General features: G+C 42.2%; 3 protein-coding genes across 4 annotated transcripts; 1 reads left to right on the forward strand and 2 right to left on the reverse strand.

The window, feature by feature from the left end:
• Positions 1–22,276: 22,276 nt before the first annotated feature.
• vrtn (vertebrae development associated) lies at positions 22,277–24,454 on the reverse strand (the record flags this gene model as incomplete). The annotated part of the gene is made up of 2 exons (XM_079291266.1): positions 22,277–24,019; positions 24,143–24,454. The coding sequence occupies 2 exons, from the start codon at positions 24,452–24,454 to the stop codon at positions 22,277–22,279; spliced, it is 2,055 nt and encodes a 684-aa protein (XP_079147392.1).
• Positions 24,455–33,577: 9,123 nt separating this feature from the next.
• Positions 33,578–36,693, reverse strand: LOC306793595 (mitochondrial basic amino acids transporter-like; the record flags this gene model as incomplete). Its single annotated transcript, XM_079291261.1, has 4 exons — positions 36,589–36,693; positions 35,194–35,237; positions 34,801–34,884; positions 33,578–34,360 (listed from the first exon to the last, which is right to left on the reverse strand). The coding sequence occupies exons 1-4, from the start codon at positions 36,614–36,616 to the stop codon at positions 33,578–33,580; spliced, it is 939 nt and encodes a 312-aa protein (XP_079147387.1). The 5' UTR covers positions 36,617–36,693.
• Positions 36,694–37,538: 845 nt separating this feature from the next.
• Positions 37,539–41,650, forward strand: slc25a47a (solute carrier family 25 member 47a). Of its 2 annotated transcripts, none has more exons than XM_079290408.1 (6): positions 37,539–37,663; positions 38,082–38,206; positions 38,286–38,357; positions 39,519–39,698; positions 39,941–40,205; positions 40,455–41,650. In XM_079290408.1, the coding sequence occupies exons 4-6, from the start codon at positions 39,540–39,542 to the stop codon at positions 40,736–40,738; spliced, it is 708 nt and encodes a 235-aa protein (XP_079146534.1). In that variant the 5' UTR covers positions 37,539–37,663; positions 38,082–38,206; positions 38,286–38,357; positions 39,519–39,539; the 3' UTR covers positions 40,739–41,650. The 2 variants fall into 2 exon arrangements, with proteins under 2 accessions (XP_079146534.1, XP_079146533.1); XM_079290407.1 differs by having other exon boundaries at positions 37,541–37,663; positions 38,163–38,206.
• Positions 41,651–65,146: the final 23,496 nt, after the last annotated feature.

The raw sequence follows: 65,146 nt of genomic DNA on the forward strand, positions 1-65,146 counted from the left end.
CAGCTAATTGGAGTAAATCGGGGGCAATCTGGTGTCTTATAAATATCCACTTAATGTCTCCAGTGCTGCAACTTATCATGGAGGCTCAGAAAGATCTATTCAATTTCAACAGATCGCAAGAGATTACAGAACAAGACCGAGGCACTGCCGCACAGATGTCTACTGTCGCTGTTGCATTGAACAGAGCCTCTAAAGTCGCCTCACTCTTGGCAGAACGCCCTCCCTCCTTCACGCAGCCAGTGTACGAGCTGTTAGCGTCTTACCCACAAGCTCTTTCTCCATAAAAGACGAGCAGCTGCTGTGAGATTCTCAGGGACGCCGCATGTTCTGCACAAGATGGCAGCTACCGTATTAGGGAAAGATTCATATATGGTCAGAGTATGGTTTACAAAACATTCTAAAGGTGAATTTAAGGACTGTGATACGATGAAAACTGGTCTCTATCATAAAAGTCAGACTTGCTACACAGCCAACCACGACTTGGTCCTACACCCTTAGATTTGCTACCTAAAGGGCACACTATACCAGTGATGCCGAACAATACTGGATCCAAATTAACATGTGATGCTCTTGGCCTCAAACGATGGATTTGCCTTTGTTTGTCTAATCCACCTAAATTAAAGGGGTCGTGTTATGCTCATGTTCTGGTCCACACGTGTATCTTTGGTTTCTGCTGTAACATGTTTACATGCTTTCATGTTCAACAGGCACATTATTGTTCTAATACTGTCCGTCTGAATATACTTGTATTCCCACTCTGTCAGAAACACACGTTCTGCTCTGACTGGCTTGCCAGAGAAATATTGCGCACCTTTGCAAACCTGCGTTGTCTTGTTTCAGTGTGTGGCTTGGAAGGCACTCCAGATACACAGATGTATGTGCACCTTTTCATAACATGTCCCCTTTAACAAGCAACTTGGCTCAAGCAATAGGACTCATATATTGTGTGCCTGTTTCCACAACAACAAGAGAAAACTCTTCCCTGTGAGAGGGGAAATGGAAAATTGTCACACAACTAAGCCGAATATTTTTGTTGAGCGGGAGACATACGTCAGCTGTGTCAGTTGCCATTGTAAAAGCTTGATGACCTCGGAAGGCAGCATCTGTAAGGAGTCCAGGGGTTCTGGTTAAAGTGCTATAGGTCAGCCCGCTTCCTTGTCCAAATGATTGTAGCAAAGGATGCCGGAAAGAGAAAGCTGAAAGCACATACCAGCTTTATTGCTTCAGTGGTTAACCCGTCGCTGCCCTGCAGGGAAGCTCGCAGACGATCCATTAACTGGAAGGGACAGAGAGGACGTGGATCATTAAGCATAAAAAAAAAATGTGACCGGAGTTCAATAATTCTCACAAATGTAAATTCAGCTTCCAGGCACTTTGTCTGCATTTTGTTTCATATCGGACAAAATTCCAATAGAAGCCTTTTCTCCTCGCTATTTTCCTTCACGTTTTAAACACCTAATTCGTGAGAGAAAAGGGATGCCACTGAGACGACAGCTTTAAATTCCACCTCAACCAAAGACAGGCTGGCAGGTGGTCATGTTAGGCCCTAAATATGCAGTATATAAAAACATACATTCTACATAAGGCACTATACTTCGAGTTATAAAAAGGCTAAACACACTGATGCTGGATACTATTTTTTTATGTTTCTAGTAACTGTGGAAAAAAATTGCATTTGAGTATTCTTTCATGCTTCATTATCGAGAGGGAATTCATGCCTTACGAAGGTCTTCTATTATTTAAGAAACAGCAGGGATGAGCAAAGCAGAGCTTTGACACATTTCTTTGGCGATGAAATGTGTCCTTATGCTTCTGCCTAACTTCTGCTCTCGCTGCAAATCTATCATTTGAGTAGCAGCTCATGGGAGTTACGCTTCGTCATTTTCTGCCTTCTCTCTTTCCTCAGCCTCAGAGTGTGGGAGGAGTGCAGAAGAGCCTCGCATTAATGCCTCGCGCTTTCGAATGGGAGTTCATCGACTGGGGATGTGTGTTCATTTCATATGCTTGATGTCAAACTCGAAGGGAGGGACGGGAAGTGTAAGGATTAGCAGGCAGACAGACACACAGCATGGAGGTACGTCTGGCTCTGTTGACTCTGTGGGGTCCCAATAGACTCTGTGCACATATATACGGGGGCCGGAGGGTAGCAACGAGGCGGCTGTTGATGCTAGAAAACACACATGCCGATATGTGATAGGGCCTACGCACATTGCACACAGATAAATGTTAATGCCTGTGAGCACATTTCATTCGGATATATGCTGCTGTTATAATAGGCTCCCTTACTTTTAGATGTAGCTCAATGTCTCATTTTTCATGCCCACCCTAATATTAAATGGATTGGCAGCTTCAGACAGGCAGATTGACTCCCACCTACATAAAGCTCAGGGGAAAACTCTCAGCACACTGAGTATCAGAATTAAACACAGTATCACAGCATTTGTGTGACAGTGAGAAAACATCCAGGGCTGCACAATTACCGGTCATCGAAATTGTATTGAAATGGCAGCATGGCCCACTGCAATTTTCATATCGCAGGAGGTGCAATATTTATTAAAGACGTGATGTGACTAAATACCATTTAGAATTATATACAACTTGCACATCACATCCTTCGTCATTTACCTTTATACAGATCCACACAAAAATCACAGCATAATCATTTTCATATGTTTTTCAAAGAAAATAAGAAATCTTTTTTTCCCTGAAGTGTCAAAACACCATTTTGAAATACAGCCAGCACATCATATTCTACAGACTTAAGAAAACGTCGTTATTTGGTACAGATCCACGCAAAAATCCCACCATAATCATTTGCTTATGTTTTTCAATAAAAATGAGAACGGTGAACTAAAAATTATCATTGTATTGTATGATGCATAAACGTCAGACTCCTTCATACTTGCGAGTAATTTTTCATGCAAAAAAAAGCCAAATATACGATTTTGGTTTTTTGGTTTTTGGTTGTATGGGCTTGCTTTTCCTTATATCACATTCTAGTTTCTGTAGTTCTATTCCATCCTGCCAGCTCTAGAAATTTGTAGTCCTTGTTGTGTTACGCTTGGTAGCCCAGCCCTCTGTGGCTGACTTATGTTAGCACAGAAAGCACTTGTGGGTGTATGGAGAAAGCATATTTTGCTCATCTCAGTATGCATACTATCGTTTGCATTCTTCATGTGCTAACCACTCAAATCATTTACCAATACATTCCGATACAATTCATTCATTGGTCAGATGTAACTTCAATTGACAAAATGTGTGTTGCATGAGCACCCAACCATCGTACCTGCTTTCATTGGTCCAAACAGGAAGTGGGAGCTTTCAATGGACTTTATCGTAGGTTAACTCAGACTGTACCATTTTGAGTACAGAGGGGGATTTTCATTGTTTCGAGGAATAGTCTTTTTTCAAGTACACTAAACCACCTGTGGTATAAAATATTTGTGTTATTTTTAAATTATGTTGTCATTTGAATGACAATTTAGAAATAGTTTTGTTGTTTTTGCATAGGCATTTTATTTTCATGTCTGTTGAACAATGTTGTGCCGGCACTGAAACATACATATGGATACACGTCAACATATGCTTTTTCATCTTCAATATAAACCATGCTTTTGAGACTTTTTAGTGCCTTTAACATGCTGTGATTTAAGTGCAGGATAAAAAGGCTGGAATGCAATTTCACCACTGGTTACCCTTTTGAATCAAAATTTACAGAAAACGTTTGTATATGCGAGTGCAGCCACGTGTGAATTTTGCACGTTTGGGCTTGCGTGTGCAATGACTATGATCCATGTGGCACACGTGTGTGTGTGTGTGAGCTAGTGGTCATGAGCACAGCTGTGATATGGCAATATACACAGCATCAGGTTCAGCTCAGGCTATCCATACATCATCCCCACAGTTGGAAGACCCTACAGTCAAGGATGAAAGGCTTTGAGATGAGAAGAACAAGCCCTTCATTAATACCTCACGGAGATTTATGTGCAATATTCCACTGTGGCTCAGCGGGGCCACATATTGGAGGACAGTAATCTCAACCATGGATTTAGTGGCAGAGTCAAAGGGTCAACAACCTCTCCACCCACACAGAACTCTGAACATGTGATTGATGATCTAGACCACAGCAGGAAACAACAATGCTCCGCCATATCATTTCCGTCCGCCATGTACTGACAGCCGCCGAGTGAGCATCATTCATCTCCACTTATATGTCAGCTTTCTGAGAGATTTAGACATACAACAGCATCACAGATAACTAATAAGCACTTTGTCTGAGGAGCTCGGGTGTTCTTTCCTCCCACTTACTTTGTTGACCCATGCAGAATAGTATCCGTATCATTGCCTGTAATCAGCTATCTTTTATATTGTGAGTCATTATTTATGTGTCATATAATTAGGGGTTGGAATCATTTTTTGGTGAATGAATACTAATTGCAGGCACACACTAGAAAAGGCACAATGAGTAGGATTTTTCTTTAAAAACATTGTACAGACAGAAGTGATCCCTTATAACCCACTAGTGTGTGGGGGTGTCTGTATCTGCAGAGACTGCCCTCAGCCGTATAGTTTGAAAGCCCCTGGGACATACTGAGACACATTGACATGAAAATGTAATTATAATGTCATTAAATGATAATCAAAAACACAGCCGTCATAATTTCCGCAGGGCCACTACCTCCACATAGCCAGCTCAGTGCAGGGCCTTGCAGGACCTCAGCTTGGTGCTATTTAGCAAACGTTAGCATGCGTCAACGCTAAATTTAAGATTAACATCATACCTGCCAAACAACAGCATGTTAGCATTGTGAGCATGTTAGCATGACGAGGGAGCATTAAGCTCACAAAGCTGCTAATATGGCTGTAGAAACTGTATAGCGCGTTGAATTTCAACAAATAATATTTCATGATGTTATTCAAACCCAAGATTTGACTGGTGACTACATACTCATGAATAATCAATGTTATCAAGACAAATGGGAAATCATTGGACAACCTGTCAGCACATTGTAGCCTAATTCAAGAGGTCTGAGAGAAAACTAGACTTCTGCACCTCTCCTGGATTCTGTTCTCAGGCGTTAGAAGATCCCGCCTGTGACGGGAGACTTTGGGCAATCGCAGGTCATTTCAGAGAGAGGGCGTTCTTATTGTTCGATGTTCTTTTCCAGAAAACTGCCGACTCTGGGCTACCACGTGAATAACAATATGCTAAAAAGAAAATTCCTCTGTAGCTCATATTCCACAACAATGATGATTACATTACATTACAGTCATTTAGCGTGACGCTTTATCCGAAGCCACTTACAATTCAGATTCGATCACATACACCGTAGCACAGCTACGGGAGCAGCTACATTGATGCTTGGCAGGATAAACAGTTGATGCCAGTATCTACAATAAAGTTATGGCAATCCTGGAATAAGCATTTAGTAAACATGCAATAACCCCATCTTTATTAAAGAAAACCATATTCACCCTTCAATCAAAGACCCACATTATACTGCCAACCTGGAGGTTGGATGATGTTTGTTGACCCACTCATTAACCGAACAAATAGGTCTTGCATGGCTTGAGAAGCAGCTTTAGGCCTCATCTATATCGACCTGACGTAAGCTTTAGATGTGTTGCTTCTTTGATGAAGATGAGAGAAAATCGATGCAGCCGTGGAGGAGGCAATTATCTCTCAATGCTTCTCTCACACTGATTCTCCAGCAGCAGTTTGACAATTTGCCCAACAACAGGGGTTGGCAGAGGCAGGGAAGCGTAGAGCAATGGAGATTTTTCTTGAGTGAAGATATAAACATCAGATCATTCAATTCAAGAAGGAGGTTTTTTTTCCCGGTTTGTTCGTCTCATACCTCAGGCAGATCGGCCCGTACATATTTGTAAACCGAGGAATGTGCTTTTAAAAATCATACAAAAGGCACTACAGTATTAAAATCCTTCCTTGTTGTGTTTTTTACCAACCTAACTCTCTCTAAAAGATATTCATCAAACAAGCCCAACATGTGTGCTTGCAAGCCAAAAGCGCCGTGTCTCATTATTGCATTACGTTTTACAGCAAAGATGTCAGGGATAAAACCAGGTGTCTCCTTTGCAGGACTTTTCTTGGACTCTGCAGGATGATTTACTTTAGAAAGTAATCCTTTCAACTAAGTTGTGAGCACATTTCATATCTGGGTAATTGCCATTATTAAAGTGTGCCACACGTGGGCACAAGCTTAGTGAGGAGAGAAGTGTGTAGAGGTTATTAGGCGTTGTGTAGCTCAGCTGGGATTTTACGTAGCTTGCGCCACAACATCAAGTCACTGCCACTTATCTGCTCCATTGACTGTTAACAGACTGCAATAACACTGGACATTGGAATGGGGAACAGCTCCTGGTCGGCCCATTTGGTGATGAACAGTATCTGGCTCATTTCACAATCTTCACATCATTCCCCTGGCTCCTGTAGCCGCTCAGAACAAGAGACAACACTCATGTACAGAAAGACATTTTCATGACTTGAACCTATGGGACCTTTGTCTATGAGGTGTATCCTATGAACAACATTTTAAAACCCACAGGTGTTACATTTACAATGAAAAAAAAGCAACAACTCGTTAAAGCAACAAACAAATGGCCTTTTGGTTGATAAATGATGAAACAATCATGAAGATTTTTGTTGAATAATTGTGTAAAGAACGACTTATCTGTTGAAAAAAGCTGTAAACTAAGAACTGACGTGCTCAGCTGCTTGTTTACACATGATCCAACAGCTATAGAGCAACATTTAGATCTGTGTCTCTGACCCTTTAGCTCCATTTCGGTCTCCACCACCTCCCGAAGGAGACGTTTGGCTCTTTAGCTGCTGAATGCTCGACTGTGTTCACTAGCTAGCTGCTGACTGTGTATGGTGCGTACAGATTTTTGAGCTGAAAACATCTGCCGAAAAATTTGGCGAGAGAGCAGAGAGTGTTTTAAAACAGTAAAATTGCGGCACAGAAAAACTAAATAGTAAAAGTGAAATGTTAATTGGCTTCATGTATTATGACTTTTTGTGATCCAATCACATTACTGAGATGTCCTGCATTCGCCACTGTGGCCTCCATTAAACTCGTGGTGACTGTGTCTCATGGTATCACTTTGGTTATGGACATTTTCAAGTTTTGTAAGAAAATGCCCGAACTGATCCCTGTGCTACTGCTTGCGCATTAGGATGAATCGTGTGTCCTGTAGTCTGCAGCCTGTAGCAAGGACTCATATGCAATGCAAGCGCTGTTCAGACTGGATTTGAAATACAATACATGTCTATAGACAATACGATTATTTGGTTTTCAGCACCTCAACACACACATACACACACACATAGAAATGCATAATCATGAGCAGGTGTCTCTAAGTTTATCCTGCCTCTCTCTTTCTCTCTCATAAAATACAATCACTTCTTCTCCTGCGTCAACAGCTGGAATGTCTGGCCTCTGCAAGTGGCTGCAGAGAGCCTCTTCTCACGAACATGGTGGATGTGTGGAGGAATAACTCAGGCAAATGGAAAAGTAAACAGCTGCGGGTGGTGAGGGTATTAGAAGGAGATTATGCAGGTGGCGAGCTGCAGGGCTGCCACATTAGCATCAATACTGTCCTGGCTTTAGAGCAGAGGTGGCATGCTGCTCTTAAAGCCCTGCTCCTGGGGCCCCTCACTCCCCTGTGTGGCTGTACGCTATGCTCGCCCACATCCAGCGAGGGCTGATATTGGCTCAGCATCCTTTTAAAGCTGGAAATGGGGGGTTCGGTGTGTGTGTGCAGCGATATTGTAAAAAATAAAGTTGTGTGTTCGTCTCACATTTCATCGTGGGTCCCCGAGGGGAAAAACACATTCACTGCGGAGGCTTATTAAGTAGCGGGTCGAAATTTGGAGGCAACGAAATATCCTGCAGCCTCTCCTCACCTCTGTGATAAGTCGTTTGGCATTGTGGCATCAGATGAATGCAAAATCTCACATTTGCGACAGTATTTGACAATCTGTGTCATTCTTTCGATGCGGCTAAGTGCACTCAGCTGAGAGCAGCATGTTGTATTGACTTCTTTATTTGTGAACCATGTGATGCAAATTATTGAGCACAAGACTTGATTTCATGATGTACTCATTGTTTTTGCAGAGCCTATATTTTCCAAATAATATCACAAGGAGGAGCGAGGAAAGAAGGAACGGAAGGTCTTCCAATACTTCTGTGTGTGTGTAGATTGATTGCCAATTAGACAGGAAGACAGCACTCTCTTGGTTCAGGTTTAGGGACAGGTATTGACGCCCCAGGCCCTCGCGCTTTTGCCTTTGTCTGGGATTTTTTGATAAGGTGCTTCTGTGTTACTAGGGAGGCATAGAAATGAACCGCTCTCTTATTTGCACTCTTCTGTTCTCTCGGAGGGAGCTGCTTTTTGAATGCTAAACAGTGTTGCTATATCTTCAAAAGGCGACATTGGATTGATCACTCCGAGCAACAGAGGACTTTTACATCAAATCTGGGATCAATTTACCTCCGTGCCCCAGCCAGCTCCCACCATCTGACAGTGAAAACGCAGACCTAACGTGAGATCAAGATCTGGAATCTCGGGGTGTTTGCTTTTGTCTGGTTCTTTGAGATTGTCTAAGAACATGTGAAGACATGCATATCTCTCTTTTCAAGATTACTCTACGAATCCAGCGTCAAAGCAGAAAATTGCAAAGGAAAATACAGATATGTCCAAATAGAAATGGCTCGCATAGCACTTGGTTATCTTCAATAATATTTAATGTTTGAAAGAACCAAACCAATTGCAGACAATATACAAACCATAAGCATAACATAGGTCTAACTAACGTATCTATCTTGAGACATGAATGAGGCAGATGATATAACAAATGCAAACGCTGATAATGCACATTTTCATTTTCCAAGTGTTCCTCTGCTAGACTGGAGCAACATGCTATTTCCTCCGTTAAAGTGGTTCCAGCTGTTGGCAAGCTGGAGTAAACAAATGGCTTCATCACATCTTCAAGTGACGGAGTTCAAACGGATTAGGGAGAAGGTGCTGTCGCCAGCTCATGTGAGTCAATTTCTACTGACTGGGCGAGTTGAGGAGGGTTGAACATTGAAGTGTGTCGTGAATTCGGAGCCTGCCTCTTCTCTGAGGGGTTGATGAACTGTGTTTTCTCGACCTCCACCAGAAGAGTGGGTGTTTCAGGGGCCATTGCGTCGAGCAGTTTTCGTGTAGCACAACGTCGCCGGCAATTGCTTTACAATGTGATCATTGGGTACATGTTGAGCCATTGTTCACTGTATGCTTCTACATTGTGCCCATGCATGGATGGATGAATCAACAGCACTCAACTTGGAAGGAAATCACTCCTCACTCATTAAATGCTCAAGGATTTACAAGCATGTGGTTTGTTTTACAGCCTCCATTTCACATCAACAACATCATGCATAATGGTAATTGCAGTCATCTGTGCATTCTAAACTTAACTGATTGCCGTCTTCATAACTACCCATACGTATGCACCTTTCAGGTAATTGGGGAAGGACAATTATCATATATGTATGGCTTTGAATCATGGCCTGCAGAATCAACCAAAATCTAGCATAGAAATACAATTTTTCAATGTCAGAAATACGGAGGAAGACGGGAACATGTTCAAACTCTTCCCCTTGCCCACGTTGTGCCGTGAGAGGAACGGAGCGAGGCCTTTGTGGAATGAATGAGGAAGAGATCCTCCTTATCCTATTCCTTGAGGTTGTTTGGTTTAGTCATGAGGAAGCATCATGTTCTCTATTGTAGCTCAGATAGTAGCGATAGACTCCTTTGTCATCAAAGTGCTCTTCTTCTCTTTCAATGCTCTCTGCAGCTTTGTATGTTTGTCTCTCACCATCTTATGTGACATTTGGAGGATGCTATTCATGGAGGCTTTGCATCTCGTAATAGAATAATATGATAGTTCTTTGAAGTTTAGACTTTGGAGCATTCAAAATATATATTTGAAGACTTATTTGACAGGCTAAGTAATTGCTTTTTTCTCTTTATTTGTGTCGATCTAAAGACGTTTCTTTGTTCTTCCTCTGTGTTGTTTGGAAGACGGCGATGCCGTGGTGGATATGCAGCAGAAATAAATCATACAATCTCCGTGTAAACAAAGGCACTAAGTCATGAGACAGAGAACCAACTGGATGAAAGAAAACCTTACCCTGTTTTATGTTTGTAACTCCTGAGAGCGCTTCATGGCACACTTCCCAGACTTTGTTTATGTCGTTCAACAGGTAAAAGACGAGATGAGATACATGTTCAGTGATATCTGTGGGGACATCGAGTTATAAAAGCAGACAACAGATGCATTACATCTCATTAAGGATCAGATTCTAAATTGTTGAGTCTTTATTAAAAGCTGAACAAAGGGATTAGGAAAGACTTTTGAAAGCCAGAGAAACGTTTACAATGCAGTCGTATTTCGACCACCAAGGAGGCTGGAAATAAAGTTTTTGCTAACTACCACCAAAGTTTGACATTTTGGGAAATTCACCTCAGAGTTAAATGAGACCACCACTCTCATGTTTGTGTGTTCTTATAAAGCTACAGCCAGCAGCTGCTTAGCTTTGCTTAGCTGAGCTTTAAGAGTGGAAATAGGGAGAAATAGCGAACGAGGATGAACATGGACAAAGAACTGAACATTACAGCACGGAAAATCAGCTCAAATTATATTGTAACTAATTGAAGATGTCTTGATTTTCAAATTGTTATAAATTTCATATTTATTAACTACAATTTTCAATGAACTCCTGTACAGGATGACCCTAACTACAGCTGTCTGAAGACTTTTAACATCTCACTCCAAACTAAATTGATAAGTTGGTTGGCAAATCTTTTGACCTTTAGACGGAGCCAAGCTCGCAATTGTTCTCCGTGTCCCGTCTTCATGCTAAGCTAAGCTAATCGCCTGCTTGCTGTAGCTTTACAGTTAGCATACGATCTTCTCATCTCACTCTCGACAACAAAGAGAAGAAGTGTATTTCATCACATTTAAGACTGTTCCTTTCAGCTTGTCTCGTCTCAAAACACAGTTCAACCTATTGGGACCCGTCAATACAAAACCTTTTCTTGCTGTTAAAGTACATTACATTTATAGATTGCTTCAAGTGTTTATCATCCAAAGAGTCTTCTTTATTGGAATGTAGCGATAACTAAATTTATGACAGCTCTGAAGTTGATATCATCTTGTTTTCTCTCGCTTTCTGCCTCTAGAAGAGCAGTACGAAGACTTGATTAAAAAGATATAAAGCGGGAGAGACGGACAGAGAGAGATTATTTAAGACAAGAAAGATAGACAGAGAGCGATGGAGCCTGTGATTGCACTGGGATCCTCCCCTCTTGAGTCTTGCTTTTGATAGCTGACTTCATTGAGTGCGAGTTTACTCGCAGAGACACTCTCGTCTGATAATGAGTAATGCAGTCAATATTCTTTTGACAGATGAAACCTTACGTATCGGACACAGCAGTGCAGAGCTGCTACGGCCGCTTGCTTCAAGCGAAGCACCTGGCGCAGGGGATCGGTTGGTCATCTGTTGCACGGCTCCCAGAGTTTGTTTCCAAAGCTAATCAATCAAGACAGATTGAAGCTCCAGCCTGCAGGGGAAATGCCATTTAATTTACAGTTAATGAAAACAAAGCGACGCCCTCCTCTTCAATGTTATTTCCTCCTCTACCGGAGCTATAGTGACTATATTCATATAGAAAACAATTGATTTTCAGCCCACAGACAGGCGGTTATGATTGCTTTGGCTGCAGTTGTAAATACAGTTGTACTGTAGATTACGAAAATATTGTGGTGCAGATTCAGTGGGTGGAATATAATACAGTTTGGAGTGTTGTTCCTTCTTGCAAAGAGCAGAGGAAAATTCTCAATTGAAAGAAACGTGTCCACGCTCTGGTTTTCTACTTTATTTACTTTTAACCTCAAATATCAGGCGGCCATCTTTGTGTATGAAAGCAAACACAAGCCGAAAGGTCAACTGAGAAACTAAAGTGTCCTTTGCTGTAACTTCCTTGGTTTGTTTCAAGTCTATTTCAGAATCAATCAGATAAATCGATTTGCTTGTCCCGCCCTTTGAGCTGTCTGCAATCGTTCTACATCCTGCATTACATCCATCTAACTGTATATTTCGACATGGGCCTAGAATCTCTGTGGCAGTTGGGAGGAAGTTAGGCTGCGTCCACACGAATACCTTTCTGTTTTGAAACAGGGTTTTAAAACGAAAACAATCTCCATCCACACGGGCGTTTCGGCATCATTTTAGAAATGTTTTCCGTCCATGCTAGCACACCTGAAAACGAATATCACATGACTGCTCACGTACACTGGGCATGCGGGTGCCGGTGTAAACAGGAAGCAGATTGGTTGCTTGGTTCCACAAAATACAACAGACGTTATAGTCCTCTTTAATAATGAAAGGTCGTGCTTGATACTTAAGATCTTCCTCTCAAAGAGACAACTTTCGTGAAAATGTTTTCAAACTTACAATGCTGCAGGTCTTGCTCTGTCTCTCTCACTCACACACTCACTGTGGGTCAATACATTTGGTCAACACACGTCTCACTTCTTTCATAATCGGTTACTTCTTCGTTAGCTCTTTGTGCTGCATAAATACACACATCAGAAGCTTTGTCCTCAGTTCAGACAAAATGAACACAACTACAGATCAGCCGCGCTCCTTAAAACACGTGTCAAGCCTCCCGATTCCTCAGGAGCTCCTCCCATTTTTATTGGCTTCTCCCGGTTTCAGTTTTCCGATTATTTCTACCGATTCACAACACATTTTCACACCTTTGCTTCCTTTTTGTTATCACAACCTGTTTCTACAACTGTACATTGTGTAGCTATTAACCCTTTATGACTCTAGAAGTTTACAGTTCCCACTCGGACAACAATACCACTTCACCAAATGTGACTTCTCGCGCTGGGTCTGCCTGCAAAGCATTGCACTTGATGGCGACAGAGCACAGCGGCATGCACAGACTCTCTCAGGGGCAGGTGCAGACATAAATGAATGGTCCAGAGGGTAGAATTATTCTTAATTCTTTCCTGAGAATTTAAAATAAAATGAAAAGTACTCAAAATAAAAATGCTATTTCAGTGCATTGTTTATTTTGTTACTTTCATTTTTTAAAAGTCACATGAATGCAGGAAACAAAGTCTCTGAAATCTGAAATTCTCCATATTATTAAGTTTATTATGAGTGTTATTTTATCCATATCTACCTGTTCTACATTTTAAAAAGAAGTTTGGGTATTCTTTCCTCCTTAATGATGTTCAGAAGCAATATGGTCCAATTCTCCAGACACAATCAAAGAGTTCTGCTTTTAGAGCAGGCAGATGAACAAATGCACTCAGACAGAGGATTTGGGACTCCTCAGCCTCCGTGTGAAATATTACAGACCTGCTTGGAAGTGACACAGCTATAATTCAGCACGGTGAGAGGGACCAGCCTTTGCTCCAGCACACTCACACACACTCACACACACACAGACCACACGGGTACTTGGAAAGTACAGCTAATTGTCTCACATTTGCATCAGTATATTGTCATTTGCATCAGTATATTGTTGTGCTTAACCTATTAGAACTACATCATCTGTTGTTATACAGCCTGCTGGCATGGTGACAGTGCACACAAATAAGCACTAATATACTCTAATGTTTGAGACAAACAAAAGCACCGGATGACATTTCCATAGATGCGGTTAGAGAACAGGACTAGTCTACAGCGGAGGAGCGCAAAACAAAGATGGAGACATCTGGCCTCACAACGGGGTTAAATCTGCCAACAGTAGCCAGGCCCATGGGGAGAGTGCAGCTGTCTCTCTGCCCTTTACGTCCACGCATCACAAGTTATACTGAGTTATATACAGTAACTCTAATATCCTACTTATACAAGTTATAGTTCACATACTGAGTCCACACGTTTGCATTTAGTTAAGTTGGACTATGTAGTGATACAAACAGTTCAGTTTGTCAGGTTCATGCAACATTTATGACATTGTTGGTCAGTCTGTCTGCTTGACAATCCTATTTTGCTGCAATAGAAATGATTGAAGTGAGATGAACAGACTGAAAACTTTATCTTATTAGATAAAACACGTTGACACAGGTTTCCTTTGGGGACATCATTTGAAGTTCAAAAAAGTAATAAATCGCAATATAGGCCGATGGTATCGTAATACTGAGAATATCGCAGTATCGTGATAATATCGTATCGCGGGACCTCTGGTGATTCCCACCCCTGCTATTAATATGTGAAGATTTTAGATTAAAAAAAGGATTCATTCCAGGCCAAGAAATGACAAGAAATGAGGCAGGACAGTCTTTTTCATAGGATCAATGCACTTTGCAAGTCGTACGCCTGCATTTTCATTATCAGCAATACAGAAAAGCCTCAGCCCTAATGTTATTAATGTTGTAATCTCATTGGATTGATTATGTAATGAAAGTCACCAGATATTTCTTGGTCATGGATTATGTTGCAAGGAATAAGAAATAGTATTTTTTTACGAGTATAAAAAAATCCATAAGCTTGTTTGTGTGAAAACCATAGAATCCCTTAAACACAGCCTCACACGCTTATCACAAGGAATGAAGCTCTCACAGGGGCAGTCGTGTAGAATGCTCAGCCTGTCGGTGAAAAAAATGCCCCCAATCGCACTCTAAGATCTTCATAGTTCCCAACATTTCTTAATTATTACAACCCTGAGGCGGTCTGACTGAAGCTTGAGACGCAGCAGGACTACAACACCTGCAATAATTCAGCCTGATACAGTCAGCAAAGGACATAAATCGACACAAGGGACGATTTGATTTCGCTGATTCAAGTTGGCTTTACAGAGGTTTGTTTCATCTGAAACTCTCTGTTAAAGCTGGGTTTTTTTTTAAACTGCTATTGAAATAGGCTGATCTCAGAACAGCACACATCGCTATTAATTACCTGAAAACATCTGTCCTTCTTGCCTCAGGACTCTTTGCTCTAAAAACACAACTGAGCTCATTTGAAGGTGGAAGCTTAAAGAGCAGAGTTGGCAAAACCGGGTCAATTTCAGACAAAAAAATGAATCAGAATTATTTCACATTCCATTAAAAAGACAAGGTAATTAACAATAACAACTATGAATCAAAACGCTGCTGTCACAACTGCAAAAGCTCTGAATTAAAGTGTTTGCTGGGAGTTATTGGTGCAGACAGCCAGTTATTACCCAAACTGTAATTTCCCGCCCCGACTTCATAGCTATCCCCCTGTACGTTGCTCGTCTTTTCTTGTACCGACACTAAATCTGGCAATTAGCTCTTATCTTCTCATTTTGCAGACAGAAGCGCTCGTTTCAATGAGTTCATGGTCACGGTGCTTTTAGTGTAATCACAACCCTGGACATTAGCCATTAGGGGAACCAACGGCTGTGTTACACCCACCCAGCTCACAATAGGGTGCACATGGTCATTATGGGAGGTTCATTGAGGTTACTAATAAGACTCTTATTGACACAGCGGATCAAAAGAGGACATTAGTAGTGGATGTGGAGGATAGTTCTCCCGCCATTTTGACGAGCACACTTATCCGGCCTTCAGCCGTCACCTAGAACACAGTGACACTGAGCCTGTGGCAGCTCAGGGCATGTCATTGATGGACTCTGCCTGTTTCACAATATTTAACCATGAAAACTCGTGTGACATCATGGCACTGTTATGTCTGTATGGTGAGCTGCATCCAGGAGAGGGTTAGCTTAGTTTAGCATAAAGACTGGATTAAAGGGGGGGTTCTGGCTGACTCCATCCGAAGGTAACAAAATCCATCTGTTACGTTTCAGGAATCACAGGTTTGGATTCAAACGCAGAGACGGATCAGGAAGCAGCAGGACGATTACAGCGATTGGAAAAGGCTCACAAGCTGAACGTCCCACACGCAGCCAGGAAACAGGCAGCAAGCCAACCCACAGAGGCTGGTCACAAGAAATACACTCGAAACTTAAAACACTAGGAGATGATCTAACACAAGAGAAGAAGAAGTGACACACTGCTCACAAGGAGCGACGCCAAACTGACACGAAAACGGACTAAATACTCATCAGACACAGGTGGAACAAATCAGGGCGGGGCAGGCAATCACAAAGGCAGGAAGTACAACTAAGCACGGCACTTAAGGTGAGTATGTCAAAATAAAACAGAAGGACTAAACGTATGAATGAAACAAGGGACACAAAAGAAAACCCCCAAAACAAAATCTTCAAGACAACTGATCACAGAACAAATATAGACAGCGAAACAGATCGAAAGCAATATCGCCTAAAGGCTGTGGATACAGAGCCAGACTACTACACCATCAGCACCTCTACAACTCATTCATCATGTTCATTCTTGTTTGTTTAATCGAGACAAAAAAGTGTGAAAATTACAATTGTGCTTTCATGGGGTTATGTGGGGGACTATTTCTTGACAGGGAGCACTTTTTGTATGAATTGAAGAAGTGCGCTCTGGTGTTAATTGGTGAGCTTTGGGAGTGATGGCTCTCTCCAGTCTCTATGCTAAGCTAAGCTAACAGGCTGCTAGCTGTATCTTCCTATTGAACAGACTGATGATGTGGTATCAATCTAAATATCTACCTCTCTACATAAAGGCAAATAAGTGAATTTCCGAAAATGTCAAACTATTGAACACACTGATTGTTGTGTAATGAGGTTTCAGTGAAAACACGTATTAAAACTACAGCAACCAAGTGAATAAGAGACATTTTTTGTTGATGTTTTTTCACCAAAAAATTGTTTGCAACAAGTAATTATCTCCTTGTTGCCTTAAGTTCACTCAAACTCGGTTTTCCCAAGATCTCAGGGTAAGACCCAAGATAGATGGATGAACAGATGGATCATAGAAGTTTCAGTCTGCCTTCTAGTCTTTGGATCCGACTTCATTGAACTCAGCAGTCCGGCTGTTCTGCTCTCTGACTTGCAGTTTGGATGTTGCATTGAGGGATGAAGCCTTTGGCTTTCCCTGGCTTGCGTTGAATCAGAATTGAACAGGTTGTAGCACTGTACGAGACCACGGGACAAACATACACAAAGGATTATGTGACCGCAAACATGGATTACCCATCGAGGCCTTTATTCACCTGACCCGTAGCCCTGGTTATCATCTGTCGACATGTGGTCCGGTGCTTTAGCAGCATGGGATCAGAGTTGCTTTAACTGCTCTTTTTAATCCCTGATGTCGCTCTGTCTTTCACACACAAAACACACTCACTTTCTCTGTCTGCCTTCATTCATCAGCAAATAAAAAAGAATCACAGAATGATTGATTCAGCACAAAAACAAAGCGTGAAACAGTTGCAAGAAAAACAAGTCGCCGGAGGTTGTCAATGCCGGTCTCTGATCAGAACCGACATGTATGTGTGTGTTTGATGACATAGGAGTCTCTGGATGTAAACCTCTAAATCGCTTCACAATTAATGTGAGAGGAAATTTACCGGAGCAATATGAGGCAGCAGTAAGTAAATAATCGTTTCTTATTGAATTAACTAATGCTTTCCTCCAATGGTTTGCGATATTAGAATGCCTTCGAGTAATGCCTTCCACAGGCACAATTTATGCAAAATTAAGCATGACATTTGCACATTACTCATGGAAAATTCACAAAAAGCTTCTTGTCTCCTCGACTGACATGAACAATTCAGAAGCCCATTCCTCAAGACGCGCGGCTAGAGGGAAATTAATTCACATCAGCCTCATTTTTAAGTCAAATACAGTCCCGCTGTCCCTGTGTGAATGCCCGGCTTTAATCTCTCTCCTTTTCACATCTTCTTGTGCTGCTAACAGACGACTACATGTACAGTCTTCTGCTTTTGCCAGCTAATGTGACATGATGCTGAATCACATTCAGCTGTGCCGGCTGCTAACCACAAAAATATGGATATTATTTATGATGATTGAAGTGCATCTTTAAAAATGGTCTCAGACTATCAGACTTTGGGTAATCCATCGAGGTTCAACCAGTAAAACTGCTTTTAAACTGGAAACAAAAATGTAGATATGTCATTACATAAGAGGATTTGCTCCTTTGGACATCATGCCCTACCTAGATTTATGTGCTATGATATAAAACAGATTAACAAACAAATAATAGACAGACTATGAACAGCATCTAATGACAAAACAGCACAAAACAAAACTTTAGTTTGAGGGATGGAATAGAAAACTTGGGGGGGGGGGGCAGACCCATAATAAGCTTTCTATCATCTTACCTCTAGCTCACTGTTAAATCCTCGCATTTCATGCAAATTATTATTTTAGTTTTGCATTACTTGCATTTAATAACCTTAAGAATAACAAATACAGGGACCGAGTTTGGAGTGTGCTGGGACAAAATAATCCCGAACTCGATCTCACAGATGTCGCCTCTTTATTTGTCTCCTTCCTGTACTCTTTAATCCCTCATGATACAATTTGTTTCCCAGACATTATCTGGTTTCTGCATGACATGGCTGCAAAAGTTGGATTATGTTTATGAATGGAGTTATCACCAGAGATATCTGCACTACACACCCTGAGCCATGCAGTAACACATTTTCGGTCCAATCCAAAAGCGCGTGCCAGAAAGAGAGTCTTTTTATAAAGGCAACCAAAAACCAAAGAAGCGTCTGAAGAGCACCACTGCCACCTAGTGGGCAAACTCTACATGTGTTTGAAACAAAGAAACCTACTGAGGCCATTTGTATACATGACATGCACTTAAATTATTGTTGTGAAACACATGTGGGATCTGTACATTTATGGTTATGCATGAAACGAGGTTCATTTAGCGACAGCTCAATTTTGGAGTTGTGGTCATTATGTGCAAGGATAGATTAGAAAATGTCAGTTTGAAATTGCATCGCTTTTCCACTTCTCTCCTTCTTCACTTGACACAAACTGGGGTCAAATATCAGAGTTCTTGTGAGTTCAAGTCGCTGCTCCTACAGAGGGTAATTGGCCTCGAGAGTCTCACAGGTCTGTTTTGTTTCCTGAGAAAATGTGGCATCCTTGAGATGCCTCTCTGCTTTATCGCCCTGTCTTTCTGAACCAACTGCAGTATGCTAATCCTTGAAGACTTTCGCTCCCACCTGCCAACCCTCATTATTTTCACACTATTTTTAAGATAAACAATGTAGAATAGCTCGGTGCCAGTGAGACTTACTCCTATCACAAGTAATGGAGATGGAGATGGCAAACTGGGGAAGAAAACACAAAGACGTCGTTGATTGACTGTCACGTGGCTATTGACTGATCCAGTGTATGATAAATGTGTACTTCATCTCACATTTTATATTCATATGTCACCAGAGCATGAAGGAGAAGTTCAACTCTGCCATACAACTATTCTTGGTTCCTCAGTTGATTTACTTTGATTACAAGTTTTCTGAAAACGTATGTTTAAATATGGAAATTTGATATTATCTTATTCGCCATATAGCATACATTTCCAGAACAGAAATATGAACATTGGATGAAGCCAGGCTGAAAATTACAATTTCACCTTGTTGACATTTTAGAATCATAGATTTTTACTGAGGGGATTTTGAATATTTCTTTTTATCACTCCATAAATCAGAAAATACTGCCAAAGGCCATAAAAAAGATTTAAACAAAACATCTTCACCATGTTTTTATTAATAAAATGTTTAAATGAACTCCCCACAACTCATCCGACTAACCGGACGAGCTACACGAAGTTCAAGCCTCGCATCTCAATCACGTTAGCCTTCAATAAATCCTTTTTTTGGTCCTTGCTTGTGAATCGGGCTGTAAATTATGTATGAACAAACCCCTCTGTAATAACCTTCAGAATATAAACAGGAATGAAACTGGATAGTAAGGTGTTTGTCAGTGCTGCTGAAGGGGAGAGTTAGCGAGCTCAGAGTCTGAGAAAAAGCCATTTGAAGATAGTTGAATGAGGTAAAAAGATGTAGCTTGAAGATATCACCATGAAACTACCCCAGTTGATTGCCTACAATGACAATTCCTTTTCCAAATTTTTATGTTTGAATGTGCAAATGAGGCATGAACTATTGCTAACTTCTGGTGAATCATTTAAAATAAATCTACGGACGTAAATAGGCAAAGTAGTAAAAATACAGAAACACCCGAATGTATATTTGGAATGTTCCCTTTCCACTAGTCTGAAAGAGAACATGTTACGGAAGTCAAACAGCCCAAAATTGTTGTTTTTGCCTGTAGTGTCTCGCATTAAAGACTTTTATAATCGAACAGGTGAAAACAAGGACGACTATCCAGACGTATTACTGTAAAATTCTACTCAAACACATTAAGTGGTGCAGCCACCGGTAGGTATCACCTGATCGGAACAATGGTTTGCCCCCCTGGCCTTCTCTCTACACCTCCTGCCCTCCCCCCAAACACTTGGATGTTCTTGGCCTTATCTCAAACAGCTCCATCCCATGCATACAATTAAACCCTTCCCCCCTCTCTCTGTACTCCACCCCGTCTACTCTTGACCATTACCTTCATTAGCATGAGCACAATTGGCTACATAGAGAAATGGCAGTGGGCAAAAACCACAAAACCGGTCTCAAAGCTCATTCCTATTCTTTAGCCGCTGGCTCGGTTTGATCTCGTTTGCACATTTGGATGTGGTTACACTGTGGGAGTGATTTCTTCTCTTTGTTTCAGCACACCGGTTGTCAACATGAATTAACTTAGCAACACCCGGCATGTCTTTTGGGTCATAACGTACTGCAGAACTCTGCTACTAATGTGCGATGTGTTAAACTGTCCAATTTCTCCCAACAGAAAATCAAATCAACATGCAGCTGACGGGGCATGAGATTAGGAGGGCCTATTGGTATGCTTCAGCAAGAACAAGGGCTCACTGACTTGGAAGGGAGGACCAATTGATTCGAGAAAATTACAGAGATGAAATACAGCGTTAGATATTGTGGAGAATCACACAACTGGTGGCTTTAACAATGTTAATAATGGTCTGCGTGAATGAGCTGACATGATGAAGCAGCATGAAATACCCCGTGATGTGAGAACTTTACAAGCAAGCTCGAAGTAACGGGCTGATGGTTTACAGCCTAACAGGACACATGTACTTCCCTGCAGACAGTCTACAATGCAGGCGGCCACTTTCAGACATGCAATGATTAAGAAAAATAAAAACTGAAATATGATATTCTGGGTCGGAACAAAATGCGTTGGTTAGCGTCGTGAGAAGAGGAACTGGAACTTTATTTACTGAAAAACATTGCATGGTCAGGCAAATATTCCCCAATATCACGAGGAAATAGGTAGTTTAGAAATGAAAGTTGCAGAAAAAAATTAACTATTATCATTTATATTCAGTTTTCAAGACATTTTTTTCAAAAATAGAACTGTAGGTAAATTCAAACTTCACAAAAGGGTGCATGGTGGTTCAGGCAATACATTCAACAGTGTCATGGGAACCATTTCAGTGCAAATACAGTGTGAGCGTGACAAAACTCAGTTTCCAGTGTTCATCATCAAGACAAGGAGGCATTTTGAAAGTATGTCATCAAAAAACACCCAAATCTTGAGACAACCCACTTAAAACTTCACGCATAAAATGTGAGTACATTCAATAATCAAAAGTAGAAGTATGAAAAAAAGGACAGGAACCCTGTTTACAGAGGATGTTTGAGGAAGGAGTAAACTCATCTCCGACATCAAATACTGATACTGTCAGCTCTTTACATTCAAAGAACACAACTAAATAAAAACATTAAAACTCCAGGAGCCTCCCAGATCAACATCACAAACGGAAATCAAAAAAAACTAAAAAAACATGCATTTAAGCATTGATAATCCCACTACAATGAAAACAAAAAGTACAATGCTCAGCAAGAATTAAAAGAGAACGGAGGAGAAACGGCTTCAAACTAAACGCCATCGAACAACAGCTTTGAACTGCCCTTCTGCCTGGAGGGCAACATGCAGGGTTTAAACTCGGTTTCTTTTCACACATGTGCAAATGTCCAGGAGGGAGGAATGAGCCGAGGTGTGGCGGGCCAGAGGAAGGACACAAAGCATTTAGATGCTAAACCAGTGTCCTTAACAGAACGTGAAAACATGGCGACTGCCATGTGTAGGTAGCGTGTCTCCAGTTAAATGCACAGGCGGAGAGATGCATGAGGTTTTTGTGGCTGAGAAGTTCTCCAACAAAGCATTCAAGTAGCTCCTGACATCCAATTCATCTGATTAGATAAACGCTTTTATACATTTACCCATGAACCAGTGACACCCCGTGATGCAAGGCTCGCTTCCACATGTAGTATGTCGAGCGTGGGGTGAAGGGGAAGTAGGACCTGAACTCTTTGAACGTGGGGAAAGATTTCTCCTCGAAGCGCTGCTGCAGGAACAGCTTGGCCTTGGCCTTGAAGTTGGCCAGAGCCACAACATCCATCGCAAACATCTGCTCCTGTATGGGCGCATTGCCGGGAAGGGTGTGCTTTGAACTCGGGGCATCAACGGCCGGCGTTTCTAGATATTTAGGCCGTTCAACAAATGGGAGCACATGCCGACTATCCATCCTCCTCTGCGTCATCTTGTCTTCTGCAGCAGCGATCTGCAGACTCTCCGGGAGGTTGATCTCGGCGTTCTGTGTGACAATCTTCTTCTTGCTTTTCTGACTGCTACGCCAAAGCCAGTAAAAGCAAGGGGACATGGAGGGGAACTTGAGCTTGAACTTTGTCAGGGACCATTTGGACTTTTGGACATGAAGCTTTGCAGCATCTCGGAGCTGTTTTTTACTCATGTACGCCATTCTGAAGACTTCGTGTTTTCGCCTCCAGATTCTCCCTCTGGGCACGAAATGCTGGTTGCCGGTGAGCAGGACTGGCGACAGACTTTTTGGACTTTGGCTCTTGTCAGCATCTGAGCTGTCCTCACTGCTGCCAACGCCGCCTTTGTAACCGCCGTTGAACAGCATGGCCTCTCTCCTCCAGTTGTAGTAGGTTGATCTGGAGATCCCCGGGAAATTCCTTTTGAAGATCCGGAAGGGGAGAGAGGAGTTAATGGCGATGCAATTTTGCAGACAACGCTTAGCTTCCTGCATGTGAGCTACATTCTGGGCCCGCTCCAGATCCAGCTTGCCGAGGCCAAACATGCTGACCATGCTGTCATGGGGGTCCGGCTCATCCGGCTTGGTTTCGGGCGAAGACCAGGCTTCCTGTTCCGTGCTCTCGCCGGGGCTTATCTCTCCGGTCGACGATGAGGTGGAGAAGTTACCGCCGGATTTCAGGAGCTCGTGCTTCCAGTTGTAATACGACGACCGTGATATCTCAGGGAAAAACTCTTTAAACTGGTGCAGCGGGATGAGCTTGCCTTGTAAGTAGCAGGCCTGCAGGAAATACTTCGCCTCGTACCTGGCTGCTGACTTTTTGCAGTGCTCCTGCGTCTGCCTCTTCCAGCGGTAGAAGGTCCTCTTGGTGATGTTGTACTTGTCCTTCAGACCCGGGTAAGAAAGCTGCGATTCCTGGTTCAGCGGCTCTTCGCTCTTATACTCCCTCTGCTCGCTGTCAAAACTTCCAATCGCGAGGTCACTTGTCTGGACTAGTGCCACAAAGTGGTTCGGCTTGAACGACGACCCGGACTGCAGCTCGCCAGACCACATGACGTGGAGGGTTAGCGTCTCACAGCCGTTAGGCCAGGTCCTTGGACGTATGATGCGGTTGAAATAGGGTCGGATTTTGAGGTTGAACATGGGGTAGATGGAGTAGACGTTGACCTGTAAGACTGATGAGAGCGCGTACACGTGCCACATGTTGGCGTAGGAGCCGGGGAAGCAGGACGCTTTGGCATCTGCATCAAAGATGGCCTCCAAGACCGTTACAGGCAGGTTCTGCATGTCCTCGGACTCTTCAGCAGAGAGGCTGAAGCGAACAGCTTGAAGCATCATTTTTGAATCGATCATCCCAGACAGGTAGTATCTCTTCCACAGCACCATCTCCACTACCGTCCGTACCTGTGGGGAGCAATATTACAAAGTTCACGTCTGAACAGATAGAAAGAGACCGTATTGATTATATGAGTGCAACAGTGTACATTTAGATCATACAGCTCAAGATTATGAACCATCACTACTCACCTGTAGCTCCAAGCTAAGTCCAGTGTTGCCCACTAACAGCATGCTGACTGCATCAAACAGCAGGTTGCCCTCTCCATTGCATTTTAGCGGCAGGAGGCCCAAAGGTGCATCGGGTGGGTACAGGCCATGAGCTGTGCTATCCACGCCTGTCCACTCAGGGAAATCCTGACAGGTCGTCTCTGGGAGCTGGAAGGGAGCGAGGACCTGGTCCACCTCCAGGGCCACTGTGGTCAGGGCGTCCAGGCCGGAGCTCTCTGTGGCATCCTGGAGATTCCCCAGAACAGACAACACAACCTCCCTCCTCTGAATCATACCTGGTTGTTTGGTGAGAGATGGAGGGAAAAGGGGGGATGGTGAACAAAAGGTAATGGAGGAGAGGGAAACTCTGATTCTGAGAAGTTTAGTGATACAAAACAATAGGGGGTAAAGTTGAGAGAATATATTCATGCCTTTGTAATTTGTAGAATAGATTATGTAGATTGCTGCGCTCTATCCACACTCAAACAGCTGCAGCTCAATCACAGTGCTGCTGGTGCAGTTTAGTGTCAGAACTAAATAAATACATCTCACATGTTCCGAATTCATTGAACGAGATCAATTCCTGCACAATTAAACTGATCTACAAATGCATTGCTTCCGTCACTCACCTCATTGAGCCATGTCGAGACCGTTTTTCTTTCATTTCGGCAAAAGCCAGTAGAATTTGATTATAGTGCTGTGGTTTTTTTTTGGCTGTAAAATATTACATATTGTGATATTTAAAACTTAAAACTAAGTATCGCTTTCAAAGGCATTACCTACAAGGCACAGTTTGTGTTGCCTTATGATTAACAGGCCAGTTTCTGTCATTTGAAACACTCAACCGAACCTCCGAGGTTTAAATCAGGCGTTTAACTTATTAACCCCTTACAAATAAACACAACACAAATGCGCGATTCAAAATGAAGAAACCGCAAAGCAAAACGATATTCGAAATATACATTGTCCTACCTGATCGTCCAGACACTTAAAAATAATCACAGATGAGAGTCTCTCTCTCTCTCGCGCGCTGGGAGTTTTTAGTCCATTGTATGCGCGCAGCTCCAGAGTGCCCTGTCCTCCGGTGAGCACTGGAGCTTTGGGAGTGATAAGCAGCACCTCCCTTCAGGAAATGCTTAATAGCCAATTGGCTTTTTTTTTGTCTCTGCGTCGAGAGACACCTCCTTCCTTCCTTCCCTCCTTCCTTCCCTCCCCCTCTTCGCTCCTCCTCAGGCAGACTACAGCCAGGGTCAATTTCAATGTGAAGTGTTAACAAAAGCCAACGCGTCAGGGGCCTCCAGAGCACAGAGGCAGCCTTGTAAGTGAACAGGTATCGGTGCTTTTATGTTTCATCAACACGCTTTTGGCTTTTGTGTGAAAACGAGAATACGGTTATGTTTTACCTCACAGCTACACCATCTATGTTCCCGATGTGGTTTGCACACATATATTCTGAAGTTACTTTCACGGCTTGCTAGCCTACTCTTCAAATCCTTAATGCAAATTTGCAGCAATTTAGACTGGCACAAATCGATTTTTGTATTTATTCTTCAGTCTGCGCTCCACGGACAGTTTGTGGATTGAAGTCAATGTATGTTGCAGACAGGGTGTGGACATGAGCTTCATGAGAGGAGAGGAGGGCTCCAGTTCTGCTTGTTTCTCCACTGTATCACTTTTAACACCTCCTCTCCTGCCTCTTGCAGGATTTCAGTAATCAAGGCCTTTTGTTCCACGCACGCACAACAATCCCAGTGACTGTCCCCAACCCCCCATTGCCCCACTACTGTAGACACACACACACTCTCACTCACTCACACACACACACACACACACACACACCAGGGGACAGCAGCATTTGGCCCCCACTGATCTGTCCACTCCAAGCGCTTGGCAGACAAGCTGGTGCCTGAGTTCACTGAGGTTCAAGACTTTGACCTAAAGCGAATCAGCTATCTCGACAACGTGTGAGTGTGTGGAGGAGGGGGTTACAAAACAACGGGTCCCATTTCACCACTTTGGTTTGTATTTCTGACATTGCAAGCTGAGACACTGCGTATAGACACCCACTTGTTAAAAGGTATGGTAATATGTGTGGTCATTTAGAACTCCTCTGTCTTGAAAAGAGCTTCCTTCCCTTGCCGTCATTGACCTGAAATATTTTGTAAGTCACAGTATGTTAAAAAGAAAATGAAGTGTCAATTTTTAAATGAGGATGACGACATGTTTTGTAAGGAAATGTCAAAGAAAGTGTCTAAAGATTGTGTCAAAGGAGTGGAAGAGGGTCACACTGATACCTATTTCATTTGAGATGTATCAAAGCCTTTTTTACAATTTACTGTTAATATATACAATAATATTATGTACATTCAAATAATACTAATATAGGTATGCTACGAGGTGTCCCCATGTTGAGAGCCAATCAAAATGCTCGCCTCATCCTCTATTCACCCTTTCACTTCTTCAGACAAACCTTTAAGGGACATATCATACATCACTCCTCTTACCTAGTGCTGTTTACCAATCTAGGTTGTTATAGTTTGAGTTACAGAGTGTTGGAGATGTCAGCCGTAGGGATGTCTGTATTCTCTCCAATACAATGTGACTGTGTGGCTGAAGAAGATGGTCACAGAAGATAATTCAAAGACCTTGTTGTGAGCAGTTTCTATTTCTTTCGACCAGAGTTCCTTGAGTTCTTTGAGAGAAGGCCGACATCTCTACGGCCGATATCTCCAAAACTACTCACACCAAAACAATCTGGATTGATAAATAGCACAGATGTCAGATAGAGGCAGCCGGTATGCTTTTTATTCTTTGCATCCTTTGTTTGAAGGATGAAATCAGGAAATGAACATCTTCCATGTGATATGTATACAAGGGACCTTTAACCCTCCCTGGGTGGGTTAAAGTGGGTTTGCCTCTCCACTTTTATCATCTCCCCCCTTTCTTGTCAATGTTTGTGTCTTCACCGTCTCCTCAACCCCCTCAGACTCTTGGCTGTAGCCAATCACACGCCTTAGGTGTGTAGATTAGCTGTGCTGCACTGCACTGTGAACAGAGTAGTGGGCTGGCTGCAAGCATTTAAAATGCAAATAGGGCAACACTGGGACCGGCTCCGGCAGTCTCTCACCTGCTGTGGCTGTGTGTGTGTGTGTGTGTGTGTGCGTGTGTGTGTGTGTGTGTGTGTGTGTGTGCAGGTGTGACTCTGTGTGTACTAGCAGGGGAAAGAAGAAAGAGATGAAGCTTGAAGATCTCCACACTATTTAACTCAGCATGTCGACCACCTGAATGAAAACACTATCGCATGCAGAACTACCATGGCACTGAACAATGGCACTCACACATAGTGACTGGTTAAGATGTTGCACAACAAATTCAGTGTTCTTTGATTCTATGTTCTATGTAATTCTATGTTCCTGCTTTTTGAATCGACTTGCCTGCCACCACTTCTTCCAAGTGCCTCCACCTGGTTTGGACAACAATTAATAAACAGACCAGTTGCAGTCAGTGTGCTATAGTGTGCTTCCGTCGCTGGATTCAACAGCTGGATTCAACAGCTGTCTTACCAGCTTGTCCCAATATCCCAAATAGGATTTTGTGCAGAGTTACTGCTGGCTTGAACTTATTGAAAGGGGGATGTTCAGATTGTTATTTCCGTTCGGTCTTGATCTTGATATGTACAGTCAATGGTAACAACAGTCAAACAATAGAATGAAATAACATGAACAGGACGACATATTATCTTTAAATGTAACACAATGTTTCACCAAAGTTAGTTTACTGGAATATCTTTCTCTCCACAACTACTGGAAGGCTTTTAATAAAATAACTGCAGACTTAATTTTGAAGACAAGTTTTCAAACAAACACCATGAATTAAAAAAGAATGCCGATGTCAGTGAGAACATCCTCACACGTACTCATTCATTCAGGAAATACGTTTGCTGCATTAATTACCATATCTGAAAAGAGAGAAGTCAAACATGTTGAGGTACCTATCAAATTCATGTAACATTTTTCTCACGTTAAAATGCAAAATAGCTGAGTCAAAGGGGAAAATACTTGTTAATTGACGACTACAGTCACATAAAAGGGATTTGGCGTGGAGCAAATCCCTTTTTCCAAAAACACACAGTAGCACAGCTGGAGCTCGCAAACAAAGGAAGGACACACTGCAGTTTATATGTTGGACTATTTGTATCGGACACAGGCATATTCAGTTGACTCGCACTCATGGAGCCACACTCTGTCAGGATCAACAGGAAGAATGATGTCAGCGTAGACCACATCGTCAAATTGTTGTATGGTGGAAACCCTAAACGAGTTAGATATGAAGATTGTTACCACTCTCATCATGTCTGTACACTAAATATGAAACTAGCTTAGTTTAAATAAAAGCTGTACAGAAGAGGAAACAGCTTCCTTGATTGTGGTAAGAAAATCACTTACCAGCACCTCTGAAGCTTTAGTACTAAAAATCACATGCAAAGATGAGATATTGTAGTTTTATGTGGCGTTATTTTCAGTATTTTGGGGCCAAGCGTAGGAACGTGGTGGATTAAACTGAGGAGAATGCACTGAAGAGACAAGGTTTTGCCAGGCATGAGGTTCCACTCTGGGGAGGCTGAAAAAAAAGTCTAAAAAACATTTATTTTATCTATTTATTTGTTAACAGCATAGAAGTCTCTTTTTCAGCTTTCTCGTTATCAGGTGAAATAAATTCTGTATCGACACAGCAGTAAGACTTTAATCTTGACGGCACTCACTGTGAGAGAAGACGTCTGATCTTCGGCAGCGATGACGTCCAACATCCTCCGCTGTGAGATCTTCCATTTGCAGAGTGCATTTTGAGTCCTCACCCTCTGATGTAGGCGTCTGGATCGCTCCATCACTGACAATCGCAATGTAATCACTTGTTTGGCTCGTGTTGAGCTGCCATATATGAAAGCAGACTAGATCTTCCTTACATGGAACTGTAGCATAAGCCCGTTCAGCAAACATCAGACCATCTCCTCCATTTACACCTGGAGAAAGAAGAGAAATAGGGTCAGCTCTTCGACTAGATGTCCAAGATTAGATTATAAAACTATATCACAAGATCAGATTTGGTAAATGTTGCACTTGCCCGTTGTGATAAAAGATAACATCAACAGCCTCATCACCATGTGGACAATTCCAGCCATACTGTGTGCAAATGTGCACTGTGAGAGGGAACCCTATAGGGTCACTGTTCTTACCCTCAACATTAGTCAATCGAGGTGTCACTTCCTGCATTTGCCAACTTCCTCAGCTAGATAAGGAAAATCTTAACAGTCGTCGGATCTGATTGACAATGTTTCACATGTATACGGACAATGGAGCCGTTTCAAGTCAGGGTTTAGTTTTGTGTTTGGTGGAAATGAGTCAATAGTTCGGTGGAGTAGGGAATCCGACCTTTTCTTTTTCTTCATTTTTATACTTGATATTTTCAGAAACTATATTTCCACACAGGAATAGGAAGCAGAAGCAGAAGAACAAGGTGAAATAGAAGACGTAAAAACAATGTAGGGATTGGGGATCATTTAAATAGAGGCCCCTTTACACAGGACATTGTCCAGTGTCCTTTGTCAAATTGTAAATGAAAGGATTGATTTTCGAAGTGAAGAGTGAAAATGTTCTCTCAATTAAGAGTGAATTACTGTAAAAAACAACATTTTAGATGTTACATGTTATCTTTGTAAACCAGCAAAACACATCTAACAAAATCTCAGCACTGGGACACACCGTACAAAAACCATTCTCCCACATGCTTTGCCTTGTGGATTTATTAGATTATGACGAACTAAACAAATAAATAAATAAATAATAAACAATAGAGCTGAATTGATTGTGTTTGTGGTGGTCGCACCATTAAAACATTGAAAAACTCAACAGACTTCACTTACAACAGCTTCTTCTTCTTCTTCTTCTTCTTCTTACCAACAAGCTGCAGTTACCGCTGTCCATCAGCAGATGGCCCTCGGGTTGAATCTACAGTCATTGGGACAATATTTTCCATCACTTTTCTCTGAACGAGTGATCCTCTTGCTCTCTGTGATCCTGTTTCTCTCTCGTTTTAACTAGAAGCTACACTGGAGGTTGCTTCCAACCTTTTCTGCTATCTTGACGAGCTTTTCAAATACTTCCAAAGGTTTACAGCAGGCAATGTTCACTTCCTAGAGACCAGTGGCCCCTCAGTGTTGGTGTTGACAAACTAGACTGCAACCGGCTTCCAGCTGCCGTGCAAGCTAAGGTATCTAGTGGTCAACTGACACTTCTCCCGAGTATATTAACCTCGATATATTGTTCATAATATTTTCCACTTGAGCCAACAGAGCCCTCTGATTGCTACACATCATTCCTTTGACAGACAGCAGGAAGCATTACACATGCTTCTGCTTAATGCTCAAATAATCCGGTTATTAAGAAATCTGTGTCATGAGATCATGAGTTTTCATATGAGTAAAGCCTCACACACCCAGATTACACAAACAAGATGCTGTGTCATCCCTGACTGACAATAGCAAACACAGGAACTTGTTTTTTGTTTTTGTGATACCAACTTCATATCTGGCATTTATGTGGATATCTACATGAAGACATAACAGTGTTGTACAATGTGTGTCATTTACAAATAAAGTGTCTCCACTAAATGTTGCACTGGTCCCATGTGTAGCAGTAAACCATACATTGAGGTCACATCAGTTGATGCTACTCAACATAGAAAAGCGATTAGAGCAATTTCACAGGAGGGGCCCATGGTTATCGTCATCTGATAATTATGACTACTTTCATAATCCATAAGAACAATAGATTCTGTGAATGTGGAATACTGTAGTTATCAGTAAACGTGTAGCGACGGTACACACAAACAACCAGCTGCTGAATCTTTTTTATTTAGCCATTTGTACAGATCCTCAGTGACAAATCGGAAATGTATAACTCCGTTACAAAAATATCACGTCTCAGTTTTCCCGTTACAATCTCTTCAGTGTAACAGGGAAATGAAACTGGTCAAATAGAGACTTTAAAAACTGCTTCAACTCAGACATTTAGGGAACCAAACAACTACATTAGATTGAAAAATACATGTTATATATGTACACCACTTCAACACAATCTCACAGTAACAGTTACATCCTGTACATATTGCATCGTTCACGTCAGCTGGACTACGTGTCAGCTGTCAAATGGCAATGACCAAACGTTTCAAGATGAAATCTGGTGTAAAGTCAGAGATAACAGTCGCTGTTCTAGAGGTGGAAGTATCGATTCAACTCAAGCGACTTCCACAGATGTGCCAAAGAGCTCCACTTTCGCTTCTCAAGCCTTGGAGAGCTCCACGGTTCTCAGCAGCATCAGACAAATAAAGTTAGTGACATTTAAATTTAGACAGAAGTTTCTCATTCAAAGCACCCGTGAGTGATTACAGTGTTACATTCAACATACTGAAGGTCTAGTGCATCTGTGACTCCTTGCTCTCAGTCAACCCATCAAGCGATTCTTTACAGACAAATGAACAGCAGGCATTCAGCAGTAACCCACTGACGATGGGCACCGGCACCTTTTTTGCACGGGGAAGAGATTTGATTGCTTCACAGCGAGATATTCAACATTCAGGCATAAATATACAGAAAAAGAAATATCAGATACTGACCGACCACACACACACACGTAGAAAGCAGACAATCTCCACTCATGAACAATACCTGTACATTATTAAACAGATAAAGTCACTCACAAAATAGAGAAGTTGCATTAAAGCCCCAATCCAGATGGGGTACAGTCTATCTACCATGGGCACATGCATCACGTTTCAGGGAGCAGGGGCATTTTATATATATATATATATATATATAAATAAAAACTTTAAAGTGCAGTGGCACACGTAGCACCATGTTCCACTTCTGGATCAGGCCTTTCATACAGCAGTGAAGTTAAAACGATAAAACGTTAGTTTGGTCGAACACAACATGCCAAAGGGACAGCTTAACATAACACCATCAGTCCCGTTTCACACACAGACACGCTTTACATTCGGGCCCCCCCCCCCAGACCACCAGTACAGTGAGTTTCTGGTCACTGACATGTGCTGGAGTGAGGAGTAGATTTCAGCTGCAACATGTTTTGGTTTGAAAGCAGACGCGCGGTAAGCTATTAAATGCTACATTCCATCCCTCTCTCTTTTGTTTGGCTCCTCAGAAGATACAGTGCAGGTGTAAAATAAAAGTATTCATACTATATGATATACATATTTCATATAAGGCAGGATCTTTCCAGTCTACATTAAGAAGAAAAGAATCTACTGTACTTTTCGGACTATAAGCCGCTACTTTTTACCCCACGCTTTGAGGCGTTGGCTTCTGTAGCTTTTCTCCACCACAACTTCCGGTTCCGGTCGAACACAACATTTACTAGCTCCCGACACAGAACAGTTGCTACCAGCAACCCCTCTGCTACCAGCTGTTACTGACAGGGTCGCTACAATATGGATGAAGTACCTTTGACCTACCTCACTAGGACTGTTAACAAAAAAGGTTGAACGAGTCTGCATTTGGGTCCTTGAACACACACCTTTCAGAACCCGTTGGTGATGATGGATTCTTTCACACTGTTAGGATCCACTGGCAGACTTGAGAAAAAGCTGATCGTCTCTGCTCATAGCTCTGAATAGCATTTACGGCTAACTGGCTTGGCCAGTTGCTGCTAGCACAACAGCTATTCAGAGCTATGCGCAACAACAGTTATTGCCTCATTGCTTTTCGTTTGGTAGCCTTGAGAGACCTTAGTCTGTAATGCAAGTATGTCTGCATGAAAAAGATGTACAAAGATATATTATATATTCACTAATGCTAATCGCGGTTAGCATTTCCCCATTGGCCGTAATGTTAAAATTAACTTAGAAGCTAGCGACATGTTATGATGTTCATAGAAGACAACTTTAGTACTGTTGAAAGCATCTTGCTGTTCAACGGGAACACCTGCGGCTTATAGACCAGTGCGGCTTATCTATGCACAAATGATTTTTTCTTTTAAAAATCAGCTGGCGCGGCCTCTATACCGGTGTGCTCTATAGTCCGGAAAGTGCGGTAAATCAATGATATGTACAAGGAGAGTTAAACACTGCACATTTCAACAGATGAGTAATAGAGTTATCAACCTGTGTCTCTAGACTGTGCACACTACAGCCACACCTTTAGTTTAGATCAGTGGCACGTCAGAAGTGTCTTACAGATAAAAGCTGCTGTTAAAAACCGGTTTCCTTTTTGACATGAAAGTAAATATAATATAAACCGGGTGTTATTTGACTCAAAATAGGGAATGACTGGTCTGATGCGAGACAGAGTCCGACAGTAATAAAGCGTTTGTGTGTATTTTGTCTCTCCATGCTTGTAAAGTGCCTTCACAGGCTGGAGGGCTGGGCCTGCTGCTGGGCCTGCTGCTGTATCTGTGCGTGGTGGTTTGGCTGAACCGCCTCACAGTCTTTAGGTCCCTCCTGCACCCCCCGAGAGTATATGAGGATGAGGGTGACGGTGGCAAAGGTCGTTGCATTCACAGGGAAGGCTCGTAGCAGCGTGGAGGTGAGGCCTCGCGTGAACACCATGTAGCCCTCTCTCCTGACGCTCTGACGCACGCAGTCGGCGATGCCGCTGTACTGGTTGACTCCACCCACCCCGTCCGCCTGCAGCCGCGATTTGATCACGTCCACCGGGTAGGTGGAAAGCCAGGAGGCGATGCCGGCCATGCCCCCAGCGAACAGCAGTTTGGGGATCATGTAGCGGTCGTCCGGCTCACAGCCGATGCTGCGCGTCAGCACATCGTAGGACAGGAAATACACTCCGAAGCCAGGTGTCTCGCGGATGAACGTGGTGACCATGCCTCGGTTTACACCCCGTAGACCCTCCCGGTTGTAGATGCGTGCCAAGCAGTCCAGGGAATTCTTGTACAACTTCCTAGAGGACTTCTTCTCTCCGGTGCCCTGCAATTGCATGCGGGTTTTGGCCAACTCCACGGGGCAGCAGATGACAGACTGGATAGCACCTGCTGCTGCACCAGCGAGAAACTGGTTCATGGGGGTGTCATGTGCCAGCATCCGCATGGTGTTTCCCTGAACACCAAACACTATGGCATTGATGAATGTCAGGCCCATCATGGGGGATCCAATGCCTTTGTACAAACCAAATGCCTGCGGAGGAGGTCAGAGACGTCGCATTAGACAAGATAGTTTTACCCATCACGAGAATGTTTTTAAACAAACAAAAACGTTTAGGTTCTTACTTTAACGGTTTGATGTCACATAACTTATTTAACAGATAAAATGTTTTTAAAATCACCTTTTGTGCTCATAATTTGAAAAAGAAGGTTACCCAGCATGCAATGTTTTAACTGGAGACCATAATAACAGCCATGGTGGCTGGACCTGGCTAAAGTTAGTTTATATCAAACAAAGCGATTGCATAGGTGTCATCGTGAGCAACAGGCACAGAAAAGTAGATGCCACATAACAATAAGTGACCTGAAGAAAGAACAGGAAAACCTTCGCGTGCTTAACAAGCAGACATACTGTACATACCTAGTCACTCAGTAATATTACTGCGTGCATATATTAGCAATAAATCCACGTACCGTCTCCTGCCGTATGATGGACTGGAAACAATGAAAGGTCCCACGATACAGCGGCTTATCAATACTCTGGACCTGCAGCCTCACCTGGAAGAGAAGACATTCAGTGATCATTTAAAGTAACCATGGAAAGACAAACAGTCCATAACAGAGGACAGGGAGTAAGAAGTCGGTTGGCCATCTACAATGTACAGTGACGACATGGCAACTCGATGTAAAACATTTGGCACGAGGCATTCAATACATATGTTGAAAACAGACTGACATATCTGTCTAACAGTTAATGGAACGTTTCAGTTTTTAGGTTTTTTTAACAGAGAATTACCTAAAAAGGTCTATGAAATTTTTATTAAACTCTGTAGTGACATGGTGCCTTAGAAGAAAGCATTTCCCCACCTTGACTGTGTCAAATGGATGTCCAACCAACACTCCAGCAGCACCTGGAGACAAAGGAAACAACTGTGAACATATTCTACGTAGTCTTCATTACCGTGACTTTTTCTACACATTCCAGTTTATCTGATTCTTTTCAGAGATCTGGACCACATCAGGCCTTTTTAAACCAGTCTTTAAAAGGACAATAAAACTCTTGCTGCTGGCACCGTTGTGTAATATTAGAGTGTGCTGCAATCTCCTCCAGGGTAACACTGCCTTATTGAGCCTGAGCCAGCTCGCTGGGCCGACCTCACCCCCTGAAACGTCCGTTAGAGTGCCTTTGAACGTTACATAACCGGGAATCTTGCAGCGCATGCAAACGTTCTGAAGTCTCATCTCAGTCTGTAATCAAACCCGACAACAGTTCCTGGACAGACCACAAACAACACTAAGAGCTAGCCCATCAACAAACAAAGGAATGACAGCATTAGGTTTTGACAGGCAAGGTCACGTAGAAATTTGACATTTTGCAATACCGTCTATTAATAGTGTGGTAGCTATGTATGGATGCGTTTGATCATTGCCGACAATGATGCCAATCAATGAGCAAGACGGCTTTATGACAGATTTTCATTGTATAAGATCATGATGTCAGATAATGGCTTTCAATGGATTTTGTACTATATCACAATATAATATATCAATATTGTGATATAAATGACATAGAGGGTTTTATCTACTGTATATCTTCCACTCCAAGGAGGTTAATAACATCTAATGCTGCAAATGTTTTCATTCCTGACAGATGTAATGATTAAATCAAACAATGAAAACAGTGGCATATGTCCGTCACAAGTTGGTAAACAAAGAGTTGAATTACTGGCTGAACAACATCTGTGTCACCCACAGTAAACAAACCACGGCCAGCTTATCCGTCATAAGAAGCTGCTTTGTCACCTGCCCCATTTGTAAAAAAAAAGAGCCAATCAGGAATGAGTCCCAGCTGTAAGCCAGGAAAGGAACACAAGCAGGCGTGTTTGACACAATGAGTACAGGTCATTGACCTCGGTGCACTGGGACGATCCAAGTACAGGAAAACAAGACGAGGGTGTTGCATCACCATGTCCAATGTGTCACCCATCTTTTAATGTCTGAACATGAACGCAAGCGTGATGCCACTTAGCTAAACTTATTTTGAACTAAGCACAAACTAGGCCGTCCTAAAGTGCAACAACCAGCTTCCCATTTGTCTGCCAAGCCAGGTCTCTGTTAAGAAAATAAAGCATGAGATTGGTCTGTGAATGGGGTGGGGCACGCTACAGCGTCTCAAATCAACTTTGGCTATATGTCAACTTGAACGTTATTCATCGAACAAAATACAAAAGGACAAAAGGGGCTGACAGAGACTTAACGTACCTCCGATGCATCCAGCAACGAAGTCCATCACCGCTCTTCAACGTCACCGAGCTGGAGGACTAAATATCACGTTACCTAACGTTGACTGAAGAGGCCCTTTAGCAATTCTGTGAAACGTTGTTTTTGTTTCTCAAACCAGTTTCCTTCGTTGTGCAGCTGACAGTCACCGTCCCTCGCTGTTTAATCTGTTTAATAGACTAACTGACACTTCCCTTTAGTCTCTATTTAGCTAGCGTAGCTAACTCCGAGTCCCGTTCTTATGCCCTGACAGTCCACAAATGCCAACAATTATATTTTGTTTTTCAATGTATTGTTTAGCTTGTTCTCAATCCTCTCCTGTTCACCGACCTCACAAAGCGGACACCCTCTACACTTGTCTTTATCACCGGTTTTTTTCTTCTCTATAGCACGCAAACTAGCGTCGGAAGGAATTTATTATTGGAGGGGCGGGAATTACCGGCCTTTTTATCCAATCAGAGTGAAGCAATGACGCCGACGCCCCACTTCGGACGTAATGCTTGTCATTCATTGGCTGCTTAACCACCAGAGGGCTCCCAGTGTTGAAATGCGTCATAGCGCTCGTGATGTTTTGCTTTTGAATGGACTGTCCCAGAGCCGTGTTTATTGAATCAAACGGCTCGTCATTCACAAATGTGTTCGATACGTTTATGTACTGATCATAACGAAATTGTACAATATGATACCTGGCAATACGCTTTAACAGTTCCGCTGAAAATGATTTGAAAAGTGGCGTTTTTTCGTGGTTCATTATGAAATAATTGCAGTGGTAAAATGGTGTATTTTGTTCAACTTTAATCGTTGTTGTACGCCATATCCACAACTTGCCTACGCTGACCGTGATGTATTTCGGCTGCCTTCGGTTCAAGGCGGGGCCAACGATTATGTGACGACCCAGTTCGTCCAGTAAGCCCCTGCTACGTCTCATAACAGCAACACATTCAAGGTTACCGATCCACACTCGAGGCAGAATGGGCTCACATCTGAACAATATCTGTTGGTCAGTCACCATCTGACAGGATGCACGTCGTTGATTTTGTGTCTGGATCATTTGCAGGTAACAGCTGACGCTAGTTTGTAATTACTGTCAGTTAGCATGAGCAGGCATGTGTTTGCTAAATGGCTAGCTACGGTATTAGCATGGACCGATACACTGACAGTTTATGGGAAGATTAGATTAACCGTGACGTTAACTTGTGACGTCATGTGTCTTGTAAAACGGGTTCTGTATGTCCTCTTATACATGGTATATCTGTACTGTACCCTGTAAATGTAGCCTGAAGAACTTAAGGAGTAGTATTTGACAAACACCTGTCATATGCACACTTGACAAGTATCTCACGTGCATGGGGTAACACCGTTCGGTCTCACGTTACTCAGCTCAAAATCATTTCTTAGATTTGCTTATTTTGTGTTTTCAAGGCTATATGTTTGAGATGAAGATGGTCTTCCTGACAGCTGCACATTATTAACAGGTTTTCAGTTGAAGGCCATAACCTTGTGCGTCACTGTGTTTCTGCTGGGTCCTTGATGCTCCCTTTCCTCTGGACACACAGGAGCATGTGGAGTTGCAGTGGGCTACCCTCTGGACACTGTGAAGGTACACTATTTGTATATATCATAAATGATTAGAATATAATAAATTGATGTCGTTTTTACATCATTCTTGTTTTTGTTAGGTCCGGATCCAAACCCAGAGACAGTTCACCGGGATATGGCAGTGTGTAGCGGCGACATTTTCAAAAGAAGGGGTGAGTGGAACAGGTGTAGACGACATATCAAGTGTGCCTGCTACTAAATGTTGTCAAATGACTCTGACAAGTTGTTTAGAGGCAAGAACAATGCGTATAAAGTGTGTATAAAGCATTGTGTAAGACACCACGCTACAGGAGGCCCAGGCTGTATTGCTGGTACGGGAGAAACCAGAACCAGGACTGAGTGGAGCAGTCTGTAAGACCCTTGCTGCAGTAAAGTTAGAGGTTTTCTAAAGGGGCTCTGGTGCTCGGAAACACTCCCCCTTTCGTCCACAGTGACAGCTTGAATCAACACAAAGTGAGAAATCCTCGCAGTAACACATGGTCCAGGGGGTCAAGAGCATCCTGCTGAGGTATATGAACATTATTCAGGGTGTCTGCACATCATCAGACACCCTCTTTAAAGTCAGAGAAATTTGATCTTTTTAATACAGGGAAGATTACTCAAGCTTTTATTTCCTCATGACTGGACTACTGCAATGCCTTGTTTACCTTTCTCAGTGCCCGAGATGTAGCCAAACGTCAGACTGTGCAAAACCTCTGCAGCCAGACTGCTGACAAAGAGCAAACACTCTTCTCACATCGCATCAATTTTAGCCTCCCTGCACTCCCTGCACCAATTTCCTTTAGAATCCATTTCATCATTACTTCCAATGCTTTGCATGGCCAGGCGCCAGAATAAATCAGTGAACTATTAACTCCCTATTGTCCAAAAAGGGACACTCGGATCCGCTGGGTTAGGCCTGCCAGCTGTTCCAGAGTCCAGGTTAAGGTCTAAGGGTGATTTTCAAAAATAGCTCTCTTGTGCAAACTTGATTTTAAGTTTGTTACAATAGTTTCACCTGTCCTACCTTATATGCTTCGGAATGATTCATTTGTAAACTTATTTTATACAGTCTTTTTTAACATTTTGTATTGGTATTGATCTGCTGTCTATGGAAAGCACTTTGTGCTCCCAGCTTGAAAAGTGCTATACAAATAAAAAATATTATTATTATTATTATTATCAAATTAGATATGGACTTGGATGCCAATTAGCTCGCATCAGAATGTAAAGACAATTTAATTGCCGACAGCAAAGTCAAGTGACAGATGGGGAGTCGGGTGCTGTGTCGTCTCTGTGGTTCATCATTTGGTTTCTCTCTTTTGTGTCATTAGGTGCATGGCTTCTTCAAAGGCATGACCCTGCCCCTCATCACGATCTCTATGACTTCTTCGGTGGTGTTCGGCACATACAGGAACTGCCTGCAATGTCTGAGTCAGGCGCGCGGAGCTGGTTATGGTCCAAACACCAAACTAGATATCTTCCTCTCTGGTATGACGGCGGGGGTGGCTCAGGTAACAGATATTTTTACAAAAGGTGTTTCAGTCCACCTGCAATTGAGGCTGTGAAAGCAAATGCAATGCATCGATTACATCCATGTGTATACTTGGCATATATGCCAGCAAAAACACGAATAAAATACATTTTCCAACGTATCCCCAGATGTTTATAGCTCTGCGGTTTTATTTAAACATGTTTTGAGGTATCCGCTTCTCAGATTTCTGCCTTTGCATCTCTCCTGATCTGCCTCCGACAGACATCAGTGATGTCTCCAGGTGACATCGTGAAAGTGCGTCTGCAGTGTCAGACGGCATCAAAGCGAGGAGGAACCAGCACGCCCAAACCCAAGTACCGAGGTCCAGTTCACTGTCTGCTGAGCATTGTCAAAGAGGAGGGTCTCAGGGGCCTTTACCGAGGAGCGCTCCCACTCATGCTGAGAGACACGGCGTCGTACGCCACATACTTTCTGACTTACGCAACGCTCTGTGAATGGCTGACAGACAGCGGCAAGGACAAACCAAGTGAGTGAAGTCAACACGGCATTTTCTGAAAATATCTGATCTAAATTGAAAATGTTGCATAAGCTGTAAAGTAGCTCATATCCTGGAGGAGGAGGCCAATAAGCACTTCATGGGGCAGCTTAAAGGCAGATAACAAAACTCTTTCCTCTTTATGTTACAATGTCCTTCAGGATTAAAAAGAGAAGTTTACATTTTAAATGTCAGTGTATCCCTTTTTAACTTCAGCGTCTTTCTTTTAACCTCCTCCAGGTTGGAGTGGCGTGATGCTGGCCGGTGGATTAGCAGGAATAGTAGGCTGGACCTTCGCAACCCCCATGGACGTGATCAAGGCGCGCCTGCAGATGGACGGAGCGCTGGAGAAGAGGCGGTACAAGGGTTTCTTTCACTGCATCACTGAGACAGTGAGGTCGGAGGGTGCCGGGGTGTTCTTCAAGAGCTTAGGCATCAACTGGCTGCGCGCATTCCCCGTCAACATGGTGGTGTTTGTTACGTACGAGGCTCTCACCAAGTTTCTCCGGGATATCGCTCACTGACCCCGTTCTCAAAGCCTCATATTCTGATTGTAATGGGGATGTACGTTTATACATAAGGGCAAAGACATGTAGTATGTCGTATTTCCATGGAAGGATTGTGTTTACAGCCGTGTTTAATATTTAATTAGGTCGAGTAATGTATTCTAAAATGCTCAGGGGGTTATTTGTCAGTAATAAGTCATGTTGGACCAGCAAGCCTTTCACCACTAGATGGCCTCCCTGGCCTGCTTGTTACATTTGTTTTCTCCTTTAGCTGTATGCTTATGAGAAGAGAACATTCTGCACGACTGGTGTAGTTTTTCGCCAGAAACCTCAAAGAGTTTTTCGACTGCCGAAACATATCTGTATTCGACTGCATTCAAGAGCCATTTCAGGCCTCGAGGCTGGCGTTGATGAATGAGCTGCTGCACACACACTTTACTTTGTGATATCCGTCCAGTCCCTCGCTGCATGTATACATATTAGATCATCCATGACTCACTTCCAGCTCAGTGGCAAAATGGAGAAGCTGGACAATTGAAATAAAACATATCTTGATATTTTCTTTTGAGTACTGATGAACTGGATTTATGAAATTATTATTCAATTAATAAAATTATAAGAAGAAACAGTGGACTCAGGATGATCAGTAAAGTAGTTTATCACTGTTACACACCGTAAAAGCAGATTGTCTGTCGTCAGAAGACGGCGCATATTTATTTGTTTCATTCCATCTTCCTCTCAAACATTCATAGAAGTTTGAAGTAATGATGAGTGGCGTGCAGACATTTTAAGGATAAAGGTTTGGTCTCAGAGTGGGGGACAGTGAAATCAGGGTTCCTCTACCGGGGGAAAAATGCAAATGAGCCGTAGTTATTGTCAATAATTACACCTGTGTTCACCCTGCAATGACATGTAGAAATGGCTGTTATTAAAAGCACTTATTTATTTGTATGATTGTCATGAAAATGCATATTGTGCCTTCCGTTATAAAGGAATTTAAACCAAATAATGAAATGCTGTATTCATCTCTGTTTTATTACTGCACTATCGTCACTAACCCAACATATTCCCCGTTGCACCATAAGAGCGTTCTCTTTACGACCTGAGCCTTGATAAATATTAGATTCGAGGATCTTTGTGTGATTATATTATGAATACAGCTGTAAATGGAAATGAATGCAGCAGTCAGGAAGTAAGCAGTGTTCTGCGCACAGCGCCCTCACCTCAGGACGAAACCAAATGAATGTTTTTTTATGGAAATAAAATGTGTACAACTGTGGATATATAACACAATGTTGAATGGTAAAGTGCCAGTTGAGGGTGGGACACAGATATACACACGTAATCATAAAGTATTCAGGTGACGAGACGGAAATAGACACATACACACAAAACAATGAACTTCTTCACAACAAGGCCCCCGAACACCCTGTTGTTTACAGGCGCTGCTGAATGTGTCCTGTGTGGTTGCACGGATCATAGCTCTACGTGCACTGTGCTAATCTGTTCTGTGGGGTTCTACCACCATCTACTGTACGAGTTGGACACCACCTTAATGTAATGTCATCCACAGCCAGGAAACATTTGAAGAGCTGCTTGAGAGAGTGAAGTGCCAACGCTCCGAGCGGCCCACAGACAGCATCACTCCAACAACTCCATCTCTCTTTCCAATTCTCGGCATTTGGGGAACCTGTTGTGTGAACTCACAGTTATGAACTCCACATGAGATATGGGTTAAATTATGTTTTAATTTGTTATACATGTGTAATTAGCTCATGCTTATCCCCCCCCCCCCCCCCCCCCCCCGCCATGAGTGCAATGAAGTCCCGAACTCAACTGTAATGATTGAATTGCTTCACGAGTAACAGATTTACTCTTTGGATGAATGGGGGTCATATTGGGTGAGAGGAGACCTGTTTTCAGTTATTCTGTGGCAGGCCTGTGGATTACACACTGTAAACAAGAACAAATTGAACATAAAAGGAGTGTCTTTTTAGCATATTTGTTGTTTATTGTTCGACTGGCTGCATAATCTTGAACGTGTTTTACAACTTGTAAAGATCCGTTGGTCTTAATAAGAACACTTGCCAGACTTTCTGTGTAGTTCACAGCCTTTGATCTGCGAGGGTAAACGGTTTGGCCGTACATAATACGGTGCTGTTGCTGAATCGGAACTCTTTTTATTTCAGTCCGCCAGGCTTCAGGGACCAGGCGTTTTCACGATTGGATGGATACTTGCTGAAATTCTAGGAATTGCGGACTGCGATGTGTAACAAGGCAAGCCCTGAATGTTGCCTTTGTAAGCTGCTTTTAAACACTGCATGTCTCTCCCCCCCTTATGCAACACCAGCCTGCAATTATGCATGCATCTGGAGATCTCATTGAATAAATTCACAGGCCGGTTGGTCGAGTAATGACTGGAATTAAGTGACACCTTTTCACAGATTCTTTCAACATGTTTGCCATGCTTCGGTGTGACTGTATTTGCTCACAAAACATGCTCCAAGGGATGAAGTAAAACCTACGCAAGAGACGTGTCCTGTTTGTAATATTTGTCAGTGATGACTTTCATGTCTTTTAACTGTATCACAGTGTACGTTTCAATGGCCTATGTTGTATATTCTGGCATCACATAGAAGCCCTCATCAATAGGCCCAAATTATCACTCTAATTCATTCCAAATCTTACGAATTCCAACTGTCTTTACAAAGAAGTGCACAAACGCATGATAAATCAACCAGGAGGGCGACTCATTAAATGGCGTTCACATAATGTTGGAAAGCTTCATTTCGTTGTCAGAATCGGTCCTCTGCAACTACCACTTGGGGCCCCCATTCACCAATTGCTGTTTGGGCTATTTTGGGAGCTCTGCGCTCCCCTGTTAGTGACGTGTGCTGCTGGGTAAATGTGCAGCTCCGGGGGACCTGGGCCTGCGACCTCAGATGGCATCAATTGGCAGAAGATGGCAGAGGGTGGGAGGGATGAGATGGAAGGGTAACAGCGAGGAGGAGAGGAACAGAAACGAAGGAACTTGACAGAAAACATTGAAAAAAAGGCCCAATTATTGCAAGATGACACAAGGACATGAGTGGGGTTTGAATGAAAGTACACAATGTTCAAAATGATAAAAAAAAGAAGACAGAAACTAACCAAAATAACCAACTCATCCAATAGAAATAGGTATTTTTACATGAATCTGAATAGAAAAATCAGTTTGCATCAGGTGAGAGTGACAAAGGCAGCATGAATGAGGAAAAATGAACTGTTATTCTTATGATGACGAACAAGTGTAGGGACGTGTGAGGTGATGACAGAGGTGGGTGAGTGGGGGCGCTGTTGTACTTCATACTAACCAACTGTGGCAAATGGAAAGAGGTAAGGACAGACTGAATAAATCAGTTTGATGCTCAGTGCAAATCTGCCTGATATGCTCCGCTGGGTAATACATTTGTCTTGTTCCTTCCATGAAGGACTGCTTAATGACGAGCAAAATAGATTTTAAATGGAAAATCAAAGTAATTCCTCTTTAAAAAGAACAAATCACAGCTGTTGAAATGTATTTATTTGGGCAGAGACATACTAACTAATACAATCATCGATTGCTTATTAAATATTAACTATTAAAAGCCATAGCAACTCATTCAAGCATCCAGCTGCATACAATGGGAACCAGTTCAGATCTCACCTTCACGCAATGAAACCACATGAGGCAGTTTGCATATGGAAAGACTTACGCCAGATAGAAAGTTGAATTCAAAATGTATAAAACTGATGTTTTGATGTGATCGCAAACTATCAACAAGCTATACAACATAGAGGGCTAAGTTGTGGTTTTGTGGTAAGTTGTGGTTTGTTTTCCAGAATAAGATCTACTAAAAATGATTTAGCCAAATTCTTCAACTCAACTGGTCTGCATGGTTTGGACATTAGCTGAGACAGATTTAATTCAAATCGGGTCAACTCAGAGGATCCATAAGTTCACCATAAATTCCTGAGACCTCCATTACAGAGGTGGGGCAGTAAGCACCCATAATAGGGATTCGCGTATTCCCTCCAGCACAAATATCCCGATGACCCTCACTCAAATTTCTCCAGCACTGAAAAAAAGTTTGCATCAATCAATACAACACCTACTTTCTCTTTCCTGTAACATCTAATCACCACTCTAGTTATGTCTTTATTTGCGCCGCTGGCACTGAGCCAGGTCTCTGTGGAGACGTCCTGTGCAGTCGCACTTCATAACATCATGTAAGAATTCAAATATGGGATTTGGTTTCTTGTGTTTATCCTTAGAGCTGTGAACTTGACATTCCGTGGAGAATATTTTTCACACCCCTGCACACAACTTTACAGCTCTTCATTTTAAAAACAGATATATTTTACTTTTCTTCATACTTTTATTGTCAACTTTGTTTCTTGACTGTTGCAGCGTTTGCTTTTTTTGTTGTCTTTCTATGTTTACTGTTGTGCACCAACACACTGGAGCAAATCCCAAACTGACTTGGCAATTAATCTGATCCCGACATGGATAGAAGCTGAAGCTCATATGACTCGAGTGAGAATCTATGATTTACATTCGACATTTTAGAAGAGTTTTAGGTATGAGAGCCCAACCCTGTCTCATTTACAGAGAAATATACTGCGATCTGATTTGTGCATAACATAATGGTGATGAACAGCAAGCATGTGCCCAATAGATTTGTTATGTGTTGCTATGCATGATTTTATTTCGCCCCATCTTAGATTGCGGTCATCAGGAACAGCTTGAAACATTTTTTGCTTTCAGATGTGGTCAGTCAACATGTTGTATCAAACAGCGTGCTCAAAGCATACTCCGACCACATCAACAGATTGCATGCAACATATCACTCGATTTTCTGGAGTAAAAAACAAATTAGTTTGTGGCAAATCAAATGAGTTGTATAAATGACCCAAACAACAGGACAGCTGTACAATGCAGAAAACTGTCGGAACGCCAATGTGATTGGAACGAATTCACCCCAACTGTCATTTGGGAGCAGCCTTATTGATGTTGCATGTTCATTTGGCTCCAGCTTTGTAAGGGTCAAGTCAGTCTCTGCCATAACGTTGTCCAGAAAAGGCACAACCAAGATATGTTAGTTTGTTGTTGATTCATGTCTGTCACAAGGGACAGGTGAGGGTCCAGCAATCACACAGCACTTAACAATGCAAGACGGTGGTGACGTGTAGTCCTCTTTTAGTTTTTGTTGACTGTTTCAGCCTCATGTCATTTGTTCTGGTATACAAGATAACAGATGGCACACAGGCTGGAGGCAAGGCAGGGAAGCGGGCCATTGGCTCGTCGGAATAAGAATTCTCCCAAACGGAGCCCAGAATGATCAGGCTTTAGTTAACAGAGAGAAATGAAATAGGCTTACAATTGATAAGGATTGCACGCAAAAATGTGCAAAATGGAATCTGCATTAGGAACCGAGGGACATGTTAGAAACTGGAACAAAAAAAAAGATGTGGATCAATGATCAAAGAGCTTTCTGCCTGTCTGTTTAAACCCAATCTCTGATCTTTTCCTAAATATCACCGAGTAGTTTTGTTGCCTAAACCTAAGGCGATTTCTGAAGACTAACTTCTCCCATGTGCTTAATCGGGTCAGTGAGTGCCTTGGATCATCACTACCCGGAATCACCTTCCACAACTCCACATGTTGCACGCGCTTGTGAACCAGGAAGCCAAGCCACCCATAGCTGCATGCACAGAGCGAGGGAATCCACACTACGCCTGACCTCACACACTGATCGTAATACTGATTGCCACAGCAACCAGTCTTTGTTTAAAGGAGCAATAACAGGCCAAGGGAAGTGCTTGAGAAAGTGAACTGAATTGAACCGTGCAAGAGTCTGCAGAGTGCACGAAGAAACAGGGAGAAGATTAGTGAGGAGGAAGGCCGTTGTTTTTGCGAGACAAGATAATGAGCATGCATGGAAAAAAACAGAGGAGGCACGAACAGAGGAAACACAGCAGCAAGCGAAGGACAAGAGAGAGGGGAAGTAAAGAGGAAGAGAAGCAGAAGCAAAGACAGAAATAGGATATCAGAATAAGAGAGGGGTGAATGGAGGGAGCCGCCACGCAGCGCTGGGAGCGAGTCTTGATGAGGGCATCTCTCATTGCCAACTCCCTCTGACAGCCTGGTGCAATGGCGGAGGGCGCACACAAACAGGCAGGAGATTCTTGACTCAGATGACACTTTGGCAGAGGAGAGCAAGAAAACCAAACTCAAAATATTAAAACCATGTGTTGAGCCAGATAAGCTGGAGATAAATTCCACATTTCCCTCGTTAGTTAGGACAGTCTTTGCGGCGTAATGTTGTGAATGTGCTCAGACGTTATAAGATGATGAAATGATTACATCTTCTCTGGAGTCAAAACTCAGCAACATCAGACTGTAGATTTGTAAACCGACCTTGATAAAGTTGCAGAATAACAAAAAACTTTATGCATAATTTACAACATCGATTTTTTTCCCATAATTGGCAACATAGATTGTTTTCCCATTTCTAGCTAATTAATAGAACACAAAAATGATGTGCTGGAAACTTCATTGGATTATACCGCTCACAGAGGAAACAACTGGGATATGGGTATGACAGGGGAACTACAATATCAGAGGCAACTTAGTCAGAGTGAACATGTTACTCATTAAAAGTGTTCCCAACTCCCAACTCATCAAACCAATGCTTATTCAGTGGGCCGAAGCCGCTTCGAACCCGCCTGACTAGCGGGTGACAAGCGAGTCACCTGATTGGTCAAATATACCAAATCACCCAGTCAAAAAAACAAGTCAAATAGTCCTGACCTGGGGAGCCCAGGACCATGAATATCCCAGTTTTTCCCATTTGCACATGACTTACGACACTAACGACTCGCATGGCTAACGATTGATGTCAATGTTTACTTTTAGTTTCACACAGGACACGAAAGTCCTGTTTGACCCCCCTCTCCTCCGCTTTATACTACGTCAGATGCTCTGAGCGTCTAATATTCACACGGATGGGTTTATATTGGAGTTAGTTAGGTGCGTCAATGTCAGACGAAGGGGCACTGACCAACCGTCGTTATTTGACAGCTTGGGAGTGAGACCGGGTGTGACCTGGATACGAGAGAGAGCTGTTTGTTTCAAGATTCCTAAAAACCATAAGTACACATTGCACAGTGTGGGGAAAGGGTGGATGGTTCCAACAGAGCTCAGCCGGACAATGGGCTCGTGTCCAAACCCACTTCAAAGTTATCTGCGGCAGATCAGAAGACAGTCATGTGAATCATTAAAATGAGCGTTTGTAAATGTTTTGTGAGGCGCCGACGCTCAACGTTCTTTCTAATTGGCCATCAGATCAGAAAATGGCAGAACTTGTCGGCCTCTTCAGCCTCTATCCTCTGCAACAAATGTATTATTCATGTTGCAATCTTGTTGGAGTATGACATTACTCTACACATAACAACATTTGCTTCATATATTGATATACAAAATGCTTCTGACCTCCACTAGTGATTATGTGACCTCACACATACGTGCACCTGCAAGATCATTAAAAGGAAAATGAACATGTGAGCAAATCAAGACTTGTGTTTTTCTGGGTTGAACCGTCACGTCCGTACTGGTTCCTGGACGGTAACGTCTGACTCAAGAGGCGAAGCCGTTCAAAGTGCACAGAAAATGTACACCGCGCACTTTGTTGGAGTTGTGACAAGAGCTAAGAAAAGCGACCTTGGCAATAATTCTAAAATTGAAAGTTAAGTATGGACAACAAATTAAACAAACAATCCCTTATAAGGACGGAGGCGAATCCCTCTTTGGGCTTAAATAAATGTTCAAGCTGATAAAATCGAAACAAGCATGCTTTCATAAGGATGTGGGTTGGTTGTAAGGACAAGTATATATTGTCCTTACATATATGGACTGCTCTGACCAGTCTTTGTTCACAGCAAATCCTTACAGTTTAGGGCTTCAACGAACAGTTTGTCATCGTTGAATCTGTTGTATATTTTCTCCATAAATGTCCACTGTGATATCTTCAAATAACTTGTTTTTATCTTAAAAGTATTCGGTTGTCTCTCAAAGAACACTGAGAAGAACTGAAAGTACCATTTCATTTTGATTGACTAATCTATTGATGGACATTGTTCAGACTTATAATAAGGGGGGGGGGGGGGCGTCTGGTGGGAGCCCTGCAGGTGTGATAGGGGTGGTTTGCTGTACTCTCATGAACCCCGTAGTTCTAGCAGAGCTCAGGAGGACATTGGGCTTCTTGACAAAGAAGCCTTGTATCCTTTTGGAAGATCACATGAGGCCACAACCTTTTGTTTCCCATCGGCTCAGCTTCCAACTGCTGCTTGACGTAGACGTCCACTCAACATCAAAATAAACGTCCTGAGCCCAATTAATTACAGAATATATCACATCTTCTCCAAATGCATCCATTTTGCTGTGACACTCAATGATACATTGTTGCCATTGTTTCTTGTGAGCTCATGATGTGGTTGTGCATTCCCATGCCTTTGTTGTTGCTGAGCCACCTTATAATGGTGAATCGTCTTCTTGTTAGACTGAGCTGTGTTGTAATTTACCTCTTTCCTGGAGTAAAAATCTTTCGTAGTAGCAGGTTTTATTCAAGTCAGTACAAGTACTGATTTCCAATACTGAGAATAAAAGCACCCTGATTATAAATCAGAACTTTGTTCTCTTTTGTGTCTTGTGGTCCAGTTGACCAACTCACAGAGTAAAGCAGAGGGAAGAAGAAGAGAGGCAGAGGAAGTAGAGCTGAACGCGATGAGGGTTCAGAGTGATATCTATATGCTGTGTGTCTCATTCGGACAATTGGATTCATTTTTACGACTTTTAAAAGTGTTCATGAATAGCTAGCTGGTTTGGTAGATAATACCATTTGCAGTGCTTTTCCTCTATATAGCCTGTACATTTGCACAACTTACATATCAATATATTTTTAATGGGTGATTTAAATTTAAACTCATAAAAAATGTGTTCTCATTAAACATGAGAATCGGATGCTAACCCACCACTCCAAGACGCAGCCTGTACACACAGCCTGTACCCGACTTTTTTTTTTTAACTACAGCTGTGATAGAAAGCATCTAGATTCAACTGTTGAAGTCCCATCCATCTCCCTGAAGAAGGTAAAGATAAGTGACATTGTTGACAGTATTACACTGTGGTTCAGACAATACGGAAAATACATTCAAGTTTCATTATCAGATGATAACGAGCTTGTTGAGGTCATGCATCATAATGATGCAATGCACTTGTGAGTAATAACAGGTACGAGATACTGCAGTGCGTCATTGTCTTTCTCAACCTACATCAGTCTTTTTCTTCTTATCTCTGTTATTTGAATGAAATCTCCCAGAACATAAACGCATCATTTTCACAGTTACATAAAGCCTGGAAGACAACAGACACTGCAGATGGAGCATCAATTGTTGGACACCTCCTTCAGTTGAGTGTCTGAAAGGAAAAAGGCAAAATGAATTGCATTCATTTGAATGATTTAATTTTCCCTTAAGTGCATGTATGCTTGAATGCTTTGATCTTGTTTTCCACATCCTGACACACTATCCAGTCCTGTTACAGAAATAGACTGGCATCAGAACATCAGCGCTGACACACAGACTGAACTCTTTGTCCCTTCATCCCTGTTAAGTCATTTAACATAGAATGAAATGATTTCAACACCGGGGTCAGCCACATTCATTTTTCTGACCGCACAAGGGGATCTGATTCAAAACTCGTGTTTGGCATGGGTCACAACATTGCAATTACTCTCCAAAACATCAACAAACTTACCAAAATAATAAAGACTTCACAAAATGCATCAGAAAATAGAATACAAAAGACAAGATAAAATGCATGCCAGCATACACCACAAACCAGGAAGTGGTAGGACCCCAGACAACAAGAGCTGGCCATGACTATGCCTTTGTTTATGTCCTGTTATGTGGGTGGAGAGTTACACCAATCATTGGTTACACCTGCCCTACTCACCTGTCCCTGGTGGCTACACATGCATCATTTCAAAGCACAAGGATGAGTGACCATACACTGCTTATAAGAAGCTGACGTAGTCGATGTGACGTCACCGATTGGTTTATGAACTATGGTTTTGAAGCCTTGAGTATGGCGATTTGGCCAACGCTATCTTCTTTTTCTTTCTTGCAATGAATGAACACAAGTGACCCTATTTGGACTGCGGAGGAGTGATGTAGAGATTCTGTATTTGGCTCTGGTAGCTGTCGCAACCTGTCAATCACAGACTTTTGCAACCAGAGAAGTCGTTCCTTGTTGGTCAGCAGAGAGAATGCAAGACAAAGGCACTTCCTCATGAGCTTCACTTTCAAAAGCGGAGGTTGTCGCCTCTTCCGAATCGAATTGAGTCTCATCCAACGATGAAGCGTTTGTTGTTGTTGTTTTTTAAAGTGACCTTTACATTAGAATCATAGAGACAAGTTTAGATTTCAATCGATAATGAACACCACGAATAATGCACTCCCATGTTCTTTCTGTTTCTGCGTGACAAATGTAAAGTCACAGATGCCTGGGACCAGGCTAGCCTGCAATGAGGCCAATGGAGTTATTGACATACCGGAACGTAAAGAGGTCACACAAGCCGACATTTCACTGATACAAAGGCTCGACACAGCAGGCTCGCATCATACTGATGCTGGTGTTATTTGCATGTCAGCAACTGATCCAAAACCTTCTCTGCTCCACTTAACAATTATTACGTCTGTGAAACTGTCGTTTCGTTTCTAGCGTTCAGTTTCAGGGAACAAATGGAGGGGCCCTATTATTGCTAATTGTCACCATCATTCATTCTGCTTTGGCACAGGAAAATACAAATAGCAACGTTGATTGACTTTGATTAAATGAATTTGTTTTGGGAGGTTAGTCCCTCTTGCATTAGACTCGCTCAATGAACCTTCGTCTCGCTGACCTGATTCAACCTCTGCTGCATTGCTCAATTTGCCAGTTTGTCGAACTGCTGTATTTGAAGATACCAGGGCCTTATTTTGCAAACAGCACTCTGCCAGCAACAGGCCACCAACCCAAGCCTCATTCGGGAAGAAGCATCCAGAACACATGCAGAGCATTGGAGTGTAGAAAACAACTTAAATTAGGATACACAGAAGATTAGAGGATTATTCATTGTTTAAATTTGACGAAGTAAGCATTTCCATATCAATAGAACTGTATTTCATTTTGTTTTGAACTTGGATTTACTGAACAGTGTTTAGTTTGTGTTTGTGCAACAGAGCTCTGCTAAATTCTAAATCTACTCATTTTAAACCTATAGTTTTTCTTAACTGATTAAAACTAATCTCGGATTAAATGAATGCTTGCTGGTGCAGTCACTGACAAAACATTTTGACTCCCCATAACCAAGAGAGATCCGTGAGCATGAAGTCATAAATGAGCAGAAGTCAAGATTAGCTTTGGACAGACAGATCTAACAAACTGAGAAATCTTTGTGTTTATGTTTGAAATTATAAAAACAAAAATGATAAATTACAGGATCGGAATTAAGAGAATGATTGACTGCAGCAGGCGCCAACAAAAAAAACAATTCGATGAATTGGGCTCTGGTTCTGGTTAAGGTCAATAAAGAGCACACAGGAAACACAACAGACTTGTGGAATGAACAACCAAAGTGACAGAAGTCTGGTGACTAAATGTCTCAAAGCGTGCAGGAAGTGAACAGCAGCGTTCACTTACATTTAAAAATAGTATTCACTCAAAACATTCAAGGTTTAAACTGCAAAATGACCCGACGACACGGCGGCGGCTCCGCGGAGGAAATACCATCTGACTCGTGCATGCAGTGTCTGATGGTCAAGGAAGTGCAAGGTGGCGTCAATCCAGCCAGCACCCTCAGCACTCTTGCTGATCGATGCCGCTTGCAGATTTAATTTGGTATTGTGTCCGTCTGAAGAATGTTGCAGCTGATCAAAAGACTACAATTGAACTTAAATCTCAATCGATATAGAAGTTGTCATTTTATTTTGTCATCCGCATGATAGGACATCTTTCACATCATGAAACAGTCATTGATAAGTTCAAAGCAGGATATGGGATGACATTAAGAGAGTTTGCAAAATAAAACCGCTCATAATTTTTGTTTTTCTGGCTCTGAACTGAATATTTGACATCAAAGAAAATGTCAGAAGAGAAAAGGGCTAGAGCTCATATCAGCATCAGAGGGAGGAAGCTGACTGAAAGGCTTTGAAGTGCTCATGACGACACGTTGCAATATCTGAGAAGTGCCCTGAAATATTTGTGGAAAGCTGCTTTCCTGGAAAAACTCTCTGCTTTGGAATTGTGGACTTTCTGATTTCAGCCACATGGATTTATAAAGATAAGATTGAACTGACAAGATTTGACCCGATTTCGATTTGTCACATCTGACCTTCAGGCTTTGAGTTTATCTGATAAAAAATGGGAATCTAAACGAAATCTACAAAGGATTTACAGTATAATGTCAGATTACACCTGACATTATACTGTAAATCCTTTTTAAATTGATGTTGGATGGATATATCAAACTCAAAGCCTGCAGATCAGATGTGACGAAATCTAAATCGGGTCAAATCTTGTTGGTTTACTCTGCCAATTGAATGCAGCTGCAAACAATTCAAATATAACAAGATTTATTTCCCCCACAACATGCTTTCAAACCAGCCCGGTGTCACAGATATAAAAGAAACGGTCGCGACCTGTTAACAACGCATTACGTAATTAGTAATTAGGATCGATTTTTGTGGTGGACACAGATTAAAGGCATCCGTGTGACAGCACAGACAGAGCTAGTTACATATTATCAAGCAGGAGGGGAGTTGGATGGATCAAACAAACACAGGTCTGTAACCACAAGATCGGTGTTCGAGACCGCTGTTCGTCACAAATTACCGAATATGTTGCACTCGTGGTGTTTTTCTTCAACCTAAGTGATTTAGAAGCCTAAACTTAACATTGGTTTGGTTACTTTTAACCCAAGTTTACACACCTATATTAAGCCCAATCCTAAACCTAACATTCATTTGAAACTTGCGCTGAGTGACACGAAAAAAAAGAAGAAAATTTGTGTCCATGCACACGAATCAATATATCAAATTCTGTGACTATTTCAGGAACTGCTGTGTTAACAGAAGTATGGAGGCAGGTATTGCGTTGGATGTGTTTCCCAACCTATCTATCTGAGCTTTTTAGTTTGCACATATCGTCTCAGCAGATGTGACAAAAGCACCAAAATGTAACAAGGCAAAGTTGAGAAACTGAAGACAGACACTTTTAAGGGGTGGTGATAGATCTATTTGTCATGAAGTGTAGATTGAAATCTGTGTGTTTGGTTTAGCCTGCTAGGTTTACAAAAGAACAACGCTGTGTCAGTTTAAATTCTTTGAATATTACAATAATCTCAGTCAAGACCAAAGGCCACTATGAACTGGTGGCGGCAGCTCATTGCTTTTCTCGGTCATTTGTAAATTATTTGACATTTATTTGACACACACAGTTTCATTCTTGTGTCACTCATGTGTAAATATGATATTAGTCACGTTTTTCTTGGTCTAGTCTGTGTGTGTGTGTGTGTGTGTGTGTGTGTGTGTGTGTGTGTGTGTGTGTGTGTGTGTGTGTGTGTGTGTGTGTGTGTGTGTGTGTGTGTGTGTGTGTGTGTGTGTGTGGGAGGGAGATGGATGTCACAAAAGACAGCAAAAGCAATGTTGGCTTTTTGCCATTCACACAGCCACTACTAAATGCATCAACAATTGATTAGCAATTGAAAACTGTCACGGTAGCCTGAAATCTGAAATATTGTATTTTTGGCAACTTGTGTTTTACTCTCAGAACGGCAAAGGTCTCGGTTGACAGCTCAATAACACCTGAGAAGTTATTACAGCTTTCCACATACAAGTTGTGAGATTTTATGGAAAAGCATACGTGCAAGAATGTTTTTCCGAGCTTTTCTTCACTGGCATTCGTAACGCATGGCAGATTCTCGTGAAAGTTCATCTGGCAGAAAATGAGGCATTTATACAGATTCAAAAAACATCGCTTTTCTGGTGACAAAGGTAAAAAGGTCCAACCAACCAACTCCTGAGTAGTTAACATGTATAGATGATTGGCTTTGAATGTCACATAAAGTACTTGATGACATGCACAATGCTTTCTGCTGACAATCCCACCATACAACGCATCACATTTTGCAGAAGCAGAAATTACAGTCATGCGTCATTGCATCTGTTAGCGATGACACAACATAGTGATGATTCATATCGTGTCTGAAATCCCAATTTACTGTTCAGTATAGAGTTAACCCCTGAGTGGATATTTACAGGGAGGACGTAACAAATGATGGAATGATATTGCCGGATCAACCTGCTGAGGTCTCGGGGCAAGAATGAGCTCATTGGACCCCATTAACCCCCCCCTTCCTTCCACTCTCTGTGCAAATTTAAATGTTACTTGACCTCATTTTTGCTGAGTGGTAATTTCATTCAACATATTAATGGCAGTAAGCTCTAGGGCCCAAGTTAGTAATCCAGTTCGATGAGGCAGTGATTTTGGAGACAGCCAAGGTGTGACAACTTTGTGTGAAGCACATATAGACGTAATCAGTTACACTCTTTTTCGACTCCGGCAGAGCAGTCGTTCCTCATTACGATGTCTGAAATCTGGTTGGTAATTAAATCAAAACATGCCCTTTCAGTTTCATTGGAGTGTTACAATATGTAACTTCCACAGACAGTATATAAGAAGTGCACGTAGTCATTGTGACGTCATCAATTGGTCATTTTAAAGCCTCGAGTTTGGCAGTTTTTGACCATCGCCATCTTGGGGTTTTTTTGCAACCATAAGAGAGAGTGGAGCTATGTACAACTGAACGCTGAATAGGACATTTTTAAGCGATCAAAACTGTTACAATTAACGTTCATGAACTTAACACACACTCTGAAAGGGTCAACGTTGTAAGACACAAACACGGACAACTCCCAGACCTGACAACGGCGTGGTAGTGACCTGTCAATCACACGGAAGCTCCGCTCTAAAGCATTCCTAAATTGACTTGGTCATCGTGACTTCACCAATTGTTTTTTAGACTGCAGTTTTCAAGCCTCGATTTCAGCAATTTGCCCAATGCCATTTAGGATTTTGGTCCCTGCCATCTTGTTTTTTTGCAACATGTGAACGTGACCATACACTCATGTTTTCAATGTTTACTGAGGTGTTCATTTCAGTGAGAAGTAGTCATTTTCTCGTAGAATTCTATACAATCAGACTCCTCTTTGCAACCAGAGGAGTCGCCCCCTGCTGGCCAGCAGATAGAATGCGAGTTTGTCTTAAATTTTCACTTATCTTGAGGTAGCCGCCTGGTAACTAAAAATGATTTAGAAACATATTATGCTCACGCATCATTTTTACGGACGTATTTGCCCTAAAACAGCGTTACATCAGAGCTCGTCAGTGTTTTCCCATTGCAGTTCTTTTGTGTGCTTTCCAGGGTCAGTTCAGGTGAATTGTTTGCTCGCTGTGATGTAATTGCTTGAAAGCCACATCAATAAAAGGAGATCATCATCAACGAAGGAGTTAACACGGAGGTCACGTCCTCACTGTTGGCTCAGAGAGTCCATTTTTGGGTCCAAAAACAGTGGCCAGTGAAGACCAGCAGAGAGGGAGCATGGGAGACAGCAGATGACGGGGTACCACTACAAGAGCAAACATGTTGTTGAAAGCGTTGTCCTCATTTCATAGAACACATATATTAATGACTCGTGGGAATTGCTCTGTCAGATTCTGGGAAATGTAAAACATTCCAGAAAAATCCCAGAAACCAGGAAACATGAAAAGTAAGCAAGAGAGGATGTGACCACCGGACTGAACAGAAGGAACAGGAGGAGGAGGGTTGAGAGGAACACAGAGGACGGGAAAGGAGCATGTTCTCTCAGTAAATGACCATGGGGTCTTCGTAGAATTGGGTTTGTTTTTCCGCTGCATTTGCAGACCACCTGGCATAACAGTGCTGCTCCTCCTCCAAGGGCCATTGCATAACATCATAGAATGGCACATGCACCTAAACTGCGTTGTTAATTAGTTCGTTATAATAACTGAACAACAATTAATTGAGAGTGCAGTTCACCGCGGTTGAACTCAATCAATAAACAGCTATCTGTTGTTTTTTTTCTCTTTTGGATTCTGCCTCATTCCAGCCAGTGTGAAGATTCATAGCACAGTGAGCACAGTCAGTGGGTTTGGAGGGGGAGGCCCGACCTCAGGGGATCCACAAAGTTCAAAGGAGGTGACAGATTTACTCCCAGCAAAAGTGAGCTGAGGTGACGAAACTGAATCACAGCAGAACGAGGACAGAGGGCGCTGTAATGTGTGTCTGCTGCTCGCCGTGACTCATCCGCAGCCTTATTCTCAGAACACCTTTTTGTGCACTGCTGGAAAAGTTTGATATCTGTTGAAAATAATCTATGCCGGCAGTATTTTCAGTCCAGTTCAACAGGTTATTATTGTGCAACATTCAGTTCAGTGAGCACTTTAGGATCCCTTTGCAGGCAGGGGAGCCTGAATTCTTCGTGGCACAGCTCTAGGAAAGAACGTTAGACAGTGCATGTTACAAATTAACCTCAGTGACATTAATCTGAACATCTCAGACATATCCTAACTAAAGATATGACACTGTAGATGTGAGCTGTCGGAGTGCATATATATGTGACCCAGCAGTTTCTGTCTGGCCAGTGTCTTCTGATGACGTCTTCTGTCATCAAGGGACGCAACTTTAGTTGCCATCTTCTCATATTTCCTCACATGCGTGCATCTATATAGTATTTGCTTATACAGCGACTCAGCCAGACCTGCTAGACAAGTACAATACACATTTCAATCATCTCTTGACACTCACACAGCATTTTGGAAAAATACACTTCTTCGCTCGCTTGCAGTCAAATGAGAAGAGCAACACACTCGCATGTCTGTCCGTCCAATATGAAGCCGGGGCCAGCAGCCAGTTAGCTTAGCATTAAAACTGGAAAAGGGGAATCAGCTAGCCTGCAACAACATTTGTCAGACTACATATTAAACATGTGAGCGTGGTATCAACCTTTTCATCTAACTAGCAAATACGAGTATTTCTCAAATTATCAAACTACCCCTTCCATGAATGGCTTACTTTAAAGCCCTTGCTAAACAACAGGAGCCAATCTATACATGCATCTTGACCCCATGGGTCACAAAAGGGTGACATTTAAATTCACAGGGCTCGCTAATTCTTTTTCAAGTAGCATGTGATCTTCACAAATGACCTGCCGACGTGGCAGTCTTTACTGGACATGTATGTTTGTGTCTGTTCACGTCCAGACACAAGGGCTTGCACAACCAAGTGTAGAACTCACAGAGATAAGGGTGTCCGTCAATTATTGGATCCGACTCGTCCTTCATCGAACTGAGATTAAGGACGAGAGATTAAGAACATGTTACTCCCTTGCCTTTCATCTCAACTTTGTGTTGAAATGAAAGGCAAAGGTGTAAAATACTTTGTGTACTCTATGCTGCCAACAGACATACCGGTATATCATGACATTGAATCACCTCCATCCATCCATTGAAGTATGTCACATGTCACCTCTGCTGGCAGAGGTGACATGTGACATACTTCAATGGATACTTCAGTGTCTTCCTCTCTGTTCCTGCTGAGCAAGTCGCTAATTTGCTAATTTCAGTAGCAAGCGGCAATCGTAAATATTAGCATATGTTTACCGCCTCAGCAAATTCCCTCTCAGAGACACAGGATTACTGAAGTGATTTATTAACGTGTCACAAGGTGGTAAAACTCCAAATAGGCAGAAAGTGCAGCAGGCGGGTTACAGGCAACTAAGCGCCACATAACTACGACGACACACTGACACAGAACAAAGGAACCGGACTGGTACATGTAGCGAATGACTGATAGGGGAAGTGAGAACAGGTGAGCGGGAGGTCTGGTCAGTGCAGGGCTAACGAGGGGCAGGTGAAACTAATCAAGGAGGGAAACACACAAACAGGAAGTGAGGTGAACTGAAGCGAGGTGAACTGAAACGAGAGGTGAGTAACAACATTTTTTAAAAAAGCAATACGAAACATGAATGATATGAAAGGCAAACATGGGGCAGAAATAACAAAAAAAATGAACAAATTAGAGACATTCGGAAGTCGTTAAAAGAAATGTAAAAAAGCCTTGAAATTTCGTAAGACACCAACATGTTTCATCCTGAAAATATGTTACATCAGATTCCATTTTGTCTGTTCCCGTAACGTTACGCTAATGACGCAGATGTTTGCTGAGAGACTTGACAGAAGTTCTGCTCCTAATGTCAGACAGCATTTCCAATCAACCTCCGCGATACTGAGAGCACTTCAGGCTCCGACACGATATGTAGATAGTGAGGGGGGGGCTACTTCAGGTGACTTTGAGTTACTGGTTGATAAAGATTGCGGAAGACACATCAACAAACACAGAATGTACTCGCTGAGGTTGTTGATAGGGGGGGAAGTTCAGATGAGGACAACATGGCACAGAAACAAACGCACACACACACACACACACTGACTGAACCCGAAAGTGAAATAATCAGTAGATTCGGTAAATCATATATGGTCACTTACGCACAGGAATATCAAAAGACTTGCAACAGCTGTTTGTGTTAGAAAAGTACACACACGCACAACCAGATACATTCCAGGTCATGTAGCGTGTCATGGCACACACACGTTGGCAGCAGTTCAAAAGGGAAATCCAGGGCACTAAAGGGCTGCCTTTACTATGCGCCTGATAAAAAAGGTTCACCTCAGGTGGACTAGGTATTGCCTCATCCTCTGAAATGAATCCATCTGATTTAGTCTGACGTGCGTATGAATGAAGGCATTTTAATGTACAATGACTTGTGTCATCAGACAGCGCTAATAATTCTGTAATGTAGTGTTTCCAGCGGACTCCGTGACCCCGTGTATGAATGGCATGCCTGTCCATGACTCTTCCCTTGCTCCCTGTTGCGGCTCGCATTCAGTTCAAGTCACAAACACGAGCACACGAGCACAGACTCATCCACCCGGATTCCTTTCAGGTTTATGAGCATTTCTGTTGCCTGAGATCTGCAAATGAATGACGAGGCAGGCGTATGATTGGCAAAGGTCCAAAAGGCAGGAAAATACCACGCCCTGATCATAAACCCCCTAAATTTATTATGTTGTTTTTTGTTTGACTGGCTGGTGGAACTTGCAAGAAGCAATCCTTCTACCTCGATAGCAGGACTCAATGTTAAGCTTTTTTACGGTTGGTGTTCTCAGCAATGATTCAATCATTTTATGCATTAATGCATTAATCCCATCCAACATTTTTCCATTGTTTGTGCCTTCCAGCGTGAAATCTGAATCACACCGGTCTGATAGTACGCTTCAGGGACCAGCCATGGGGAGATCACATTGGTTTGATTTTACGCATCAAAGGGTTAACGATCTATCTTCCAAATGTCTTTGTTGACCAGGCGGTTTCTTAAGCCCTTGAATAATCCGTCACATCTGCCATGCCAGGGCACCCTCCCTGCTCTATCGTTGTCAAAGGCTGGCTGACGATCACACCGAATTGTCACTTTCTCAATATGACGCTTAGAGAGGCCATCGACGGCCACGTCTACGCTTTTCAGTCCGCGTTCTGTCCGGCAGACTATATATATATATATATATATATATATATATATTTAGCGACACACTTAACTCAAGCAACAAAACCAATATTCGAGATATTATTCCTGGCTTTGCAGAGCTCTGTATGCTCGCCCGTATCTTTTTGTTTTCTTGTACGGATGGTCACGTCCCAGCTGCGTGGTCTTTTCTGGGTTACGGTTACATATTAACAGTGTGACAAGAGGGGACAAGTGTGTTATTACTTACATCACATGGTTCACATGTTCCCGAGTGTAAAGATTGTAATGTTATGACTGAACTACTTTCAGCCAAATGAATAACCCGAAAACATACACAAATGTAAGAGTCACTTATAGTAATTGATGCTGAAAACCCAGAATAATTGACCATGAAGTGGTTTTTGACCCACTTTCTTCAGGCTATCCGACAGATTTTACAGCTGACTGAAAACCTTGGTGCTAGCGATAGAGATTCTGTTTTTCCACGACCCCGACTCTTCACTAACCTCTCTGCATTTATCAGCACACGCCTCTTTCATTTTCCTGGTGTCATTCAGTTAATGCCATCTTCAGTCATCCTCTCTCATCGCTCTAAGCTAATTTAATACCAGTGTTATGTAATGTCATGCTCTAAGCCAGATAAATGAATCTGTTCTCTGACAAGTGTAACAGCAGTTTTATCGATGCTCATAAATGACTACAAATCAAGGCTTGTTCTTGTGCTGCTTCATGCTGCTATGCATATGGAGTGTGTGTGTGTGTGTGTGTGTGTGTGTGTGTGCGTGTGTGTGTGTGTGTGTGTGCAGTCCTCACGTTCCCGTTCTCGACACACTCTACAAGCAGACAAAACACGTCACTGCAGCTGGCACCGTGCTTGGAACTTTTCCCTCAGATAAGATCTGAGGTTGAAAGCCACAACTCTCTGTCTGCTCTGGGGGCAGGCTAATACCTGTGACTCATTTAGTCTCGCCTGCTCCCCTCCTTTACCGTCATGCCACCCACATCCCTATCTCGTCCACACGCCTGCAGTGTGTCTTGTTCCCTGCCGATGTTCCTCAGAGAGCCCGGTCCTCCTGCGCAATCAAGCCCAGTGATGGTGAAAGGGAAACAAAGATGGAGAACAAGAAACTGAAAGAAAGCTCTTTCTTTCTTTTTTTCTCGTCGGAATTTCACTGAAACAAACATGAATCAATCATTTATTCCCTGGAACACTTATGAGTAATCCTTCTTCAACTCTTTCTCTTTACAACTCATATTTTTATTTTTTTTCAATGGATATATACCTGCATACGAGTGCCTTAAAGATACCCTGTGGAGTTTTGAACCATCAAATGACGTGGACTCTAGTCGAACTCCACTGTTCGTCCCTGGTTAGAATCTTGCTCTGAGGCCTTTGTTGCACGTCACCCTCCCTCTCTCGTGCTTCCATTTATTTCCCGTCTGCAGGGGCTTTTAAAAGAAGAATATCAATATCCTGTCTGCTTGGAAGATGTCTCGGAAAGGTTTGCAGAATGCTCATTGGACCCTGTCCATAGAAACCTTCTTGAACCCCTCCTGCTATAATCCTTTCTTTCCTGTTGGTCATCCATTCAGTATGTTCCAAACGACACACATGCTGCTTGTGCTGCTTATTCATGGCGCTTTGAATCTAAGAGGATATGATTGCACAGCCAAGAACACCAGCGTGTTGCAGAGAAACCTGCATATATACACACACTGTATGGTGTTAATGTTCTTGAAAGCAAGTAATTAGAATACAAAAACATGACTACACTTTTGTTCTCCCTCTCTCTCTCTCTATGGGGTTGAGGCTCACTGTTCTTTCATCCTCAGAAAAATGAATTTTAAAACTTTATTACATAACAGAGTGTGGAGAGGTATATCTCCATAGTAACTGCAGTATAAACACCCTCTGGCTCGATGTGGTAACTGAAGCTGTTCAGCATTCAGCCCTCTTCAGATTTCATGAAGGCACCGAACATCTAAAGGGGAAGCAGCCTGTCAGGGATGCCCCATGAGGGTCTGAAGCGCAAGATGATCAGACAAAACGCATGCAAATTTTCGGATTTTCTGATGAAAACAATTGAAATCAAGAAGAGACTGGTTTATGTCATTTAGCACCTTAAGCGCCTCTCGCTTTGCTTCAGCACAATATGAACAATATAGTACATTGTGTTCCTTAAAGCGCAGCTGATGGAATAAAGCAGATAGTATATGCACTGCAGAGACCAACTTCAAAAAGAAAAGAAACCGCAGGAAGTGTCTTTGAAAATAGAAAACAGAGGTGAAATCCAGTTTCTTGCTGAAAAGAAAATGAATTTAACAAAAGGCGGGGTGAGTAATGGCAAAGAAGGGTCACACTAGAACAAATTATTACATAAATTATGCAACAAACGTAACATCAGTCCGAACATTTGAAATGGTATTTATCAATAATTACCAATAAATCGTTCAGGAAAAGTGTGTTCAAATGGTCATTTTTATCATTTTCAGCAGTGGAATCAACATGTTGTTTTGTTACTGACTTCTCAAGCTTTGTCTTTTTCATCGTGCACGTGCATCGTTATAACAGCATTACTGTATAAACCATCATGTCGGTGGTGTAATATTATTGAATAACAAAGATGGAATAACAGCCATAAAATATTCCCAATTCTTTACTTTAAACCATGCTTGTGACAGAAGTGTATATACTGCAAAAATAGCCCACCACACACACTGGGCCAATACTTTAATGACATATATGTTTAAATTTTTGTATTCTTGTAATTTGATCCTTTAGGTCTCTATTTTTATTCTAATGGATGTAATTTTGTTGCACTCCCACTAATATGTTTTTAGCGCGGCCTCAACAGTATGCCGCCCTGTATTTTACTGCACATATTGTACGAACGCGTGACAAGTAAAACCTTTGACTCGTGAATGTGCTCTACGATAATACGTCCTCAACCCAGAAATAGCCGTGGCGGTAAAAAGAGGCCCTTCTATTTCTTCACATAATATATGTCAGATATTCTAGATGGTGAAACACAAACACTGAAGAGAACAAAGTTGTGAAACAGTTTTCTTTCAGGTTAATAATTGTAGGTGTTGCTAAGTCACAGACTGGCCTCAAACACTAAACGTTCAGACTAAACAAGCTCTTGTTCACGATTGGTGGGGAGGACGCATCAAGAATCCCTTGTGGTGTACAAGCCAAATGAATCTAGAAGACAACTAAAAAAAGCACGTTAAATTGAAATGCAGCACGTTAGCCCATGTGATTAGACACAGAAATCAGAATCAAATGATCGCAACCTTTTTATTGCAAGCACAGAACAAAATGTGCACTGTGTGAAGCATGCCGATCATTCAACAAGGTGTGTGTATGGTTAGACCTTTTAACTTCCGATGGTGGCGCTCGTGAACTTTTGTCAGGTCACATGTTGAGACAAATGACTCGACATGCCTGCTCTTGTTCCTCTGTGTTGCTGCTGCCCTGACTGCTGTCTTTGCCCTTTGGATAACGCTTTAACGCTTTCCTCTTCAATGTCCTCCCGAGCATCAAGGCTGCTTCTCAGGACATTCTGCAACCAACACCATCACTTCTTCAAATTTACATTCATCTATTTATTTATTGTTCATACTGCCGTGATGCTCTGTTGTGATATTTGAAGGTCTGGTGACTGGTTCAAGGTTTCTACAGTCACAAACTCGACACATCTATACAATGCAAAGTGAGACGCTTGTTAAACGCTTGCTTGAAATATGAATATAAAAATAAAGTAAAAAATGTGATATGCAGAGCAAAACAGTGTAATATATACAACAGTGAAAACATATACAACAAGATAAGATATGTGCAAAATTAAATATTAATATATATATGAATAGAAATTAATTTATTTCACCGTTAATTTTGCTTTTTTAGATCCTGGAGTGACTGGGCTTTTAATTCAACGACGCCTGCCGATTCTTTGTGGCTTTGCCTCAATCTCAATCTCAATCTCAATCTTTCCCACATTCCCCAGTGTGTCTCTGAAGAGTTAAGCTTTAAAAACACATCACAAATATATAATATAACTTTTTTTCTCACGTCTCAAACTGAAGGAAATGGAGCAGTTTTAGCTGTGTATTTGGTGCCCCACGTAGTATTTGTAGCAGAATTAGATTTTGGTTTTGCTTTGATAGACGATATTACTACCTAGTCCTCTCTGCATTGTTAACATTTAACAGTTTTGGACAGTCCGTGACCCGTCAGTGGCGTAAACCGGCAGGTCATGTGTGTAAAAAAACAGCTCGTGAGGAAACAGGAACGTGGTCTCTTGGCTCAGCTCTAACAAATTTAGAGGAATATGCAGCCTTGGTCGTACATGCTCATATACATTCAGTTTCTGCATAAGGTTGACGCGAACCAATCTTTGGTTTTATATCAGATATAAAGATTTCATATTTCAGTCTGACAACGTTTAAACATGCACACAGGCTCACCATTCACTTGGACTGCACAGAAATACAGTTCCCTTTTCTAAATAGAATGTGTTTTGATAAGCGAGGCTCCTAAAGCTGGCAAATCCCAAAAATATCTGGATGTGTTACGTCATATACGAATTATGATTGTTATGATGTCCTCAACACTGTGGAAAAGCCCATAGATGGAAAACTGTAAAGAGAGTGCATCTTTTTCAGTTTGTCCAATAAACATATTTGTGTTTCGTTTATTCA

This window comes from Melanostigma gelatinosum (genome assembly GCF_949748355.1).
Source record: "Melanostigma gelatinosum genome assembly, chromosome: 19".
In the NCBI taxonomy this organism is placed as follows: Eukaryota; Metazoa; Chordata; class Actinopteri; order Perciformes; family Zoarcidae; genus Melanostigma; species Melanostigma gelatinosum.

What these genes read in the sequence shown, in the direction of transcription:
- slc25a47a (XM_079290407.1), top strand. Translation starts at nt 37,627, where the DNA reads ATGCACGTCGTTGATTTTGTGTCTGGATCATTTGCAG. An exon ending in TGTGTCTGGATCATTTGCAG is followed by an intron (nt 37,664 to 38,162) that starts GTAACAGCTGAC and finishes CTGGACACACAG; the next exon opens with GAGCATGTGGAGTTGCAGTG. An exon ending in CAGCGGCAAGGACAAACCAA is followed by an intron (nt 40,206 to 40,454) that starts GTGAGTGAAGTC and finishes AACCTCCTCCAG; the next exon opens with GTTGGAGTGGCGTGATGCTG.